The 72089-nt window shown below is 43.3% G+C and overlaps 1 protein-coding gene across 1 annotated transcript; it reads right to left on the bottom strand.

The window, feature by feature from the left end:
• Nucleotides 1-34210: 34210 nt before the first annotated feature.
• On the bottom strand, nt 34211-65458 carry C1QBP (complement C1q binding protein). The gene is made up of 6 exons (XM_078679697.1): nt 64967-65458; nt 58006-58156; nt 43778-43862; nt 40359-40454; nt 39673-39795; nt 34211-34968 (listed from the first exon to the last, which is right to left on the bottom strand). The coding sequence occupies exons 1-6, from the start codon at nt 65193-65195 to the stop codon at nt 34819-34821; spliced, it is 834 nt and encodes a 277-aa protein (XP_078535823.1). The 5' UTR covers nt 65196-65458; the 3' UTR covers nt 34211-34818.
• Nucleotides 65459-72089: the final 6631 nt, after the last annotated feature.

Below are 72089 nucleotides of genomic sequence, written 5' to 3'. Positions count from 1 at the left end.
TCTAGTAGTAGTCAGGCAAATACCCGTCCCACCCTCCTTCGTGTAACAAGTTATTCCCCATTCCCTGGTGGGTACATCAGGGAATGCAAACTATTTGGCCATACTCACCTCTGACCTTTTTAGGAACTTAGTCAAAAGTATCTATGGTGCTGCATCATCAAGTCACCCGGGCCTCAAAGCCCCATTTTCAGTCTTACCTGCTACAGCGGTATGGCACTGTTCAAGCACGCAGAAAGTGCCCTCCACAGTCTAGAGCCTGTACACCGGAGTTGGGCTGCTCAGGCACTCCACACCACTTGGAGTCAAGCTAGCCGGGCTGAAGAGAGGTGTTACCTCGAAACCGGTCCGGTCCTCGGATGCTTGATTCCGGTCTGGGAAAGATATGGCTGGTGTAGTTCGGACTGGACTGTTCCCATGGGGCAACAGGGTCAGAGCTGATTTGCATAAAGCCATTATCTGACCCAGGGTGGTGTGGAGTGCAAAAAAACGATGGATTTGGGCCCAGATCTTTTGACTGGGGGAGTGTGTGACATTGATCCACATTCAGTCCATCACTTGTTGTTTTTCGCGATGGACACAGCAGCACGCTGTGGCACAGACTGCTCCTGTCGAACATCGCTGGTGGTCGGTTTCTAGTGAGCGGAGCTGCTCCCGCTCAGCAGACACAAAAAGTATGTTACTCTCTTCCTTCTAGTGGGGGTGTGATCCTCTGGCTCCCGAGCAGAGCGCCAACGAGGATAAGATCTCCCCAGCGTTGTCTCATTGAACCATGAAAGGCTATCAGGTGCAGATCAACGCGTGCAGGCTCGACTCACTGTTCTCCTTCGGTCCAGGTGAGGGCCTGAACTCTAGGCCAAAGTGGTACTGGAAGCACCTCCTGGCATACTGGTTTGTCACAGTGACCATAATCCAGGCGTAGACTCTCCATATACGACCAGAGTCCGTACGGCAGCCCCTCTTGGCATACAGGGGTTGCCGAACTCTGTATCCATAGGCCTTGCACACATGGCCTAAACTCAGTTCACCAGTGACCCCCCCCCCTCAGCCATACAGGATCACTGTGGTGCAGCTGGGTGCATCCCTCCCAGTCCCAGCGTTTCCAATACAGGTCAGAACGTGGCACCTTTCCTGGCATATGAGGGTCCCCAATCTAGTACTGAAACAGCCCCTTCAGTGCACAGCCTCACACCTCGCTAAGGGAACCCTCATGCATGGCTCACCCTTGGGCCTTGCTCTCCTCTCCCTCACAGTCAGCCAATGGTACTCCAAGTCAGGTGATCTTGGTGTCCTGGGTAATGTCCCATCACCGAGGAGGAGGGCTAGCAGGCCTTTGCCCTCAGACCAAGTCACAGCTTCTTCTCACACAGCCAATCTGGCTGCATGGCAGGGGACACATTTGTGGGGGCTCAACCTCCCCTATTTGTAGTTCTTTTCCAGACACCAAATGTAATTTAGGGTCTGGGTCTTTGAAGATTTATGTTGTGGGGGTTCTGCATCTTTCGATGCGGGGGAATTTCTTTTCATCTTCTTTCATGAAAGAGGTCCGTCACAGCAGGCACAACTCCAAAGCTGATCATCCAAAACTTAATTCATGGTGTGAACAGAGTTTACCCCTGAATGTCAGCCCCAGTGATACATGCAAAGGGTTCATTCCAGACCCCCAGCCCTACTCTTTAGGATTCCATTATCCGCCCCATCTCTCTTCCTGAGATGTGTTAAGGCCCCTTACTTGTGGTGCATCACTGAATCAAAGAAGAGTCTTTTGATGTAAACAGAGTCTCCTCCTTTCCTCTAGTGTTCTTCACCCAGCTCTCAGGAATGCAGCAACGTACAAATCTATGGGGGGGGGGGGGGGGGGGAATTGATCTCCTCTTCATGCTTTTACAGGATAGGCCTGGGCTTACCAAAATGGAACCCAGGATCCTGTAGTCAATGTACCATTGCAGATCTGCATTGGGGATACAGACAATAGTACAGTTGGGCACTCAGGGCGGGTATATGTCTTTTACCATGCAGAGGACTTTGCCTTCCAAACATCAAATCTAACCTCTTCAAAAAAAAAATGTTGGAAATTATAGCCATTACAATTCTTCATGGAGAGAAATGGCTAATACATTTTATTTCTCGTTCCATTCAGAGAGGTGTGCATTTCTTTGGTGGATAAATTACTGCATAATTTCTATTCTCCATTAAGTTTTGGAGTCACAGAAATAATTTGGACTATAAATAGGAACCACAAGCTTTTCTCAGCAAAACATCAAATTGTGGGCTCCTGCACTGACAAAAGTCATAAATAGTGCCATAAAGTGGGACTTAGCCACCCCCTACCCCTTCCTGGTCAAACTCATTATAGTACCCATTTTTATGTAGCATTGGCAAAGCCAATAGTTCTCACCTTTGCGAGCATTACTGGCTTTGCCAAAATCGTTCAGCCATGAACAGTATGACTGCTATTAAGCATGGCTAAAAGTTAGCGGTGTGGAGTGATGTAAATTATATTGGTGTAGAGTAGTACAGTTGTGGGTGTAATTGATACGGCAGGTAAAGTGAAAGCAACATAAATAAGAAGCTGTATGCCCATGTTAAAAGTAGGAAAGCACATTGCACATCCAGGAATAATACTGAAACAATTCTGACATGATATATTTTTTATTTTTAAAGCGCTTCAAAAAGAGACCAGGAATAAAATAGGGAGCTAAGCAATTAAAAGTTTGCAGATGAGACAGCTAAAACTAATGGGATGCTATGGACAGTTTGTAAGCCCACCTAATTGTAAACAATCTATCTCACAGCACATTTGAGGCATAACAAGGGTGATGGGGCCAACCCAAAATGTTATAGCCCTAGCTCTCCTCTAGATTCTACGGTAATGGTAAGAGTAATAATGGATACATTAGAGACCTGAGCACAGGATAAATCTATTCTTTCGGACTTCCAGTGTAGTGTAGTTCCTATTTTCCCTATAGGCTCTGCACATTGGAATAATATGAACAGCAGTGTAGACGTAGGACTGAGGTCGACTAGGTCTCTACTGACTATATTAGACTTAATTAGTTTTGCCAGCTAACTCAGAGGTCACTAGAAACTTTCTCGAGTAAACAAGGAGGAGTTTAACTTCCCTGAATAGACAAGAAGGGATTAGCTTCTGACAACCGCATAAACATGACCACTTTGCTCCCTCAGAATAAAGAGTGTATCTCTGCAGTCGTGTGAAAACAATAGACAACTATTTCACCCAGTCAATCGTGCATACTTAGTTTCACCAGAGTGCAGAGAAATAGAGAGACGGGCGTTTTCAATAAAAGGTGTTATTTATTGAGCAGTCTTCTTTCTCATGCAAGAGAAATGAATTGTCACAATTGCAATACTTATCATGAAGTAAAGTGCGTACAGTAAAAGGAGTATTATAAAATAATACTGTAAAAGCATTGATATGGTTTCTTAGCCATATGATACTTTAAAACGGATAAAATATATACATACATAAAAACATTGACTAACGTACTCAACTGGTGCTTCTAAGATACGCCTACCCCGGTGTACCTGACCTAAGCCTAATACGTGGGAAGGAGTAAGTAGGTTGCAGTTTAAGTTAAGTAGGTTTTTGCCAAGAATCTGAATCAAGAATTCTCTTAAGGGTTTAGTCAGCGCCGTACCTTGGTTCTAGAATGTAGGAGGTCTTGTATCTCTCTCTCAGGACTTGATCTTCCAGCAACCCGCAAGGGTGACTGGCAACACCGGAGCTGGATTTTCTCGGCTGGAGAAAAAGACAGCGTCTCTCTCAGTGCGTCAAAAGGGAGGGGCGGCTTCCTTCGGCTCTCGCATCCGCTGGGCTTCCGGGCAAGTAGATAGCCGCTCTGCTCCAAACCACCGTGTGTTTGCTTAAGGCAACGCTGGTATATTTATACCTGAAAGGTGCCGGGTTTGACGTAAGGTTGGACATAAGGACGTCACTAAGAACTAACAGTTCTTTCTGGACTCCAGGAGTTCTTGTGCAAATCAAAACAAAAGCAGGGGGAATTCCCGGGCTGCTGAAGGCTTGGTTTGTTTAAAGAACGTGTTGTACTTTCTAGGAGTCTAGGGGAGTAGCCTTGCCGTATTTGGACTGCATGGGCTATTACTAAATATGGATATGATTCTTATGCCTTTATAAGGATATTATTTATTATAACCACATAAGGGCATAAATAGGGAATATCGAATTAGGGTCCTAGATAGAAACACAACACCCACTCCACGAATTAATGTCCATCATTACTAAAAACTAAGCAATACTAAACGTATAACAATGCATGTGTTTTCCAACCCACACCAAAATACATAAATTGCATTTGAAATGGTGTATGGTATATACACGAAAAATGAGTATTGGTACTGTACGTCTTTCAAGCAGTGATATCATTCAGTTAAATGCATATATGTCTCAGCTGAATGAATTTGCGAAAATTACACATGAAATGGCTCTGAATACAGAAAAGAAGTTTGAGACCATTTCATCACATATTTATACAAATGCTGTACACGTGCTAGAGGCTGAGGTAAAATATTGTCTCTAGTATTTCTTAAAATAGAAGCTCTGTTCTCGAAGAATAGTTCTACTTTAAGCAGATTACTGTGTGCCAAAAAAAAAAAATTTCGCTCTCAGGGGAAAAATAGTTCCAAATGTTTTTCAGTAGGTCTGTTTATGAAAACTGAAGGCCGAATTCAGAGTTCAAGGAACGCTGTGTACTCGTTGTTTAAAAAGTTATTCTTTTTGTTCAGGGGAGAACATCATATCAGACAGGCTTGCAAAAAATTGGTCTACAATATCAGGTGAAAGTTCGAAAATGCTGAAATTGTGCATATATGTGAGAATGATTGCTATCATCGATGTTTGGATCAGAAATGCTCACAGAGGGTTGTACCTGTTTGGTGCTGCTTTCCTCTCGTACTTTACCGCCACCTAATCGTAATGGTGAAGTCTCAACGAATGCTGTCATCAGAATAGGTAGCTGCTGGGGACAACACGTTGCATGAGTCTTTACTGGACCTAGCACAGTATCGATATCCATTGGTACTGCTGATGGAAGTGTAAGACAGACGTCCAACACGCATTCTTCGCCGCATAGCAGACATCGAAGCACAGGTAAGATGCAATCTTGCCAGATAGGTCTGAATGAAAGAAACCAGGTTGCACTAATATCTCTTAGCCGGGCCAATCCGAGCACTTTAGTGATGCGGTCTCGGTAGCGTATTGCTAGGATCGTTTCTTCCATTGTAGCTGGAGTTCGGTCTGTTGCTTGGCTTGCCATATCGGAGCAGAAGGATCAAAAATAAAATTCCTGCTACGAGTCTCAAAAGAAGAGGCAGGCCGCCGAAAAAGGAATGGACAAAATTCGGGAATATGCCCAGAACTGTTTCACAGGGTGCTAACAGTCCCGAAAAAATTGTCTTAAATACATGTGCGATGCCACTGGTATCAGACATGTTTAAAATTTGACCTAACATTTCTACGAAATGCACGGGGCAATTTGTTGATAATAGGGAACGTATCTCTGCTGCTGTCCTTGCAACTTGCAGATCATACGTCTCTTTGGACGAGGTTAAAGGCACAGTTGTCTGTAAAAGAATGGATTTCATTCTGCTTAAAGTATCAATTCGAATAGAAGAGATATTCAAAGAAGGCCATATTGCCGCCTCCATTTCTGGATTGCTGTTTGGATACAATACTTGCATACAGCAAGTGACCATGGAACTAACGCTCACGAGATAGGCTTTTCCTGGCACCATGCCACAACAGCTGTGGTCACTTATTAGAACATAACTGCCATTGGAAAGCTGTCTAAAAAATGGCTCTATCTGTGTTGCAGGAGTGCCGTGCAGGTGACATGAAAGGTTATTTGAAGACCCTTCGCAGGCTCCATGCAAGTTAATACCTTGACACAGGAGTGTACCGCTTAGTGATTTTTTACAATTTTACCACTAAGGAATACCTCTTTTTCCCTTCACTATAACATTTGTGTGTATAAGGTAAATTCCATGTTGACTTGATGTATCCTTTACCCAACCTTTCATACAGGCCTGCTGGTATATACTTTTGGCAATACTTAAACTGGAAAGTTGTTATTGGGATTGTAATCGTTCCATGTATTATCCATTCAATGACAGATCTCTCTGACATTGTCAATGGTAATCTCTCAAGTTTTTCAATGCTCAGAATCGTATAGTCTGCTCCTTTTTGTGCCAATCTGATTTGTTTATCAGTAAGGTTAAAGATAGAAAATAATGACGTTATGTTGATTAGACGCCATGGCATGTAGCCTCAACGCAGATTTTGCAACGTCCAGCCTAGCTGTACAATAGAACGCAATTGGGACTGACCATGTTGTAACATTAGTAAGTCCTGCTCTATTATATCAATAGCAGATGATACAATACTGTCCAGTGAATATATTCTGGAGGACAGAGTCGTTAACCCATTGTCCACTACAGGAAGTGATTTTTCCAAATTTATACGATCAATGTCTCATATTTTTTCTGCTGTTTCAATTTGTGTTACTTTCCAAGCTTCGTTGTAAGCAGCGTATATACCGGCGTATATGAAACGTTTTTGACGCTGTTTGCGTGGTCCCAGTATGAAATCACGCAAGTCAGCACCGTCTTTAAGTAAAGTCAAGTGTTGCTTAATTTCAGCCAGTGTGGATTTCTGTAGCCATTCGAGGCATAGTTTCCCTACACTGTATGTTGTAACTATCCTTGGATGTTGTCTCTGGGAGTATCTAGGGTTTGGCCTGGTCTGTTTAAACCCCTGTGTTTTGTTCAGGAATCTATCTTGACAGTTATTTGTATCTGTGGGCCAGACCATTTTTTCCAATCAGGATTTGTTCTGTTTTGGTGTAAACTATGGGATACGTCTATCTCCACATCTGTAGTGCTATTACTATCAGGTATGGGCTTCGGAATAGACGGTTTGTTTAAATCTTTTATCTTGGCTAGGACAAGACAGGTTGTCTGTTGAATGGTGTCATTCAGGAATATTATCTGTTCTGGGATCATGCAGGCTCTAAATAATGCTTCTAGACCTTGTACCTGCCAGTCTTTTGAACCCCAGATGGTTTTTGTTTCAATGTTGTTTTTCCAAAATTCAAAACCAAATGTAGTCATTTTGTCATAAAATGTTTCAGAATAAATCAATTTAGTATTTGTCAACATTGTTTTCATTCCTGTCTTATTTAACATTTTGAAATAAAACGTTTCTGGATCACTGTTGTTAAACCCTGAGAAGTATTTGAATTTCTCATAAAATGTTTTCGAACTGCCTTTTGGCGGTGTTGGACAATGTTCCCATTGATTATAATTTAAAACATTTCTAGGTTGAGCAGATTTATGCAAATAGTGATGACCATAATGATTATAACAGTACATTTCTTCATAATTTGATGAACCGTGCAAGTAATCATGTTCTGTAAATTTGGCTGACATTACTAAATCTGACATCATATTATTAATATTGTCAAAGTCTCAATCATCAGAGAAAGTACTTGGTGTCACAAAGTCACTTAAGGAAACCTTAAATTGATGTGGATATTTCAAGAGCTCAATCGGGCCATAGATTTCATAACCCGTTTTGTCCCATGCCACCCCACCTGGTATTGGATTGGCTGTGATGTTCACTGATGACAGTTCTCTTTTCTTGAGAGGATGTGTGAGGCTTTAGGACTAAGTTGATGTTCTGACTTGCTGTGTCCATTGTACTATATGTTCCATCAATGAATCTACCCAAACATAAAACCATGATGAGCCAAAGCAGGAGGAAAGGTACACCTAACACAATCCAAAATTCAATCCATGGTGAAATCAGATAAGTTTCTTTTAGTTGATGAAAAAGTTCAGTCATTTTTTCTTTGAAAGTTTTTGTTGCTGGCGTTTCTTCATGTTCGCTTGGATCTTCAGAAAAGTCATCGAAATTGATGAAGTAGCCAGATGCAGTTCTGTCAATTGTTGGAATTGCTTCCGGATTCTCATTAATCTTTGCATCTTTCTTTGTTTCATTAGCATAGTCTGAGGCTACATCGTTGTAGATAGGTGTTTCTTGACGAACTGTTGCAATTTGGGTTTCAAGAGGCACAAGTTCCATGGCTTTGTTGCATAGTCCTTTTTTATTCACTGCAGGTTTATCAAATGTGATTAGTCTTTCAGTTTGAACCTCTTGGATTGTAGCAAGATTTGGTCTTCTGCTATTTCTTGGGAGTCCACTGGGCCTACTACTTATTATTGGCCACATGATTGTGGTTTTACCAGGTCGATGGATACAACTCGGTTCTCCTTTTTACCAGCAAGGGGCGGTAGTACTACTGATCTTGTTCCGCTGACAGCTAAGACAGGTACTGCTTTTATGTAAGAAGGCCCAAATTCCTTCTTCATCGTGATCTTCTCTCTGACTAGATCCCCCATCTTTGGAATCCAGACAGGTCTTGCTGGGACAGGTGGTTTCTCTTCAGTGGCTGTTGGCTTTAACTTTATATTACTCAGGCGTCTTCTTGTTTCATTTAAGTCCTGTAAAACAGCCAAACGATCTTTGATATCAAAGGGTTTTTCTTCTACCACTGAAGTCTGACAATCTAGATCCTGGATGTGCATTCTAGTGCCGAACAATAGTTCGTAGGGAGTGAGACCTTTTAGAGAATTTCTTGGCAGATTGTTAAGACTACGTTGGACACTTGTTAAATGTTTGATCCACCCATAGGAAGCACTAGCCGCTCACTATGCAGACACGGCGAGAGACGTGGCCAGCACTTCAGATACGCATACGGAAGTATCGGGGTCGGCGGACAGCTTACAGCTCTTCCCCAAGATCACGGCGCAAATGGCTGAAGAATTTTAACGACAGCGCCTTGAACACTGCCTGGGTGGTAATGTATGAACAGCATAAATAGCCACGCACGGGTGGGTGGCCCGGGGGATATACGTGCTACGGGCTTGCTATGTCATCGCAGGCCAGCACAAATCAAGACCGAATAGACTACAACCCCCGTCATATGAACATGGTTGTGTTTGACTATTACCCATGTTGGGTATCATGGTTTGGACCCCGGGTCTGTTTATCTGGGGACCTCAATGTTCAGGGGTTAACTGTTACAATGGCACTCCACTATCACCACAGGGTATACTTGGCATGCTCACCCACGGGCTCAACATTTCCACATCATGCGGTCAGTTATGGGGCCACTTAATGTTTACAATTTGTGCACCTGGAACGTGCGGGGCATGGGTACGATCCACAAAAGACACTGGATACTGGCTCAACTTAACCGTAGGGGGGGTCATGATAGCTTGCCTCCAGGAGACACATCTGAACAGTGCTGAGAACACGAAACTGTTGAGGAAGTGGAGGGGTCAACTCTTTGCTACATCCTACTCTGCATTCTCAAGGGGGGCAGCTATTTGGCTTCGTAATTCTGTACCCTTCAAACCAGTTGAGCAGCGAATTGACAAGGAGGGGAGATATGTATTTGTGAGGGGCATACTGGATGGCACCACTGTTGTGCTCGGATGTGTATATGCACCAAATTCGGGTCAATCGGATTTTTTAACTAGACTTAATGGTGTTTTAGCGGATTGGGCAGGATATCAATGGGTTGTTGGGGGGGATTTCAATGCTGTGTTGGATGTCACATTGGACAGGTCACACCCACCCTTACACGCCACCGAAAGCAGGAAACAGGCAATTGCACTAACACAGTGGGTAGAAGGGTGGGACCTAGCAGATGCGTGGCGCAGCAAACACCTACTTGACAAGGAATATACCTTTTTCTCCCCACCACACCAACTGCACACCAGAATCGACCGCGTGTTCTGCTCCCGCTCTCTACTGGGGGCGGTTCTCACAGCACAACATATGGGAAAGACACTCTCAGACCACAACCCTGTCGAACTGGCGATGCAATGGGGTAGGCTCCTAACACCGATACTGACCTGGAGGTTGCCCACGGAACTGTTGGAAGACAATATCTTCAAATCGTCCATGGCGGACACCATTGAGGCCTACTTTGTTACGAATACTGACACTGCTAGCTCCAGACGATTGGAATGGGACACGTTCAAAGTCTTCATTAGAGGGGAGGCGATGGCCACCCGGGTGGGCATGAAGAGGGAGCTGCTCGATAGCATTAAGGAAGTAGAGGGTAGACTGGCAATGCTGGAGAACGAAGCAGTGGGCACAAACCTACACTTTACACCACTACAAGAAGCACACATACGGCATGCTGAGCTACTTGAAGACTTAAGATTACTAGACTATCGCGAATACACTAACAGACAGCACACTCAGGCTGATCGGTCAGGCCCATTGTTAGCCCGCATTATACGGGATTCCCCGACGCACCTCCCAATCTTGGAAATTATAGACCAGGAAGGTTCAATGGCCTCGACTCAATTAGGAGTCAACGCCGCATTCACGAACTACTACACCACACTATATGGACCGCACCAGCCCCTCTCACAAATGGCACTGGAGAACTTCATGGAGGGCTTAGATCTGCCCCAGCTCACTGGTAGACAACGAGACGATCTGAAGCGTAATATCACCACAGCAGAGATTAAACAGGCGATACACGCCCTCCCGAGGAATAAAACTCCCGGGGCGGACGGCTTACCTGTAGAATTTTACGAGACATTTATCGACCTACTCGCCCCACGACTACAAATCATCTACCAAGAGGCACTACGGGCCAATTCCCAGCCACAATCATCCCTCCAGGCCTTGATAACTTCCCTATTAAAACCGGGCAGAGACGGGATGCACCTAGCTAACTACAGACCCTTGTCTCTCCTTAATACTGACTATAAGATACTGAGCAAGGTACTGGCAACTAGACTGGCGCAGCACATCCCCCAGCTGATCCACCCCAACCAGTGCGGGTTTGTACCTGGTAGGAGCACAGCTATGAACCTCCGTAGACTAGCACAACTGATGCTACGAGACCAAGCGGATGTAAGCACTGAGGGCTGTATCTCACTAGACCTAAAGCAGGCCTTCGACTCCCTCAGATGGGATTTCATGTTTGCCACACTTGCAAAATTCGGGCTACCTCTGGAATAAGTTGCATGGGTCAGGCTGCTATACACCCGCCCCACGGCGCGGGTGCGAACGTCCAAATGCATCTCTGAGCCCTTGGCCATTGCAAAGGGTACCAGACAGGGGTGCCCACTCTCCCCGCTCTTATTTATCTTGGCGCTCGAACCGCTACTTTGTAAACTCCGGAAGGAGGCTTCACACCGTGGCATTCAGAGAGGCGGGACGACACACGTGGTGTCCGCCTACGCTGATGATATTATCCTGTACCTCCGTGATCTGAGGGGTGACCTAAACCCTATACCCGCACTATTCGAGGAATACCGATTGTTATCGGGCCTCACGATAAGCGAACCCAAGTCGTATGGTTACTGCTTTACTGCCACTGGTCCATCTGCATCACTGCTTTTCCTGCCATACACTTTCCAAATGGCGGACACAACTTTCCGCTACCTTGGGATCCAAATCTACAGAGGTGCACAGGAAATGATAGACGGCAACTTGGGCAGAGCAATGAGGGCGCTCAAATCACAGATACAATTCTGGTTGTCGCTGCCCTTGTCGGTGGCGGGTAGAGTGGCAGTATCCAAGATGGTGGTGCTCCCCCGACTCATTTACTATTTCACTAACTTACCATTCCTGATTCCAGCCTCAACTTTCAGGGCACTTGATACACTACTAACGGAGCTCATATGGGGATCGGGGCGGAGACGCATAGGACTTGCTAAATTACAGCTTGCCTCTGGGGCTGGGGGAATGGGAGCACCGGACTTCAGGGCCTATAATTTTGCCTGTCAGCTGCAATGGCTGGCATACTGGTGGCAGGTCGGAACCTACATGAGATCGACATGACAGAGGAGGATCGCTCCAAGGGGAAAATCCATGTCTTGCTTTTGCCCCGATCGGAGTTACCTGGAGACACTCCCCCTCTTCTCCGACTTGCAGTGCAATATTGGCGGAAAGCGGTAAAGTACACGACTCCCACGACTTCATACGCCCCTACAATCCCACTGTTAGGTATCCCGCTGGAATCGGGAACACTCACGGCCCGCAAGCTCACACCATGGCACGACGCAGGGGTAACGCACATTGGAGACCTCTTCGTGGATGGACGCATGTTGTCCTTTGAGGACTTCAGGGCCACACATAACGTCCCGGGAGGTTCGTTCCTCCTACATGCTGGTTTACGTCATTACGTGACAGAGTTATGGGCGCGAGAGGGCATAGAGCCACCCACAAACCCATTGCTAACAATGGAGTACCTCATGGGAACGGGAAGCCACCTGACCAGATGGCTTACCGCTGGCATCAGAACGGGGAGGGCGATCTCATTACTGCCTCTCAAGGTCAAATGGGAGGGCGACATAGGAAGGCCACTCGAGGATAAAGAATGGGGGCGTATCCTTCAATTTCCCAAACAAGTGGCTAGAAACCCAAAGTTCAAGTTTATCCAATTGATGGTCTTACACCGGGCGTATCTCACGCCACGTCGTATACACGCGATGTTCCCTGACGCTGTTGACACCTGCCCTCGATGCAGAACAGATGCTACTTCACTGATACACATGCTGTGGGACTGCCCGAAACTGGGCTATTATTGGACCACTATACACGACTCGCTTACCAAAGCGGGTGCTCCCCTACTAGCCCACACCTTAGAACATACAATACTAGGGCTAAGACCAGTGGCGCGTAAAAGAAGTGTGTCGACACGCTTCACCGATATGTATGTATGTATTGCGACTTATATAGCGCACGTATCACCCGAAGGTATCAAGGCGCTTGCTTAGGGAACCCGTCCTGGTATTCCCCTGTGAGATACCCTGGCAGGGTATCCACAAGGTAAAAGCCAGGCATGCCGCCGCGAGGGGCCGAAGTGGAGATTAAGCAAGCTATTGCCCAGAGTCGCAGAGTGTGACCCCGTGAGTCGAGTAGGCACCAGAGCGAGAATTGTCGAGTCCGTGGAATTTTTGAGCCCGAGACCCGCCGAGGCGGGGAATCGAACCCTGGTCCACGGCCGATCTCAGCATCCGGGTCTGCCGCCTCTAACCACTGAGCCACGCTTCTCTATGGCCATGCTACTTGCGAAACGCGCGATAACCATGCGGTGGAAATCGCCCAAACCACCCAACCCTGACATGTGGAGGACAGAGGTTATACGATGGGGCAGGGCAGAGGGGGAGGCGCTACGACGCGAGGAACGTAGGGGCCTTAGGAAGACGCTGATATCACTAGACTGGTTTGCCATGCTAGGGGCTTTTGAGGCGGAGGGGGAAGATGAATCTAATGTCTCGTTATCCACAGCTTGAGTTATGAGCCGTCCTCCATACACCACAACTTGCCACGGACGTGCTTGGTGCACCCCGAAACACAGCACTGGGGAAACCCACACATTTTTTGTTTATGTCTCTGGCTGATTGTATAGAATTGTGTATTAGGAAAGAGCCATATTTCGGCGTAGCCAATTACCAATCGATATATGCAATTACGAACTATGAGTGCCTAGGGTGGGCTTACAAGGGGTGGCGGGCAAAGGGTTTCTTGAGGGTTATGTTTGGTTAACTGCACTACAACAAAATGGAATATTTATATTACACTTGATACTATTGTACCGCACAGAGCGTATTGATATGCGATTGCTTGTATACCAACTGTACCACGCTGTTGCTCTAACTACTATGCAAATAAACAAATAAAATAAAAAAAATGTTTGACCCACCCATCACCCGAACCTAATACCCTCGCCGTTATAGATTGCTTTATGTCACGGTTTTTTCTTTCCACTACCGCATTTCCCTCAGGATGGAAGGGAGAAGAGTACCGCAATGCCCATGCTGGTCATGGCCGCTTTGTAAGCTCGAGAGCTAAACGCAGGACACTGGTCAGAATGTAGCATGCCAATTGCGTATGTGCAGATAAAGACTCGCAAATCTTTTATAACAGTTCTGGCGTCAGCCGAGCGCTGGTGTCTGCATTTTAAGTGAATCTAGTCTTAATATTTATGGGATCGCATTTCTCCTGCTGGATTTTTGCGTATAGATAGCCTTATGCTTTCTAATAGAGGTGTCCTGGCAGTAGTCTGGTCCGGTTCACAACTGCGATCTCGATTGCAGTCTGGACAATCCTTTGCAAATTTGTAATTTTGCAGGCTCATCCCCGGCCACCAGTATTCTGATTGTAATTCTTTTATAGATCTCACGATCTCTTGGTGCCTTAGACCTAATCCCATGTGTGCTTCATGAATCAAGTAAGCCCTCCGGTTCGTGTTTGGAATTACTCTATCCCCCACTCCAGGGATTTGAGCAAAAGGAACAGAGTTTGCATCAATTATGTATATATTACTGAGTGGGTAGTTGAGAGGTAATGCTGCATAATTGGCTTTTACCGCTAGCATGGTTTCTCCGTCTATGTGTTTTTTAGAACGCTTTTTTGTGGCTACCGAAGCCGGTTGAACCGCTTCCGCTGTGGCTCTGTGAGCCAATGAATTCCCTGCAACGTGAACGCCATCACGTTGATGACTCAGTGTATGTATCACGTGAGTCTTTTGTAGTTCTTTCTGTAAAAGAACTACTTGTTCCCAGAGCTTGTTATGCTTTATTGTGGCACATGTATCATCTTTGTAACCGTTTTTGATCCATGTCATGTCTGTATGTCATTATTGTAAGATTTGACGCAGTAATGCGAATCGCACACTATTAGATCGGCATTTTCAAGCGCCATCTTTAAAGATCTTATTTCAGCTCGCTGAGCTGTACAGTTTCTGAGTGATTCAGTTTTTGTAATCATCGGTCTGAATTTACCTAAGCGCCTGCGACCTTTAACAATCGTGCACGCTGCGTTGTAGGATTTTTCCTCTACATCGTAGTGTTGTGCAAATCTGTCCATGTAGATTACACATGTGTACTGTTCGAGAGGCTGAATTTCGATTGGCAGAGGATATTCTTCTTCATATTCTAGATTCTCTCGTTTTTTCATTTTCGGGTCAAAATAGTGCTTCACGTCTTCTGCAGCAACAGAATTTTCCCATTGTATCCATTTTGGATCTAATGCCACTGCGTTTAGATTGCGTGGGCTTGTTAATGCCTCAAGGGCTGATTCTGCTGTTAAAACAGATATCCTCCTGCCTTGTTCTTTCTTTTGCTATAGCAGTTTGAACCGCTATTAGAAGTTTTTCAGTAGAACTGAATTTCATTTCAGCTTGTGTGTACAAATGTGATTTGTAAGCTATTGGTACTGTTTCTCCCTCATTTGAGGTCAGGTACGTGAATCCGCATCTTCCTGGGATGACTCGGATTACAAGGTTGCATATTTTTTCGCGTTTGCAATTTTGTTTTAGTTAACATGTCTGTTTGCAATGATCTTAAAATTTCTGTGTGTTTCTGAGTCCAATTGATTGGTTTGAAATCAGGTTTTATTAATTCATAGAGAGGTTTAACCCTCTCTGCATAATTTAGAATGTATGTTCTTCCGAAATTCAGGAATCCTAGTATTGATTGTAAATTCTTCAGCGTTTTTGGAGCTCGGAGTACAGCACATTTCTCTAAGAAATTGTCTGCTAGGCTTTTGCCTTCACTTGATAATTCATATCCTAAAAACAGGACAGTTAGGTGAGCAATTTGTGATTTCTTAAAGTTGAATTTGTACCCTTCAGCGGCGAACCCAAGTATTATGGTGTTCACTCTTTTCAAGTGAGTCTCCAGGTCATCATCTGTGAGATAGATGTCATCGACATAAGATAATGCCTCATCATCATATATTTGTAGTAACTCTGTTACTCTTGCTGAGAATAATCCTGGGCTATTCTTGAACCCATGTGGGAGTCGACAGAATTGTTTTTACGATCCCATTATTGAGAAAGCGGTCAAGTGCCTGCTTTCAGGTGCAATGTTTTGACAAAAGAATCCATTAGAGATATCTAATGTCGTTTTATACTTTTACGCACAATGTTATTCATTAGTGCTGCACTGTGTGAGTTTTGTACTGCAAATGTTTTGCAGCAGGAGTTTAGGTGTCTGTTGTCCAAAACTAGACGATATGAATCGTCTGGCTTGGAGACAGGAAACAAAGGATTGTTCATTTGTGAGGTGCATGTTTCAATCACCCCCTGATATTCAAGTTGATCTAAGATCTCCCTGACTTGTTTTTTCTCTTCTTGTTTAACTGGGTACTGCCTTTGTGCAGTGGGTTGATTTTTCAACTGGATTTTGTGAGGAGGAGAATCCTCATCCCATCCTACATGATTTTTATATAATGCAGGAGCTTGGGCCACTTCCCATTTTCTTGCAAATGTATATTTTTTATGAATTGGAATGTGATTTGAGAAGGCAGGTATAATCATTTCTTCGCCATGAGGGCACTCCCTGACAAACTCTGGTGGCCAGTCTTTCTCAGCTAACAGGATGTCATAGCCTTTCGAAAGGTTATCCCAAAAGAGACCCCTTACTTTCCTAGTCTTGTCCCCCTCTATACGCAATGTTATTTCGTATAATTTATGGGGTTTGCTAACTCTGGTGTCTGCAGTTTCCACTTGAATGTATTCATTCGTGTCCACTGTCTCCAGAAGATTCATCAAGATCTTGCGAGCTATGGTTACTTCTGCTGCGCTGTCTAGCATTGTCTGGGCCCACTCTCCGTTTTTTAGTTGTGTCCTCAGCATGTTTTATTTTAATACTAGCTACCTTCTTCTTTGGAAATTGTAATTTTTTACTTTGATGAGCAGGTTCCTTGTCTTTGGACTTGACGTGCTCTTCCTTGTATTCTGACCGTCCTCTTCTTTCCGATTTTTGTGAGGAAGTCTGAAAAGATCGAGAGGGACGTGTATCAATATCTTGATATCTGTCAGGTTTTCTTAATTTATCCCTATCTCTAAGGTTGTATCTTTTCTCAGAGGGCTCCCTCTGGGGAGACCTCGTTCTGGAGATCTATCTCTCCATTGAGGAGACCTTCCTCTGGGCTGAAATCGTTTTTCTTTGGGAGTGGATTGTTTATTTCCATCCCAACTCTTTTTAGGAGTGTTTAGATTATTTTTAATAAATGTTGTTTCAGGATTTTCAAGTAGTTGGGGTTTTACTGGTTTCCCACCCAAACTATCTCTACCTAGTTCTTCATAGGATTTTTCTATGATTCTGGCAAGTTCAAAAGGTTGTTCTGCTATATCTGTTTCTTTCAATTTCTGGCGGTATGTTATATCCTCCATTGCCAATTGAACTCATTCTCTGTATGCCTTTGGTAATTCTTTTATTTTAATTAAAAGTTCTTCACTTGACATCTTTTCAATGTCGGGATGTGGTGTGTAGCTGGCTAGAACCGGCCACGTGGCTCCTGGTCTACCTAGTGGACCTAGCCTTTTGATGTTTTAGGGCGCCATTAAACCAAAGCAGGTGCTCTTGGTATGTTAGTGGGATTTCAACGTCCTCGAAAGGAGCGTATTCATCCGGAGGTTCCTCTATTTTGTAATAGTGGAAATCTTGTGTTACAGCGTGTGCTGCTGGAAAATTTATCCATGAATAGAATACCTCTGTCTGCCGATATTCATGGGCCTCTACCACGAATATGACTGTACCATCTCTCGGTGATAGTCCATTTTCTATACGTTCTTCTTACATTTACCGGAATGATTATAACATTCAGGTCATTTTCTTGGAGACTTGTGTCATCTGCTATAAGCTGAGCTGCTAAAGCATCTCTTTCTTCGTTACCTTCCGGCATTTTACTGACAGAAAGTTTTTTGTTGCAGATCAAGTTTCAAGGGAAACAAAGATTAGGTGCACAATATTTTGGAACACTGTATCCTTCAACGTTGACTAAACCAAAAACTAATACATAGGAATCTCTTCCTACTAAGTTCCGGCGGATATTAACCTTTTACCCACTCCAGACGTCTTTTGGAGTATTTACGGGGAAAAAGGGTCTGTGTGAAAAAGCACGACTGAGTTACTCTAATGTCTTGCGTTAGATCATCGCCTTACCAAACGTTGGGCGCCATGTAGTGTAGTTCCTATTTTCCCTATAGGCTCTGCGCATTGGAATAATATAAACAGCAGTGTAGACGAAGGACTGAGGTCGACTAGGTCTCTACTGACTTAATTAGTTTTGCCAGCTAGCTCAGAGGTCACTAAAAACTTTCTCGAGTAAACAAGGAGGAGTTTAACTTCCCTGAATAGACAAGAACCGATTAGCTTCTGACAACCGCATAAACATGACAATTTTGCTCCCTCAGAATAAAGAGTGTATCTCTAGAGTCGTGTGAAAACAATAGACAACTATTTCACTCAGTCAATCGTGCATACTTAGTTTCACCAGAGTGCAGAGAAATAGAGAGACGGGCGTTTTCAATAAAAGGTGTTATTTATTGAGCAGTCTTCTTTCTCATGCAAGAGAAATGAATTGTCACAATTGCAATCCTTATCATGAAGTAAAGTGCGTACAGTAAAAGGAGTATTATAAAATAATACTGTAAAAGCATTGATATGGTTTCTTAGCCATATGATACTTTAAAACGGATAAAATATATACATACATAAAAACATTGACTAACCTACTCAACTGGTGCTTCTAAGATACGCCTACCCCGGTGTACCTGACCTAAGCCTAATACGTGGGGAGGAGTAAGTAGGTTGCAGTTTAACTAAGTTGGTTTTTGCCAAGAATCTGAATCAAGAATTCTCTTAAGGGTTTAGTCAGCTCCGTACCTTGGTTCTAGAATGTAGGAGGTCTTGTATCTCTCTCTCAGGACTCGATCTCCCAGCAACCCGCAAGGGTGACTGGAAACACCGGAGCTGGATTTTCTCGGCTGGAGAAAAAGACAGCGTCTTTCTCAGTGCGTCAAAAGGGAGGGGCGGCTTCCTTCAGCTCTCGCATCAGCTGGGCTTCCGGGCAAGTAGATAGCCGCTCTGCTCCCAACCACTGTGAGTTTGCTTAAGGCAACGTTGGTATATTTATACCTGAAAGGTGCCGGGTTTGACGCAAGGTTGAACATAAGACGTCACTAAGAACTAACAGTTCTTTCTGGACTCCAGGAGTTCTTGTGCAAATCAAAACAAAAGCAGGGGGAATTCTCGGGCTGCTGAAGGCTTGGTTTGTTTAAAGAACGCTTTGTACTTTCTAGGAGTCTAGGGGAGTAGCCTTGCCGTATTTGGACTGCATGGGCTATTACTGAATATGGATATGATTCTTATGCCTTTATAAGGATATTATTTATTATAACCACATAAGGGCATAAATCGGGAATATCGAATTAGGGTCCTAGATAGAAACACAACACCAGTTTGGCTTCTGGTGAGGTCTGGGCACCACTAAATAGTGGCAGAATTACCATTTGTTGGTTATTCAAGTATGCAGCAGCAAGGGAAGGTTGTCTTCATGCACCATTCATGGATTTATGTTGCACATTTTTAATAACATTCATATTTTTTATTAAGTTTCATACAGGGATAAACTTCCTCTAGCCCCCCCCCCCAACTTTATAAGGCATGTGATTGAGCATACATTCAAAAGTAATGTCTCCTCATTAGTTCCAGGCTGGACCACAACCCTCGGCTGAACCATACATGGCAGTTCCTCATCCTTCACGTCCTGCTTAGAACCTTAAGAACTCCTTAGTCTTACTAACTTTTGTTGTGAACCATTTTAGGACACTATTGTAAATTTCCCGATTCATGCCCTTATAGATATAAATCACTATGTCCTTATATAGGCATAAGAATCATAACCATATTTAGTCATAGCTCATGCAGTCCAAATACGGCAGGGCTACTTCCACTAGTTCCGAAAATCTACAACGATTTATTGGAAAACTCTGCTTCAGCAGCTAGGGACTTTCCCTTGCTCGAGAACTGACTTGTCCAAGAACTCACAGAGTTTTCAAAGAACTGAGAGTCTTCAATGACGTTATTATGTCCACCTTTATGTCAAACTCGGCAACTTCAAGTTATAAATATGCCGACACTTGCCTTAGCAAACATACAGTGGTTTGGAGCAGTTCGACTATCTACTTGCCCGACGCGCCCTGCTACTGCAAGTGCCGAAGGAAGCCGACCCTCCAGCAGACGCACTGAGAGAGATGCTGTCTTTTTCTCCTGCCGAGAAATCCAGCTCCAGTGTTTCCAAGCTACCCTTGCGGGTTGTTGGGAAATAGAGTCCTGAGCCTGACCTCCTTCGTTTCAAACTAAGGTACGGAGCGGATTAGCACCTAAGAGAAATCTTGGACAGATTCTTGGTAAAAGAATAATCTATTTATTCTACACCTCACTTACTTCTTTCCTCGTACTAAGATTAGGTTAGGTACACCGGGGTAGGCGTATTTTGGAAGCACCAGTTGAGTACTTTGTTATTTATGTATGTATTTATCTATTCTACTCTATACTGTATGCATTATATTTTACAACCAGTTTTACGATTTTAGCAGTTTGTTTCTTATGCTTGAGAAAGAAGACTGTTCAATAAATACTTTTATTAAAAACGCCAGTCTCTCCATTTCCCTGCACCTCTGGTGAAACGAAGCATTCACGATTCACTGAGTAAAATATCTATCTATTGTTTCCACGACTCAGATGATCAGTTTTATCTTGGGGAAACAAAGTTGTCATATTTATGCGGTTGACAGAAACAAATCCCTTCTTGTGAATTCGAGAAAGTTTCTAGTGACCTCTGAGCTAGCTGGCACTCACTATTAAGTCTAATATATTCGATAGGGACCTAGTAGACCTCAGTCCTACGTCACATCTATAGGATATGTTATTCCAATGCGCAGAGCCTATTGGGAGTATAGGAACTACACGGCGCCCAAAATTTGGTAAGGTAATAATTTAACGCTAGATACTAGAGTAACTCAGTTGTGCTTTTCACAGAGACCTCTTTATCCCGTACATACTCCAATAGACGTCTGGAGTGGATTAAAGGATAAAATATCCGCCATAAACTGAGTAGGACGAAAAATCCTAGGTATTAGTTTTGGTTTTGTTGAAGGATACAGTGTTCCAAAATATTGTGCACCTTATCTTTATTTCATTGAAACTTGCTCTGCAAACTTCCTAAACAAAATGTCAGACAAAGAAGATCCTAGGAGCAGTGGAAATGCAGTAAATGCAAACCAACCAGGTTTTGACACTACAGGTTTCCGCCATGACGACGTGGATGCTATAAACATCCCGGAAAATGTGCGGATAGCTATAGAGCTTATAGAAAATGGCCCATCAGCAAGAGGTGGTAGTCATATTTGTCATAGAGGAACATGAATATCGGCAGACAGAGGTATTCTATTCATGGATTATCTTTCCACAAGCAAATCCAACAACACGTGTTCCACTTCTACAAGATGGAGGAACCTCCAGCGGAATACGCTCCTTTCGAGGACGTTGAAATTCCACTAACTTACCGAGAGCATCAGCTCTGGTTTAAAGGCGCCCTACAACATCAAAATCACATTACCAGGCTCGGTCCACTAGGTAGAACAGGAGCAACATGGCCGGTACTAGCCAGCTATACACCACACCCTGCCATAGAACAAAATGACAGGTCCAGAACTAGTAGCTCAGCTAAAACAATTAATTAAAATACATTTACAATGTACAATATTGTAAATGTACGTGTCATGCGGACTTTAACAGTCCAACCAGCTATAAGAATTCCACAGCACACCCCTCATCAGGGAAACACAAACAAAATCACACCACAGACTATACAGTCAGTCATCGGTAAGTTGCCCGCAAAAAGGGAACAATTTCCATTCTGGTTAGCCCAGAAAATTACTCAAATAGAGGCAGTATTTCCCGATAGTACACCTCATGAGAAACACAGGATTCTAACAATCTGTTTACCAATGGGGATTGCACCACACGTGGAGGACTGTGACACTTGGGGTACAGTCTTAGCTTCAATCTACACAAAAACACATGGTGTGCCGTCTATGGCGGTGATCCCAAACGTTCCGAGACAGGTTCAAAATGAATACGGTCCAGAACCAGCTTTGAATCTTGGTATGAAATTAGTGAAAGATTTCAAAAAGGTCTCGGCTATTTTATTAACTAACATTAAAGGTGAAGCAGCATCGGTGGCAATCCGCCAAAAATGAAAAGAACTGGATATTACTGAGCAACCGTATGAACTTGCCAGAATAATTGAAAAATCCTATGAAGAAATAGGAAGAGATAGTTTGGGAGGAAAACCTGTAAAGCCCGAATTAACAGAAATCCTGAAAAAGGTTTTATCAAAAACAATCTAACTAATCCTAAAAGGAAATGGAAAAATAGTAGACAGTCACTTCCTAAAAAAGAAGCGTTCTCAGTCCAGAGGTAGATCTCCTTAAAAAGAGCACTTTGAAAAGAGGTATAACCTTAGAAATAGGGATAATTTAAGAAAACCTGATAGATAAAGATACTGATACACAATCCTCTCATACCTTTCAGACTTCCTCGCAGAAATCCGAAAGAAGAGGACGATCAGAACACAAAGAAGAACGTGTGAAGTCCAAAAACGATCAACACGTTCCAAAAAAATAAGAAAACTCAATTCTCCAAAAAGAAGGTAGCAAGTAATAAAATCAGACATGCCGAGGATCTTGACGACAACTCAAGAACGGGGAGTGGGCTCAGACAATGCTGGACAGCGCAGCAGAGGTAACCATAGCTTGCAGGATCCTGAAAGATCATCTGGAGACAGTGGATCTGAATGAATGCATTCAGGTTGGAACTGCCAACACCAGGATTAGTGTACCACATAAGTGAAATACCACTCCGGATACAGGGAGATGCGGATTCACATACCTAACCTTTAATGAAGGTGAAAAGGTACCAATAGCTTATAAATCACACTTGTACACACAAGCTGAAATGAAATTCACCTCAACAGAAACAATTCTGACAGCGGTTCAAACTGCAGAAGCAAAGGAGAGAGCCCTCGCACAGGGTAAACGCATTAAAATCATTACACCTGTACCCGCCTTAGAGGCGGGTACGAAGGCAAGCATTCCAAATGCAAAAGCTCTACATCCAAGATAGATACAATGGGTTAATTCTCTTGCTGCAACAGACGTTGAATACGTTTTTGACCCTTACTTGAAGACACAAGAATTTCTCCAATAAGAACAAGAATGTCCTCTGCCTACTGAAATTCTGCCTCTAGAACATTACGGCTGTATAGTATATACAGACTGATCAGCACAGCCCGCAATTGGGGGTAAACACGCTGGCGCGATGGAAAATTCCAACCCATGGTCACAAAAAACTCAATCTCTAGGAGACTGTACAGCTCAGCAAACTGAACTACAGGCTTTCAAGATGGTGCTTGAAAATACCGATCGCGATTTCCCCACACTTATAGTGTGCGATTCGTAATACTGCGTCCAGTCTTACAATGAATTTCTGCAGAACTGGGTTCAAAATGGTTTTAAAGACGCAAAAGGAGACACAATCAAGCATAAAATGCTTTGGGAACAAGTAGTTCTTTTACAGAAAGAACTAAAAAAGACTTACGTGATCCATACACTGAGTCATCACCGTGATGGCGTTCACGTTGAAGGGAATTCATCGGCTGATGAAGCCGCAAAGGCAGCTGTGTAAAAGGCTTCCGTAGCTGCAATTACTCATTCGAAAACAAAAATAGACAGCGAAATAATGCAAGCAGTCACTGCTTCAATAAAAGACAGTGGTAAAACACTACCAAAAGACTAACCACTCAAGTACTCATATATAACTGATGCAAAAAATGTTCCGTTTGCTCAAATCCCTGGAGTGGGGGATAGAGCAATCCCAAACATGTAACAGGTTAGGACTAATCTTAGCAGCACATGAAGGGCTTGCCTCTGCACTCGCAGGTGTTTCCGCCAGTTTCATTATTAAAACAGCAATACTGGTGGCCACGCATGAGGAAACAAACCAGAAACTGTTTTGGAATGTGGAATCTGCCAGAAAATGAGTTTCAACAGTGAAACGCCCGGCCCAGACACCCCTTATGATTTCAGATAAACCACTAGCGTGTGTTTACCTGAACCACTGTGGTCTCTTACCAAGGGATGGCAACTATAAATATATCATGGTCGCAGTGGATGCATGCACAAGATTCATTTGGATGTGGCTTCAGCGCTCGGCTGATGCCCGAACTGTTATAAAATATTTGCGAGTCTTTAGCGGCACATACGCAATTGGCACGCTACATTCTGACCAGGGTCCTGCTTTCAGCTCTAATGCTTACAAGGAGGCCATGGCCAGCTTTGGCGTTGCATTGCAATTTTCGAGTCCATTCCATTCGGAGGGAAATTCGGTTGTGGACAGAAAAAACAGGACATAAAGCAATCTATAACAGCTAGGGTATTAGGTTCGGGTGATGGGTGGGTCAAACATCTAATAAATGTCCAACGTAGTCTTAATAACCTGCTAAGAAATTCTCTGGGTGGAATCACTCCATATGAACTCCTTTTTGGTACTAGAATGTTGGTTGAAGACCTTGATCGTCACGCTTCAGTGGTGGAACAAAAACCATTTGATATCAAAGATAGTTTGGCTGTTTTGCAGGACTTAAATGAAACAAGAAGTCTAAGCAACACCAGTGAAAAGCCAACGACCACTGAAAAAAAAAAAAAACACCTGTCCCAGCAAAACCTGTCTGGCTTCCAAAGATTGGGGATCTGGTCAGGGAAAAAAATAGCGGACAAGAAGGAATTTGGGCCTTCTTACAGAAAACCAGTACCAGTTCTAGCAGTCCACGGATCAAGAACAGTCCTACTGCCGCCCCTTGCTGGAAAAAAGGAGAACCGGTCTGTATCAATTGACCTGGTAAAACCACACCATGTGGCCGATAAGTAGTAAGCCCAGTGGGCTCCCAAGAGGTAGCAGACGACCAAATCTTGCTACTATCCAAGAGGTTCAAACTGAAAGACTCATCACCTTTGAAGAATCTGCAGTGAGAAAAGAAGGACTATGCAACAAAGCCATGGAACTTGTGCCTCTTGAAACCCAAATAACAGTTAGTCAAGAAACTACTGTCTACAATGAAGTAGCATCTGACTATACAAACATGTCAAGGGAACAACCAACTCCAGCGATTTCAAAGAATCCGGATGCAATACCAACTATTGACAGAACTGCCTCTGGCTATTTTATCAACTTTGATAACTTTTCTGAGGATCCCAGTGAACCTGAAAATACTCCAGCAAATAAAACTTTCAAGGAAAATTAACGGAACTTGGTCAAGAGCTTTCAAAAACATATCTGGTTTCACCATGGGTTGAATTTTGGATTGGATTAGGTTTATTTTATCTCCTGCTATGGCTCATTCTTGTTTTAAGTTTGGGAAAGATGATAGATGGAAAACACATTAAAATGGACACAGCAAGTAAGAACATCAACTTGCTTCTGAAGCCACACAAATCATCTCATCGTGAACAACGAGACCGGTCATCAGTGAACATCACAGCGGTTCCTTTACCTGGTGAAATAGCTTGGGATACAACTGATGATAACATTTATGGCCCTGTCGAGCTGCTGAAAATTCCACACCAATTTAAGGTTTCCTTGAGTGATTTCGTTTCACCCAGCACATTCTCTGATGATTGGGACTTTGAAACTGTTAATAACATGATGGCAGACTTAGAAATGTCAGCAAAATTTACAAAACATGAATACTTAAAGGGTTCAAATTATGAAGAAATGTATTGTTTTAATCATTTTGGCCATCATTACTTGCATAAATCTGCTAACCCTAGAAATGTTTTAACTTATAATCAATGGGAACATTGCCCAACACCTCCAAAAGGTAGTTCTAAAACATTTATTGAAAAATTTACATATTTTACAGGTTATGTTACAAACCCAGAATGTTTTTACTTTAAAAATGTTAAGAAGACAGACATGAAAAGTATGTTGACAAATACTAAACAAATTTATTCTGCGGCCTTTTATGCTCAATTGTCCACCTTAGGCTTTGACTTTTGGAAAAAGAACATTGAGACAAAAACTGTTTGGGGCACAAAAGACAAGCAGGTACAAGGTTTAGAAGCATTGTTCAGAGCCTGCTTCATCTCAGAACAAATACGGTTCTTAAATGAAACTGTTCAACAGACATCTTGTCTTGGCCTTCCATACCTAAACCCACACCTGATAGTAATTTAACTTCAGATGAGGAGGTAGACGTACATTACATTTTACTACGAAACAGAACACATCCTGAATGGAAAAAAAATGGTTAATATGGCCCACAGACACAAATAACTGTCAAGATAGATTCCTGAACAAAACACAAGGGTTCACAGTAGCTCAGCCAGATCCAAGATATATCCAAGGACAACATCCAGGGATAACAACAACTTATAGTGTAGGAAAACTATGGCTTGAGTGGCTAGAGATCCACACTTCCAGAAATAAAACAATACTTATCTTTGCTTAAAGATGGCGTTGACTTACGAGAATTCTTACTGGGACCTCGTAATCCACGTCATAAACGTTTCATATACGCCAGTATATACGCTGCATACAATGAAGCATGGAAAGGCACGCAAATGGAAACAGCTGAAAGAATACGAGAAATTGATCGTATTAATTTAGAGAAATCACTATTTGTAGTTGATAATGGGTTGACAACTCTGTCGTCCAGAATATATTCTTTGGACAGCATTGTATCCTCTGCCATTGACCTAATGGAACAGGACTTGCTAATGTTACAACATGGCCAGTCTCAATTACGTTCTATAATGCTGTTAGGCTGGACGTTGCAAAACCTTCGTTCTGGCTATGTGCCTTGACATTTAATCAACACTACATCATTGTTTACTGTATTTAACCTGGTAACAAATAAACAAATCTCGTTGGCACAGAGGGGAGCAGACTATACGGTGCTGAGCATAGAAAAACTGGAGAGATTACCACTGACCGTTTCTGAGATACCAAATACCAGTGACGATTTTCCAGTTTCAGTATTGCTTAAAATACATACCAGCGGCCTGTATAAAAGGTTGGGTAAAGAATACAATAAGTCGACCTGGGATTTACCATACACACACAAATGTTGGAGTGGGGGAAAGGAGGTATTTCTTAGTGGTAAAAATTGTAAAAACTCACTAAGCGGTACACTGTTATGTCAAGGTATTAATTTACACAGAGCCTGCGAGGGTTCTTCCAATAACCTTTCTTGCCACCTGCAAGGTTTGCCCACAGCGGTGATAGATCCAATTTTTAGGCAGCTTTCCAATGGTAGTTACATTATGTTAAACAATCACAGCGGTTGTGGAATGATCCCAGGAATAGGCTATCTGGTTAGTGTGTCAGCCAGGGTCACTTGTATGCAAGTATTGTTTCCTAAAAGCAAGACAGACGGGGAGTCGCCGCTATGGCCTTCACTGAACATCTCTTCTATACAACTTTATACTTTAAGCAGAATGAAAGCCATTCTTTTGCAAAAAAAACAGTGCCACTGACCTCATCCAGAGAGACGTATGATCTGCAAGTTGCAAGGACTTCTGCAGAGATACATGCATTATTATCAACAAACTGCCCAATACATTTCGCAGAAATGTTAGGTCGTATCTTTAACATGTCTGATACCAGCGGTATTGCACATGTATTTAAGACGATTTTTTGGGGACTATTAGCACCCTTTGAAGCAGTCCTGGGCATTTTTCCTACCTTCGTACACTGTGTTCGGCGGCCTGCCTCTCATTTTGGGACTCTTATTTTTACTCCTCCTGCTCCGTTATGGCAAATCCGGCCACCAGCGATACCCAAGTCAGCATGGAGAATGCGCTCCAGGCCATGAGGTATCGTGACAGAATAACACAGATCCTTGGCTTGGCTCGTTTGAGAGATCTGAATACCACATGGTTCCTGTCATTCAGACAAATCCGGCAAGATTGCATCTTACCTGTTCTACGATGCCTGCTTTACGGAGAGGAATGCGTGTTAGATATCTGTCTAACACTACCATCGGCTATGCCAACAGATGTTGACGCATTACTGGGTCCGGTAACGGCTCATGTGTTGTGTTGCCCCAAACGGCTACCAATCCTGATGACGGCATTCATTGAGATCTCACCGACAAATCCAACTGGAGGTGAGATACATGGACCAACAGGCACATAGGTACCATCTGCTATGAACATTGCTAATGCGGCTGACGTGGACGGCGATGCTTCACATCTGTGTACAATTGACCTTCTTAATGAAGTAGTTGAACTTTCATCTACTGTGGTAGACTATATCTTTGCCAGCCTCGACGACTTAATGTTTTCTCCCGACACCGAGAATAAGTTTTGAAATTAGCACACACCGTTCTTTCAAACTCTGAAATTCAACCTTCACTTTTTTCAAAACAAAAACGTCTATATTTGGAACTCTATTTCACTACAATTTAAATTGACTTTATCTAAAACAGACTGAACTTTGGCACAAAGCAATCTGCTTAAAGTAGAACTATTCTTAGAGTACAATCAGTATAAGACTACTTCCTAGAAACAATATTGACCTAATGCACAAATATAACTAACTTGTAAATTCTGCTATGGGATGTCTCAACCTTTTTTCTGTATCTAGAGCCATTTCATTAATTTAAATTTCATAATTCATTTGGTTAAAATTGCTAATATATCATTGCCCCTAGATGCACAAATGCTCATTTTGTGTACGACCATTTTGTTTTAATACAGTTATGTATTTTTAGGGTGGGATTGTACAAACTAATGCTCTAGCTTTTATGTTTAGTACTTAATCATAGATGAACATAACGTGGAGTGGGTGTTGTGAACCATTTTAGGACACTATTATAAACTTCCCGATTCATGCCCTTATAGATATAAATCACTATGTCCTTATATAGGCATAAGAATCATAACCATATTTAGTCATAGCTCATGCATTCGAAATACGGCAGGGCTACTTCCACTAGTTCCAAAAACCTACAACGATTTCTTGGAAAACTCTGCTTCAGCAGCTAGGGACTTTCCCTTGCTCGAGAACTAACTTGTCCAAGAACTCTTGGAGTTTTCAAAGAACTGAGAGTCTTTAATGACTTTATTATGTCCACCTTTACGTCAAGGTATAAATATGCCTACACTTGCCTTAGCAAACACACGGTGGTTTGGAGCAGTTAAGACTATCTATTTGCCCGACGCGCCCTGCTACTGCAAGTGCCGAAGGTAGCCGACCCTCCAGCAGACGCACTGAGAGAGACGCTGTCTTTTTCTCCTGCAGAGAAATCCAGCTCCAGTGTTTCAAACTACCCTTGCGGGTTATTGGGAAATAGAGTCCAGAGTCTGACCTTCTTCGTTGAAAACTAAGGTACGGAGCAGAAAAGACCATAAGAGAAATCTGACAGATTCTTGGCAAAAGAATAATCTATTTATTCTACACCTCACTTACTTCTTCCCTCATACTAAGATTAGGTTAGGGACACTAGGGTAGGCGTATTTTAGAAGCACCAGTTGAGTACTTTTAGCCACTGTTATTTATGTATATACTTATCTATGGTTTAGGCACCATACAATGCTCTTACACTATTATTTTATTCTACTCTTTATACTGTATGCATTATATTTTACAACAAATTCTACGACTGTAGCAGTTCATTTCTAATGCTTGAGAAAGAAGACTGTTCAATAAATACTTTTATTGAAAACGCCCGTCTCTCCATTTCTCTCCACCTCTGGAGAAACGAAGCATGCACGATTGACTGAGTAGAATATCTATCTATTGTTTCCACGACTCTGATGATCAGTTTTATCTTGGGGAAACAAAGTTGTCATGTTTATACAGTTGTCAGAAACTAATCCCTTCTTGTGAATTCGAGAAGGTTTCTAGTGACCTCTGAGCTAGCTGGCACTCACAATTAAGTCTAATATATTCGATAGAGACCTAGTAGACCTCAGTCCTACGTCACATCAATAGGATATGTTATTCTAATGCGCAGAGCCTATTGGGAATATAGGAACTACACTACACTTTAGCCTCAATCATTGTGTCCCATCTCTTGCTGCAATCCACTGGCGCCATATGTTGTCAAATTTACGTGGACAGCCACTTGCTTGATACAATCACTTCTCAAGAAAACCCCCATCTAACAGCCAGAAACAATAGTCATCATCAGTCCTCCCGATGCAGAACAATTGGGTCCTTGACCTGCCCTGAACACTAGCAACCCTTGGTATCAACACGCCACCCCCAATCAGGTTCAAGTCAGCCCAGATTCCCCCTCCAGTTTCTCTCTGAGCAGATCAACTGGTGGGAGGCTATTGTGAAGGAGAGTAAATCTAGGACACTGCATGACTAGTCAGGGGAGCGCCCAGTAACCTATGCTCCAGAAGCGATTCCTCTTTCACCTCTGCCTTGAGGGCTGCACACCACCCCACGAGGTATCCCAATTGCTTTTACCGCAGGAGTTGGCTTCATGTCAGGTCATAGGTCAGCCAGCAGGATCACCTCCCCATTTTTCCAGGCATCCCCCAATTTGGAGATTCCGAGCAAGACCCATTTCTTACATCCCTCACAGGTCACTTAGAAGATCAGAATCCCACAGAAGGGTCTCCAATGTCAGGTTGCACTCCAACCCATGGCTCGGGTCACCCGGTACCATGCCTTTATAACCATAGTTACAACAAACAACGTCTCAACCGGTCACGTTTGGAAAGGCATATGTAAGAGAATTGTAAATTAAAAAGGCAACGAAGAAGGGAGATTGTCACAGGTGTTCTTGGAATACTTATAGCGGTCTATATTTGTAAATTCTATCTGCAATCGTTATGTCAGCACTATCATTATTACATGTTGGTGTAACCCAAAAAGGGCGTGCACATACGTGCTTGTGCAAGAGGTGATCGGCGTTGGTGACACAGAGAAGGTGAAAAACCAGCAAAATAAACAGCGCATAAAAGTAATTTCAAAAGAGGATGGTTACAGAATTTTTTTTTTCTTTTAACAAGATGCATGGAAAATGTGTAACTTTTTTGTATGCAACCATCTGAGCGCCAAACAATGTGCAGACTTTAGGTCGCTATCAGGACCGGGTTGCAATTTGTTTGAAGAGTGCTGCAAAGAAAGAAAGGGATAGGATGAGGCAGACTAAGACTCTTCTTCCCCCTCCGACCCAAATAAAAATGTTTCCAGATCATAATTTCTACAGTTCTAATTAACACTGAACCCTATAACTGAGGTTGAGCTGGTATAGATTAGGGTCTTGCATCCAAGGAACCCTGCGCCATTTCTTTGGCCAGAACTAAAATAAGTGCTTAGAGATTTTGCAATAATATATTTTTAATTAGCCCCTTCGCAGCGGGGGTAATTCCCCATTTGTGCTGGGGGGCACACACAGTGCCCCGGTGCATGAGGCACAGTGCTCGTGTGCTCATGACTAGCTGAGCTCGTCACAGCCACACCTGTTTTCGTGGAACGTTCAGCACAGCAGGGGAATTATCCCCGCCTGCGAGCGTTCCACAGCTCATGACGAGCTTAGCTCGTCATGAGCACAAGAGCACCGTGCCTCATGACTAGCTGAGCAAGTGGTTTTAAGTGTATATGCAGGACTTGGGGTGAGAGCTGAACACAAGAAGCCTCAAAATAAACAAACCACCCAATTCACCTAATACAGCGGTGTTCTCAACATCACAGCCCTGTAGTAAAACTGGAGGACTTGGAGTGTGGAGTTAATTAGAAGAAGAAAAAAAAGAAACACGGCTAGCCATGACTGAGGACTTCTCTCTGGTGTATGATTACTGTCTTGCGAGGATATCACCTCTGAAATGAGATGAAACAGGCCTGGATCCAGGGTCTTGGAGGAACTACCACGTTACACGCGTATGGCGAAACCATATCTCTGAAAAGCCACAAAACATCCCGCTTAGGATTTTACACTTATCGTTAAACGGACTAGTCATATAATATATCGGGATCAATTTCCAGAAGGCGACATAACCAACAAGGTACTCCCATCTCCCTCATATGAAGAGCAAAGGGATACGAGATACATAGGACCTAATATTATAAACAGTACTGGCTATCTACTGCAAATATAAAAAGACATGCCAAAGAAACACGAAGCATAAAAGAGTATATCCTGGCTTTGGCATTGGTACACTTGAAAATGAGATATTTTGACCAATATATGCATTTATAAGAAGTCCGTGTTTGACAATACTAATGTGAAGAACCCCCAGTCTTCCAAGGAAAACTAATATTATTTGGCCCTGATGAAGGTGGCATTATTTTAGCTTGCACCGAAACGTATGTAGGCCATATACAGACATCTGAGAACTCCACTAAGAAGGACCCCTAAGAAAAGGATAACTAATAAAAAATTGGGGATGGTGCCCATGGATAACATTTGAATAATATCTCTTATCTGGGCCCAAAAAACTCAAGTTTGTCTGTAGAATGTGAGAGGGTGTGTGCATGAGTAGATTGAATGGTGAGATGGATATGAATGAGTGTATACAGCTGTTTTACCTAGCTTTTTTATTGTTTCTGTGGGGGGTTGTATATGAAAACATGTATATAATATATTCTGTCATGTTTTTTCTTGATTAGTTGTTTTCTTTAATATGGAAATGATGAATTGTCAATCACTGTTTTGTATGAAATTAAAAAAATATATAAAATGGTTTTTGAAAAGATTTATATACCAACAGAAGAAACAAATGATAAATAAAATGCAATTCAAATGAAAATTATTGTTCCTTGTATACTGTGATATGGTTGTGAGCTGTCTTTGAAGAAAAAAGTTTTTTGTGTTATACCAATCTGTGAAATAAGATCGGTCAGTCGAGAGGTTTTCTTCATAGTATATTTTACAGGCCTGGATCCAGCCACCATGTCTTCCCTTCTTCAAGAATAGGCAGAAGCCGGCCAGCTATTAATACTCCCGGTCACCCATGCCCTATTTTTGAGTATACTTTGTGACACCTACTCATTTGTTTTGCACCTTTACTCCAATTTCGGAAAAAGAACACAGGTATATAACAAAAGGTAACGTCCAACTGTAGTCGTATAGTAAAACGTTAAGAATCTTAATTCCTTCTGCACAAATCAAGAATAATGACTGATTACAAGCACAATCATCTAATGATTTACATGGGGATACAGTTAGGTATCACTTTTGGGATATTTGTACACCAAGTCACATAAAATGCCTCTCGGCAAGAACTTGCAATTTTGTCACAACTGTGCTAGCAAACACTGTTAATCACTGTCCAGGTTTTGTCATAATTACAAATTTAAAAAAACTTCCGAAGGAACTCTCCAGAGAATCCGCCCTGTAGGAAATCGGAGGACACACAAAGCGGTTGGGCAAAATTAAACTCAGAACAGCTTTAGAAGCAGATAGTTCTCATTCAAGCTGTCTCACTCCCATTTAAACGGGAAAGCCACTTCATGGCTCATCAGTGTGCTAGGGTGCGTCTAACAACAGGAGCTAATATCCACTTTTGAGCCCCGCTGGGGTTGGGAGGGGGGCTAGGAGTAGTGGGTAGATTGTATCAGTGAGAGTACTCTAACTCTAGACAACTATTACCAAGGGTGCCGAAATGGATGATATTCAAGAAGCTAGAAAAAGTGAATCTAGTGACAGTTAAAAAAATGAAATTTGGAAAAAGATTAAGACGAGGAGTTTACAACATTGAGAATAAAGCTCAAACGTTACCCAACCGTTCATCGATAGGATATGCAAATGGTTCCAAAGAGCCCATAAAAGTGGATTTTAAGACTTGGCGGGCGTCATTTTACCTTGCACTGCCAAAAAATCCACCAACTTCAAGGCAAATACCAGTACCACATTATTTTTCATCATCCGTTTCTGGTCCATTCATTGAAGCAAATTCCACTGTGCACACTCAACTGCACTTACATTTCTTATGTAGCGCTAAACAAAAGGTAGTAACATTAGTAGTTTGGGGAAAGAGAAAATACCGGTTTGAGTTTTACAGTACATTTCTTAAGAAGGATGCTCAAGATCACACGCATCTATATAGACATTGTTAAAATACAAAATTGCATGAGAGCTAATTTAATAATTAATCTTAAATGAAGTGTAATTCTTAACGGAAATCGCACAAACTTTCTCCCTTGCCTAAATGTTTAATGTTCTTCGATTCACAGTCCAATATAAAACTAATTTGAAACCATATATTTAACATTGTGAATAAATGTCAATACATTCTGCCAAGAACCACGTGGTCAACAAGGAACAACATTTATGTTAATTAGATTTATTTTTTTACATTATCGTTGTCATCCACTTTTCTATTGTACAAAACAAAGTGCTGAGGTCGTAGTTTGCAATACAAGAGCAGACATTTTAAACTGAACACAATTATTGAAGGGAAAAAAGGGCCATATACTTAATCACATTGAGAAATGTAAGTCCAATTTCCATGACACCATCAAAGACTGGGCATTACCTCAAGGTATTAATCCTATACATAAAAGGTACCTATTGACATGCAATTTTCTTCACGGTAGCCAAAACGCATTCACGACCAATGTATTGTTCACCAGGAAGTTTGCTAAGCACTTTTATGCCTAACAATCCTACAGATGGGTAATGGAATTAAGCAGAAACCCAGAATGCTGGATTTGCACGAGTCAGATGCTTCTTTGACCAGTCAGTCTTAGGCTTTTTGATATAGAGCTTCTTTTATATGCCACAGACATATTCCAGTACTCCTTTCAGAGGAAGATTGCAGCTTACACAAAACAATGTTCTCCTGTCTGAAAGATAGGTCACAACCTTCCTCAGGTAGTAGTGCTCCAAGAGCTCTTCAGCTTCTGCAGACAATTATTGAACAAAAACACCGACAACTATTGACATTTGACAAAGGTTTTGAGCTCCTCGAGGAATTTAATATACTCTTGATGCTCCAGGGCAGTGCTCAACTCAATCAACTCATCAGCAAAAGTGTTGTCTACACCACGGTCAGCCAAGAAATCCATCAAATGATCATACAGCGCCTGCAAAATATCCAAATGGAGCCTGTTTAATAGTACATTTGGGACAACTTACATATCAAATGAACAGAAAGTTTCAACTAGTACAACGAAACACTATTTTTCATGTTCTAGTTAAGGAAAATATTTGAATGAACAAAGAAAACCATCATAGTTTACAGTAAAATTTCCTCTTAAAACCGGCCATTGAAGGAAAATCAAAGTTTGAGTCGTTTGCAGAAAGCAGCGTCTATGATACTTATAAACAGGTGACATTTGGTGAATATAGATAAGGCTAGTCTCTAGCAAAGAGTCAAGAAAAAGTTATATAAACATGGGGGCAGACACCCTGTTTCTGTAATGATTCTGAACCCAATGAACAACCAGCTGTTGAATAAACGCAAATCCAGGCATGTAAACCATGAACCATTTTTAAAAAGCTTTTACTACTGTCGGCCAAGTTTATACAGCATAAAAGCATGCATTATAGGGCAATCGTAATGTAAATACACCGAAAACCTTTAAAAGGTTTGTATTTGGAAGACAGTGAGAGTTCAGTGGGATTTTTCTTGGCGAACAGCATAACAGCACCATTCCCACGCTCCAAGTCTGATCATCACGTGTCCTATCCTCCTCACCAGGGAATCTTACAACATTGGCGGTATGAACTGTGTTCCAGGCACAGTATCGCAAGGCACAAGCAGGGCCATGTTTCCAGATAGGTCACATTGCTGATTGTTTTGCAGGAGGGGACGTATTAAAATGAAGCTGTACAACCTTTCCAATAACAGCCAAGTTCTGACTGTCAAGGTATATATCAACAGTTTTTAAAACCATCATTTAAACTGGTGTATCTAGAGGGGAAATGCAAACAATGCTAATTCACAACTGCTATTTTCCCCTCAATAGAAAGCATAAACCACTGTTACAATTCATGTGGTGGCAAAGGTTTTGCCATACTCCTTAACATGCCACAAGCCTACTTAAGAGCATGTTTGCTTGAATTATAATGCTCTATCAAATCAATCCCCTGCAGAAATGAGTAGCGTTTCTAACATGTAAAATGAAGAAAGCGATTAAGACATGGATTGAGAACAAATGGCAGGGAATCAGTGGCTGTGATGCACCAGTGGGCCCAGATTTTAACAAGCACTGGCAAAACCAATAGGCCTAGGCAATCCAAGATGTATTGACATGGTCAATGGTATTGTCTTTTAGCCTTGTGCTATGGAGTGGCAATTTAGCCGTAGCTTGTTTAATTGGTTAAAACATCCATTATTCAACCTGTAATTGCTGCTTACCTGTAATGGGGTCGAACTGATTGTGTTTAGTGACAATGACACAACCATCAGCAATAAAGAATGAACGCAAATTAAAACGACAAATATATTGAAGCAACATAAGAATAAACCAGGACAGTCATGAAGCAACAAGCCGCAGCTGAGGAACCCAGAGTATATCTTGTGGACAATCACTGCATTGTTCGACAGTTGTGACACGAATGGTACACTGGTCTCTGAGAGGTAAGCAAATATGGTAATATTGATTTCATCTTAAACTCAGTCTGCCACACTGTGCTTTTGGAGCATAAAAGAAGCAATGAGCGACACAAATCCAATTTAAAACCTAAACAAAATAAGTTGCATCTTGGCACATTTTAAGAAACCTGTAACACTATCCTCCTCTCCCAGCATGGCAGCCAACTCAGAGGTGCTGTTTTCTGACAGACAAAGCCGTTCTCCACCTTAGGCTCAGTTAATAAGAGTTATTTGACTGTTCAGTGGTAAGAGGATAGATACCATGAGGCGTGGAGCGTCCTAGCTTCTTTTTATTCCTGTTTGCAACACTGCTAGGAGTAAAACTGCTGAACACAACACAAACTGGTAAGTGCACTGGTGAAACATTGCTCACGCTTTTGAAATCATTGTTCAATTTAAAGTACCAGGTCCGTGTGTAACCTAAAAAGTATCAGGATAAATTCCTGGCAACTAGGCTCGGCCCTTGGAGTTCAGTCAATCACAGAAATTATAATACCATCAATCGTTATTTTAACACCATGGAAATGCTACATTGTGGCAGGATGAAACACAAACTTCACAAATAAGTGTCCTATATAAAGTGCTCACAGAAGAACAACTTCGTGTTAATAGTGTAAAGATATAGTAGGATAGCAGGGTAAGTTGAAGAACCGGATACCTACATAGAATTGTGTCAGATTTCTAGTTGGAGCAATCAGCCCCTGGTTGATAACTTGTTATCTACAGTACTGTGAAGTACGACTCTTGCAGTATGCGATATTCTAGACAGAAGACTTGCTCAGAATAAGTGTAACAACACAGATTGACAGTCACGTCTTTGCAGCCTGGAGAGGCCTGTTCACATTTCACTTTTTTGACTGCGAGGTCGATAATGAGCTTAAGGGACAATGAACCATATTACTTGGAGTACAATTATGATACTGCAAGGCATCGGTGAAAGATACATATTAAATCACGCTCCAGTGATGCCATATAATTACCAACTATAAAATATAGGCTCGCATTTCTTAACCAAGCGCTATTTGTGCACCATACACAGCTGCACACACATCGGCACACACAGCTTGTGGCAAAGCACAGACTGCAGAACAAAACCAGGGCTTTGTTTGCATTCGTTAAACGGACCTGAAAATGCAGTAAATGCATTTTCTCATGAACACTGGCACAATCAACATGCTTTAGAATCCTGGAAATTTTTATTTATTTAGAGAACGGAACAGTAAGGGATTGGGGTACCATTGGGTGTGGGAGCAGTGGAATGTAGTCAAAGCCAGAGTGGGATGTAGCCGGGGAGGGGCTAATGGGTGGTAGTGCAATAAAGGAGTTTAGAGAGCATGGGGCCTCAACGGTTTATACAAAGATAAAGCCTGATGGGGTTTGAGAAGCAACCTGTAATAAGTAATTTTGTAAACAAAAAGAAAACCAATCACAAAAGCCTATGTCTGCGCCCTAGTGCCTTATGAACCGCTTTACAGCACGTTTGTGGAAGCAATGTGTGTATGCTTTTATGACAAAACTAATTTTCATGAAAGCGTTCCAGATGCAGCCCAATAGAACTTAAAAAAAAAACAGCAAATGGCAAACAATGTGGCTCTCTGCAGATACCGGGAGACTCACAGGGAGTTGTTAACCCCTAAGCTGCGGGGCTGTTTCCCCCCCGCTGTGCTGGAGGGTGAGGGGGGCGCGCTCAGAACCCCGGTGCTCATGACGAGCTCAGCTCGTCATGAGCCACGGCGCTCCGATGCTCATGACCGCGCCCGTTTAATGGAACGCTCAGCACAGCAGGGGAATCAGCCCAGCATGCGAGCGTTCCATTAAACAGGCGGTCATGGCGAGCTCAGCTCGGCATGAGCACCGGAGCGCTGTAGCTCATGACGAGCCCAACTCGTCATGAGCACAGGAGGGGTTAAACTGGGGGCTCCCATCATGCGTGTCTGTTTAGGGGCAGTCACGCTGCACTGTTAACATCTGCTTCCCCAAGCGGAGCACCGACTATGAGGAAGTCATTCACTGTCATAATTATGCACAAAAATGAAAAGTAAATGTAAAAACAAGAGTGCTAAATATGAATTTACAAACTCTTCATGTGTGTGGCCGACCACCAGGGATGTTGGTGGCAATTAAAGCAGGACAGAGGGTGGGGTGGTGTGGAAAGGGGTGGGAAAGCAGGTGGAAAGGGGTGGGAAAGCAGGCAGAAACAGCTTGGGAGGAGGCCGGTTGGGCCAACACAAGCGATGGGCAGCAACGGCAGCGGTGAATTAGGAACTGCAGAGACATGCAGAAAGTTAATACACGCCTCGTGAAAAGCATAATTTTATAGGGCTTGGGCCTCTGCAAAATAGGAATCACTCCTGCAGGTATTCACCAAATGTACTACAAAGCCTTGTTAACCAGTTCCAAGGGGATGTAAATGGTCTTTTAAAGACCTGTGAAATATTCCGGTGAGGCCGAGATAAGACACCAGCTACTGTCCACAGAGCCCACAGCAGCTCAAGCACTGTGTGTGTCTCCTGGAAACTGCATCAGCCCTGCTGAGACACACAGGGCAGTGGTGAAGGCCTGCTAAAGCCTGCCGTGAACACACATACTCCCCAAATGGCAGCAAGAAGACTGACTGCCAGAGACAAGGAGCAGTAGTGGTCTAGGGAAAGCAGAGGCACTATCAAGGGATGAAACAACAAGCTGCTAGAAGAGGATGGGAGAATGGGAGGAGGACACGCAGGGAGGGCACAACAGGCAGAGGTCTGGAAGCTGCAGGGAAAGTGCTCTGCTAGGAGACAGAGCTTCTACAAACAGAGCTCGTGTGGAGTGTTCAAACACAAATTAAAAAAGTAGGTCCTAAAATAGGAGCAACGGCAGAACACAAGTTCTTGGTCCCTGCTCTCAGGGAGGACCAAACACAAGAGGAGGCATACATGCAATGGACAAATAGGGACAAAGGATATGAAAGCAACAATGGAGCAAGCAAATGGGAAGCCTATGGGTGGGCTGAAGCTCAATGTCTCTTCGAGACAGCCAGTCTACCTGAGACCTAAAAAGTGAAAGAAAATACTATAAGCCACGAGCCCGTAGTTGCTTACCAACCTGGATGAGAATTTATTTTTGGAGGCCAACGCACACATTAGTACATACATGAAAATTATAAAAAGTGGGGGGGAAAAAAGCAATGGACACATTTAATTGCACCTACCCAATCCAAGGAGTCTGTGTTCAGGGTGTAGCTAGTTTCCTTCCAATCAGTTTCCCCAGTGGGCTGGAAACTGACCTCACGAATCGAGAAAATATCACTCTCTTCTTCCTCGCCATGTCCAATCTGTGAAACAGGATAAATTGGAGGGAAAAAATAAATAACTATGTACTTGCTCTTAGCACCCATTATAATGACATAGCAATGGGTTGTGCAAAAAATAAACTATCGTTGAAATCACAACAGAATGTATAAAGTTAATTTCATGACTAGAATAGCAGCGTACTTTAGATGGGCAGGTTCCTTTAATAATTATTTATACATATTTTTCTCTAAGACCTGGTAAAGTCCCAAACTGCCAAACCAGATGCTCATTTGCAGCCTTGGTTAGGGTTAGTGGAAGTTACGTTAAGTGACATCACAGGGGCAGATTAAAATTGTAGGAGCAAGCCCTCAACTCCCCCAATCTCATCTGCAACAGTATTAACAGACTACAATCTACATATTTCACTTTAACATGTATTAATGTTGACCACAGTTCTAAAATATATTGTATAGAAATGTAACGGTGCACAGATAACAGATTATGAAAATGTGCAAAATATAGTAGCTATAAACAAACATTTTTTTAAACCTTAAACAAACACCCGCACAATTACTGGCACGCTTTCCTTCCTGTAGCTACTCACCTCATCTTCAGGATAGTGGCAGTCCAGCACAAGATTATGCCTGGAGTCCTGTTTTGCTACTTCCACAACAAAGTTTGGGGTGGACACAAGATCCGGCTACAAACAGAAGATATTGTTAGTACAATCACACGCCTAAACCAAAGTCCTCAAGAAAATTAAAACTATTCCAGACGAAAAGAACACAAATGAGCATTACTGAGAACTTCGGTTCAGCAAAGAAATTAACAACACCGAGATTAGAAGATCTTTATTTATTTAAGGAACCTGAAATAGCACAGACCTGGCTTCAAGGCAGCAGATCTTTTATACCATAGCAAGAGAACCTTACACATGACATGCTATAAATACAACAGTAGCATGAGTTCAGGCTGCAAATGCAATTATAGAATTCGGGACAAGAGAAAATGAGAACAGGTAATCAACTGGCCAGCACATTGCGCAACTAGTGACTACATTATAATACGTGCACATTTGTAACTGAAGTAGAGGGGGAGAGATTTTTCAAGAATCACATTCTTTTTGGTCAAATGTCAAAGCCAAGAGCACAACCAGGTCTCGGGGTTCCTCCAAGGTCCATGATTTGCCCACCAAACTATATCAATGTTGCTGACAGAATTGAAGGATACTCAAGAACCCATATTTGTTCCAAAGCAGACCCTTAACCTATACGTCAGGCATAATATGTATATTTTAAAATACAAATGTAACCCTTCAAGTCAAATCAAAAATTATTTTCACAAGGTACAAATAGTTCTTTCCTGTAGCTACATTTTTTCATACATCAAAATGTATTCTAAAAAAGTTACTCCTACAATGACCATTATAGCAGACATAACTGGCAATCAGCACATTTAGATATTTCCCTATTATTTTGATGTACTTTGCTAACCTTGCAAACGTGATTTTAAAGCACCTTTCCGAAGTCCAAAAAATTGTACAACATTTGTGAACCAAAAGGACTTCTCTTAGCTCTCACTGACACTGCACATAGCAATGCTCGATATCTAAGAGCAAACTTTACCAACCCCCCGACAGCAGCCCTAACGGTTATAGTCTTCTATGGTTGTATCTTTGAGACTCAAGGCCTGCATTGACCATCACATCATTTATATCAGCCTGCTGCTGAGAGAGGATTCCAGTTTGTGACAAATTACATCCATCACAAAGGCTAGAATGGTTCCTTCTCAGCAAAACAAAAAAACTGAAGCCTTTATGCCCCACCAAGAGAAATAACAGAGCTACAGACCCGGCAGCAAGAAAGCCCCATGGTTCACCGACGAACTCAAGAGCTCCAAGAAGAACTGCCGAGCCCTTGAGAAAGCCTGGCGCAGAGACCCAACAGCTGACAACATGACTGCCCTCAAGCTCGCCACCCGAAAACACCACCAACTGATCCACACCACCAAGAAAACCGCATTCAAGGAACGACTGGACAACAAAGCACACAACAGCAAGGAACTCTCCAACATCGTTAAAGAGCTCTCCAACCCCAACGCCGGAAACAACGACATCACCCCTTCACAAGACCTCTGCAACGCCCTCTCCTCCTACTTCCACAATAAGATCGCGGACATACACAACAGCTTCAGCACGCAACCGACGCACGCCACAACCGAGCCACCGCCCCCCAACACCACCTTCCGCGACTGGACCCCGACCAGCACCGAAGACACCATCCGCACGATGAACTCCATCCACTCCGGATCTCCGACCGACCCCTGCCCTCACCACGTCTTCAACAAGGCCGACGCTGTCATCGCACCCTACCTGCGGGACATCAACACCTCCTTCGACACCGCTACCTTCCCGGAGAGCTGGAAGCACGCCAAACTCAGCGCTCTACTAAAGAAGCCTTCAGCCGACCCCACCGACCTCAAGAACTACCGCCCCATCTCGCTGTTCCCAGTTTCCTGCAAAAATCATCGAGAAGACCGTCAACAAACAGCTGGCCGCCTTCCTCGAGACGAACGGATCCCACGACCTCTCGCAGTCTGGCTTCCGGGCCAACCACAGCACCGAGACCGCCCTGATCGCAGCCACCGATGACATTCGAGCCCTGCTCAACAGCGGCCCTCATCCTCCTAGACCTCTCCGCGGCTTTCGACACTGTCTGCCACCGTACCCTAGTGCAGCGCCTCAGCAACGTCGGAATCCAGGAGAAGGCACTGGAGTGGATCATCTCCTTCCTCGCCGGAAGGACACAGAGTTCGCCTCCCCCCGTTCAGATCAGAAGCCACCGAAGTCATCTGCGGCGTTCCTCAAGGCTCCTCGCTCAGCCCAACCCTCTTCAACGTCTACATGAGCCCCCTCTCGGCCATCGCACGCCAACACAACCTCAACATCATTTCCTACGCCGACGACACCAAGCTGATCCTCTCCCTCACCAACGACCCCGCCACCGCCAGAACCTACACGAAGGGATGACAGACGTAGCCAAATGGATGATGAACAGCCGCCTAAAACTGAACTCGGACAAGACGGAAGTCCTCATCCTGGGATCCTCACCCTCCGCCTGGGACGACTCCTGGTGGCCCCCCGCCCTGGGCAGCGCACCCAAACCAACAGACCACGCACGCAACCTGGGCTTCATCCTGGACTCCTCCCTCTCCATGACCATGACCAGACAAGTCAACGCCGTCTCCTCGTCGTGCTTCAACATCCTGCGCATGCTACGCAAGATCTTCCGGTGGATCCCTACCGAGACCAGGAAGACGGTCACCCAGGCCCTCGTCACTAGCCGTCTGGACTACGGCAACTTCCTCTACGCCGGAACCACCGCCAAACTCCAGAAGAGACTCCAGAAGAGACTCCAGCGGATCCAGAACGCCTCAGCACGACTCATCCTGGACACCCCCCGTCGCAGCTATATCTCCGGACACCTGAGAGACCTGCACTGGCTCCCGGTCAACAAGAGAAACACCTTCCGTCTCCTCACCCACGCACACAAAGCCCTACACAACCAAGGCCCAGGATACCTCAACAGCCGCCTCAACTTCTACGCTCCCACACGCCTGCTTCGATCAACCGGACACGCCCTCGCCGCCGTCCCCCGCATCCGGAGGGCCACCACGGGGGGGAAGGTCCTTCTCCTACCTGGCCGCCAAGACTTGGAACTCCCTCCCGACCCACCTCCGCCTGACCCAGGACCACCTCGCATTCAGGAAGCAGCTCAAGACCTGGCTGTTCGAGCAGTAGCGGACCCCCCTCCCCCAGCGCCTTGAGACCCTTCGGGTGAGTAGCGCGCTACATAAATACCTTGATTGATTGATTGATTGACTTTTCTTAGGGCATCAGCCTTGTAGCAAGGGTCTGTAACGTATGCATGCTGCAACACCATCACCAACGCCTAACTAAACAAAACCAAATCCTGAACTTTACCACACATGTTCAAATGGATAAAAAAAAAAAAGTAGCCTTACTTCCTTTTCGTCCCCCTTCTTGCTTTCATCTTCTTCATCAAACGATGGTGGAATGCTATTGTTCGTGTTAAATGTAACGGTGATACTTTAAAATAAACGGAAAAGGAATAAAATCATTACGACACAGCAAAACAAAGACTCACCAGAAGCTACCAACATTCAGAAATTCTATACAGCATTTACGCGGGGAAATGGGGCGAAAAGAAAAAGGATAAAAGAAAACACTCCATATCATCCAGTCTACATTATCTATCACACCACAGATTAAGTGAAGATTACACATTTTAGTAACGCCTGGAATGGAAATTGTAACCCTCTTATTTTAGACCTGTGGGTTCACCAAGATCAGCTGGCCCCAGCACTATTTAATTATTTCCAATAATATATTACAATACAAAATTACAAAAATAGGTCTGGAGCTAGCATGGCGATACAGCACACAGGCCCTGCCTACACCGAACATCCACTTGAATTTCAAATCCCAGCACCTAACCTCAACTTAAAAAAAAAAAAAAAAACAATGTGTGGACCGATCAGAGGAGGATACAGCCAGGTAATCACCTAAACGAATGGAAAGGTAAACTAGCAGAAAATACACTGTAGCTGATATTGTGGAATTGAACCACAGACTCCATATTTTGAGGTGAGATTATAAAACATCTCCAACTGACATTTTTTCGACTGGAAATACGACAATCAAAAGAAGAAGTATCAAAGAATGAGAGAAACCACTGTATAAACTGCCACTTTATGATACCGAGGGAAGAATCAGGTGCACTGTCTGGCCGCAAACCTATGAAAGAAAGGAAAAAATGCATGTACCTGGAAACTTAAGGCAACCGATCTGGGACCCACAGAACGAAAGACATTTCCTAAAATAAGGGTGAGGACGACTGAAGGCAACAGCCATCTCCCCCACTAGGGGGAAAGCTACGTTTATCTATAAACAATGTGGTAAACCATAGAGTCCCAAGGTCACCAGAGACAACCTGAGCATACCCCATGGGACAGCACTGGCCATAGGAACAACGTCAGAGAAAATCTAGGACCTAAATGCTATAGTTCAAACAAAGGCACTCGAAAGAAATTCTGGTTTCTTTTTTAATTAAAAATTAAAGCAGCATAAAAACTGCCAGGACGTGTTTCGAGCATAAGTGTCTCTCTCATATAAAGCAGCCGCCATAATTGTTACCTATTTATGTTGCACTTCAACATAACAAGGCATTGTGGTTCATGTAGTACCTTTACAAACAACTTTCCCACTTAGCAACAATGTGGTTCACATGAAAAATTCAAAATGCTTTACTTAAATTCTTACACATATATACATGATTATTTTGAACAATTATCTCTCTCATATGTATGTACATACCGTTATGTGTGCCAAGGTTCAAAGTTGCAAGAACGGGAGGAAGATCTTTTGCTCACTTGGGACCTTCCCTTTGGAATGCACTCCCTCCTTACATTCGCAAAGAGGAAAACCATGCTAGGTTCAGAAAGAACATCAAAACCTGGTTGTTCGAATAAATCATTCGTATGACCCGGTAACCTTTGCTATCCATGTGCTGTGTCTCGGCGTCGGGAAACCCTTTTTGGGTACCTGTTGCGCCGTACAAGTTTAAAAAATAAATAAATTTAGACATGCAAAACCAACATTATGCTACTTGTACCTGCTCTTTTTTAAACTTGTACACAAAAGCCCAAATAATCTTTGATGCCAGAGTAGATGCTAGACACTAAGTTTATGAGGAATCATTTACCGTGTCATGCACAATAGTCAGTCAAAAAAATCTTTATTTGGCTAAAAACCATAAAACAAAACAGTTCATTTTAAAAATGTTCTGCAATAAAAAAACTCTATAAAAATCTCAAGTTCATACCGTCTTCCTATAACAATTCACGAATAATCCTTGTGCAAAGTACGCAAAAAACAGGCACTAGCAACTTCGGATGGTCATATTTACAATTATGTATTTATCAAGCAATGTCAACTCCGAGGCGATCCCCCACACGAAAGTCATCTCGAAATACAGGTGTGGACCCTCACATAGGTTAGCACAATTTGCGTAAAACTGCAGAGAATGAAGATGCAGGAGGCCAGACAAATTGCTAAAACAGCATATTACCCTACTTCGGATACTGAGGCCAAAGCAAAAAAGTTATACCAAAGGGGAGGATGGACGGAGCGCTTGAGCAAATCAAACACTCACCCCCAGTCAACTGATCTGGGTTTAATCCATCACCATTCTTTAGCTCACTCCACCACCCCAGTTCAGACATGGCCATATGCAAATCAGTCTGACCCTGTGCCTCATGGGAACAGTCCAGCCCGAACTGCCAAGCCATGTCTTCCTTGGACCGGAAACAAGCATCCTGTGACCGGTTTCGGATTCATAATCCTCAAAGCAAAAAAGTTGCCTTATATAAGTAAAAACTATTTATAACAAGCTACAATTAGTTGCCCACCTGGTTGTGCAGCCTAACTGCGGCCGTAATTCATCTATAAACTGTCAGAAAAACCATGTCTGAATAAATCAATTGTAGATGGATAAGGCTGGTCTACATGATCTAACACGGATATTTCTGAGTGGGGTGGTTAAAATGTGTTTCCTTTAAGACCTGTATAACATCACAGTAGAAGAAAAAATGTAGCTGTAACTGGGTAGATTCAGAGTTGCAGGAGGAAGGCAGAAGATCTTTGTTGCAGTAGGCCTCTAATACTGTCTGTTGACGCACTGAGTGGTTTCAACAGTTGGCATGTGACTTTCACGCTTTAAGCCATCCACCATATATCACAGGATTTTACACTGTGATTGGTCATATGCTTAATGCTTGTGTAATTCTTGCATCTTCTGCAGTGGCGGCTGTAGTGGGGAGATTTAAAATAAAAAAATAGGGATTAGAGAATTTAACTTACTTTCCCGGCGGCCTCCTCGTCTCCGTCCTTCTGTCCACAACGCAGGTAAAAGGAAGCACCCAGACTTCCCAGCCAATCATGACACTGCTGTCGCCAGCATGACAGCAACAATGCGATTACTCAGAGCCGTGGTTCAGCGGACAGGGGCTGGGAGGCTGTGCCTGGTCTCCACCCAGGCTGTGCAATACAGCCGGGTGGAGAACATGCTAAGTGTGCATGACTGTTTGGCTGGCCAAACAGTCATGTGCACTTAGAGCAGGGGTAGGAGTGGTTGGGACAATTTCTGCGGGCAGCCCAGTGAGCACAGGAACCACACCTGGGCATACCCTTTCGACTTAGGGCAACAAATGCAAAAAGAACAGACAATGGACGGAATTCTGAATTAATCAAATATTCACCCCAGACACAGATCTGGGTTAAATCTGTGACTGGGGTTGGGCGTCTGAAGAGTTTCAGTGCTCTGTCCATCTCCTTGTGTGTGCTTTGTTCGCCCTAAGTTTTATATGGTATACCCAGACGTGGGTCCCTTACTTCACTTTGCCACTGGATTCAAGCTAGCCTAGCTGATGAGGGGTGTTACCCCAAAACTGGTTCCAGGATGCTCGTTTCCAGTCCAAGGAAGGCTTGGCATTTTGGGCTGGACTGTTTCCATGAGTAACAGGGCCAGGACTGATTTGCATATGACTGGGTCTCATCTGGGGTGGCGAAGTGAGCTTAAGAACGCTGACAAATTCAACCCAGATCTGTGACTGGGGGTGAGTGTGAAGAGTTTCAGCAATTTGTCCATCATCTCCTTGTGTTTGCTTTGGAGGTAAAAGAGAAGCACTACGCCTCTAAAGTGGAAGCAGCACTCCCCGCAAACACTCGTCAGAAGTGCACTCCACAAGATGTATGCAGGTAGAACACTGAGCAAAATAGGGAGGGGGGGCACACCACTTAGCCCCTGGAGAACACTAGGGAATAGAACAGGGCACAGGTAGGCCAGTACACAGGGTCACTTGGCAATGTGCTCGTCCCTTCAGCCACCCAACAGGTAGCAGGTTAGTCCACAAAGCCAGCAGTCCAAAAACATCCGTTCCTTCTGGCACACAGCAGTCCTCTCATGTAGAACTAGAAGCATCTGGTTAGAAGTCCATGTGTGTCTCATATCGTGGTGTCACAGCCCATGTACTTAGAGTGCAAAACTCTGTTCTGGGGGCACTTCACACACTTTTCAGAAGTGCACAACACCCCTATTTACATCCCAAGCCCTAGCCACAGACACTACAGGGGGGCGGAGACGGTGAAAGTCAGGCTCAGTCCTATTCAGGTGAAACTCCACCCACCACTCTAAATTCAGACCAAGCCTATTCAGGTGCAAGAGACACTCCTCTCACCCATTTAAATACAGCTCTATTCAGCCCAGAACTGAGTCACCCAGTAAATGCAGGACACCTCAACCCCTCCTTGTGACTGTCTAGAGTGTACGTACATCCCCTTCTCCTGTCAGTCTAAACCAGACGTTGAATACATAGACAGGACACAAAAAAATCATAGGCACAGACAAATGCCTACTTCTAAATCCCCACCGACCATTGGGGATTCGAAACGCGTAGGCCTCCCTGTGTGTTTGGGTCTGCCTTTGGTAGTTCTAATGCTTTAGTGCACTAGTTCTGACAACAGTACACTCACTCCTATAAATAATCTGAAATAATTGATTTCAAAGGAGTGTGCTATGTTGAATTACAATTACATAAGAGGGGGAACCTCTTATGCCTTTGTTGCTGCCGGAAAACCTACGCTGCCTACCAATCCTTTGCTGACCCCCTGACTCCAGCGCGGACCCGCCCGCCTGTCTCCCGCTGCCCGGCTGCTCTTTCCCACCCAGAGCGGGGCCGCCGAGTGGAGACCGGCGAGGGGCGGACTTCATTGTCCAGAGGCCCTTGCGGTGATCCGCGTCACCTGGGAGCGACAGGAGGCGCTTAAAATCGACATCAGCCCCGTCTCGCGGGATGCCGGGTTCAAGACCGGGTAAGACTGGACTGGGCCGCCCTATTAACATTCCGTTCCCCAAGACTTTACCTTATAGTTCGTTGTATTCTGTTGTATTATTTTTATGTATAAGTATTTATCATCATTTTGTTTGGCCATAATATTGATATCTTTATCATAATACATTATGAGCACAAGGGGAACCAGGAGCAAAACAGCCATGGGGCTAGCCCAGGTCACAGGACCCATTGACCAATTCATTACGAAGGCAAATGAGGCGATTAATCAGGGCATAATCCTCCTAGATAAAAGAGCTTCACAAGATCTTGCTACAGCGCGTAGGTCCTCTATGGGCCTATTGGCGCTAGCTAAAACTCCAACGCAGTCAGGAGCAATGGGCCCACTTCTGTTGGAAATCCCCGCAGATATCCATACCATTCCCAACAACGTAGATTTATCTGCAACCCAGTTCTCAATAGATTCAGAAATAAGGGATGACCTAGAGAAAACACCCGTTTTGACAATGAGCCCAACCCAAATTGTATCCCCAACCCAACTAGAACCATCGAAAAACCAGGAAACGGGGAAAAGGGAGGGAGCCATCCCGAAACAAAATATCACTAAGATGAGGCATGAACGAAAACATCAGCTCGTCAAACCTCCTGCAAAGAATCAAAGATCTCAAACCCACCTCGAAACAAAATGGCTCAAATTCTATAAACACATCTATTGTTAACCTTTCTCCAACATCGTTTAACCTAGATGTTATAGATATGGCGGGGGGCGCGAGTAACACAAATGAATCAAATAAGCAGCTGTTAGCCAGCATCGGGGAGCTTATTAAGATTCATTTACGTCCAATGGAGCGTACACTGATGAATATCGAAAAACAAATAGCCAAGATGTCCACTCACCTATTTAGTTCGACCAACCAAAGTACATTAGGGCCTACCAACTTAGCTGGTAACAAAGGTACCACTGTACAGAAACAACCAGGGTTACCACAACCTAAAAATTCTAAAACTATCTTCAACCCTCAAGAAAAACCCAAAGTAGCCCACGTCTCCTCACAGATTAACTCGGATATAACTGCAGGTCTCAATCAAGCAGATAAACAAAAGTCAATACCACCTAAAACTCCAGCACCAGTGGAGGGAGCGAATAAAAAGGGAGGGAAGTTTAGGCGTTTCATCAACCTCCCCCCAGAGACAAGTCCCTTCACTGTGATTCTAACAGGAGTTCCAGAACTATCTGAAAATATGAGAGAATCTACATGGTCCCTAACAAATAAAGTGCAGCAATGGCTTAGTATAAATAGACCCCTCCCTCCTAACTGTAACTCTAGATTCTCAATGGTGCGTAGGGTCCCCAGGATTGGTGAAACAAAGAAAAAAACTCAGGGAGATTGCATCATCAAAAACTTTGAGGACCCAGGCACGGTCAAATATATTTGCTCGTGGACAACATTGGAGAAAAAGGGAGGTATTGACACTAATCGTCTATCCTTCTTTTATCCTCCAATATATGAGTACGACCAAGAACCCCTGTATCATTGGAATCATTGCTCTGAATGGAACTGGAGCCAAGTAGAGCCCCGGAACAGGAGGAGGGACTGGGAGCCTTGGTCTTGGAATCCAAGAAGAGAGCAACCCTATATGGAAGGATGGAGGGGCATACCAACTAGCAATCGCTTTTCATCTCTAGAAATGGTGGATTGACCATCAGCAACCCAAAATCTGAGTGAGTTAGAGGTTCTGAAGTGCAGGACTTCTACAGCGTATGGTGAATCCTATACCAAAATAGGTGAAAAGCTTAGCCACTCATCTAATAACAATAATATAGGGATAAATAACAACGATCTGTATATTGGCCAAGTATCTCCTAGCCCACTCCAAATAACATCTCATGAGTCACCGGGGGCTCTAAATAGTCAACTCAGTAGTGAGGGAGACGAGGAATTCCCATTGGAAGTTACACGAGATAAGCCTTTAGTGCAGAGAGATATAGTAGGAATAAATCAAAGTTTAACTGAGTCTAGAGTGGGGCTAACTCAAAAGGACCAAAGTCAAATGGGGCATAACCATAATCTTGGGGAATATCTATCTCTCGTAACATGGAACATCGCGGGTCTCTCTAAAAAAAGCCACAGACCCATCCTTCCTGAACTTCGTAAACAATTTTGATTTAATATCCCTTCAGGAATGTTGGGACCTGGAGCCTACTAATTTAGATGGCTTCAGTACCAACTTTACCCCGGCCATTCGGACCACTATGGGTAGAAACTCAGGTGGTCTCTGCCTTTATGCCTCAAATAGGGCAAATATAACCCTAGAGAGGCTAGACTTACCCCAAGATAATCATATGAATAAAGATAATAACAAAAAAATTGGACATTCAATGCAGGCATTCCTAGTAAAGAAGAAAGGGGCATTCAGCTTTGTCCTGATTAACCTATATAACATAGCAAGGGATGATCATGTAGCTTTTGTAGAGGAGTTATCAAACGTTCTGAAGTGGGGAATGGGAAGTGACAAAGCGGAAAATTGCGCCATAGTGATGGGCGACTTTAACTGCCATTTATGCCCTCATAGTGGAGCGAGTGTATGTGATATAAGAAGCCTTAACGGTGAACTTACCACCCACTTTGAACATACACATTTTGGTAATCTAATGAATAAATTAATACATGAGTGGGATTTAGGCTTCTTTAATGAGCTAACCGAGCCAATGACTGATTTTCAACCCACCTTCCATGGTAGGGGGTCATATTCTATAATAGATTTCGTGCTAATGTCAAACACTCACTATCGAAGTGCCGTGGACTTTAAAAAGGAGGACAGTCATGAGCGATCATTACCCAATTAGTGCGAAATTCGATGTCGGAATTAGTACCACCTGGACATCGGATCTAACGGAAACCTTACATTGTCACTCAATCTCCCTGGCACGCACTAATGGTTATTCTATAAAATGGTCCAAGGTAAACACCAAAACCTTCTTGAAAGATCTGATCACGGAGGATTTTGATCAATTCGTGACTTGTCTTGAAGACCCTCCAAATCCATGTGCAGTAAAAACCGCCTTTGAAGAAATAGCAAGCACAATCAAGAAAAACCTTACCAGGAAACAAAAAGATGCTGCCAGGGATAAGAGCGTAGGCTGGTTTAATTCTGAGTGCTCTAAAGCACATAACATTCTAAAAGACACATTAAAAAGAGTACCCAGAATCCAAACAGAAATTAGAACAGCACGACTGGCCTACAAACAGTCAATCAAGAAAAGAAAAAGGGAACTTAAAGACGCCGCCTGGGAGGCATTACTAAAAGCCAGTATTTTAAAGGATAATCCGGCTTTCTGGAGGGAAGTGAACGCACCCTTTTTCAAGGAGAGGTCCACGGACCTCTTAGAAATTGCTATTATAGAGGATGTTGGATCAACCATTTTACAGAGTTATATAAAAAAGACGAGTTGGTTGAACCACTCAACCTCGATCCTTGGACGTCACAAGAGAAAGACCCGCAGAGACCGATGGCAGATACATTCCCGCTACATATCCATTTTACCCTTCCAGAAATAGAACAGGCCATAGTGGAAAGCGCAAACTCTAAAGCTCCTGGGCCTGATGGAATCCCAATTGACATATTTAAAGATAATGTGTCTATGGGCCCCCCTTCTCACAAATGTTCTTAATTCTTATACCATAGCAGGTTTTCCTACAACATGGCAAGAAGCTATCATAATTCCAATCTTCAAAAAAGGAGATAGAATGGACCCAAAATGCTACAGGCCAATTTCCTTGCTTGATTCAATGATGAAGGTGGCAGGAAGAGTTTTACTGAATCAATTACAAACCTGGGCCACAGAATACGGAATCCTCTCAAAATTTCAATATGGATTTGTTTCTGGCCTAGGCACAGTAGAACAATGTCTTAATTTGGCCCTGATAACAAACAAATACGTTGCGGTAAAGAAGACTAATCTATACATGACTTTTGTTGACTTAAGCTCAGCATTCGATTGTCTTAACCACAGCGTACTCTGGAATACCCTCACGGAGATGGGAATGGATGTAAATATTCTTGCGTTCATAAAGGAATTATATCGAGAGGCGGGGGCAATGGTACGCTTTGACATTAACGGAAAATGCACCAAAAAATTCCCTATAAAAAAGAGTTCGTCAGGGATGTATCCTTGCCCCGTTCCTTTTTAACTTATATATAATTAGTGTTGCAGACTACCTGCTCAAGCTGGAAGTAGATTACCCCAAAATCAATGGTATGGCAGTCCCATTACTACTATATGCAGACGATGCTGTCATAATGTCTCGAACACAAATAGGTCTGCAAAAAGCACTTACTGGCTTTTCTTTATACATGGGCTCGAGAGGTCTAATAAATGTGGGTAAAACTTTCACAATGTGTTGCAGCTTGAAAAACAAAGTAGTTTGTAACACCTTTTTAAACTCCACAAAGATAAGCTTAACTAAATCTTTTACATACCTGGGTATAGTTTTTAATAATAAGGGATCATGGAACACAGCCATTAATACACGCAATTTGGCCTTCTGCAGAGAAATAGGTGCTTTAAAGAAGTTTGCCAAACAATTGGGCGGTAAGCATGTCCAGATCCTGCTCAATATCTATGCAGCGAAATGTGTCTCTACTGCAACCTATGGCGCAGGAATCTGGGGCATGGCGGACAGTCGTGAGATCCAAATTACAGAGAATGCTTTTTTGAGATTCCTGTTAGCAGTCCCTAGATCTACCTCTACTACTATATGTCATAACGAACTTGCCCGGGTCCATATCACTGACATAATTAAGATAAGCCCAATATTACTGTGGCACAAGATATGGACCTCGAATAAAACAGTATTTAGCAAGGACGTGATCAGAGACTGTATGGGACTAGTCCCTTTGCGGAACATACCTTGGCTTTCTTACATCAGTAAATTTTTAAATTCTATAGGGCATTCTGATCTTTATGAAAATCCTACCTCATGCACCTTAATCACAAAAAAGGCCCTTAAAAGATTGTTGTCTAGGCTTACTCCAAGATAGACGCTCTTATCTAGAAGGAAACAAGCCAACTATTGCGCGTCATCATCTCTTGCTGCACGGAGCTGGTATTCCACTTTATTTACCTGCCCAATACTCCATCTACTCGAGATTTCTGCTAACAAGAATGAGGACTGACTGTTTCTACAGATTGACAACATTTCCTACTGCAAACGATTGGTCCGCTAATCTGTTAAATTGTCCTTGTGATAATACCTCAAAACAATCAAATATCCATTGCATATTATTTTGTAAATATTATGAATGGGGAAGAAAGAGGTACTTGGTCCCGCTGCTAAAAATGTGGGGCCTCAGGCAATGTAGACCAGCACTAATTAAACTATATATGCTTCAGGATGAAATCACAGTGGCTACGGTAGCCAAATTTTTGAAATATGCAGTGAAATGTAGAGCATCAATGAATTGAAAACATTTTATAAGCTTGTATATATATTGCATGAAGAATATGTTCTTATTTTTCTATTTTAACCTGTATAATGTATCTAATGATTGATATCGTTTTTTAAGGAAAATTTGTATGAATGTGCTTTTATGGTTTATATTTTGAAAAATCGAATAAAGCTATCTTTGGACTTGGAATTACATTTTCTAGAAATCCATAGCAGATCCAGTACTTCCCCCACTGGTGTATTGGTTCTCCAGTGTGTCTGTGTGAAGGATTCGTGTTTGAATGTATGAATGTATGTGGTATGACTGATATGGTTGACTTACGACTGATATACTGATATTTTATCTGGTGCTGTGTCCTTTTTTCATTTTGCTTGTCACAAAATTTCTTTGATGTTGACTGTACCCTATAAGGTCTAAATCCTTTAACTTATCTGATACTTTGAGAATAAAAACAGCTATTCAATAGCACCTCCCAGTTTTGAAGTACACTTTTTTCTGGTTGACAAAAGGGCGTGTGAATTAGCTTATCAGTACTGGCACCTCTCTTTTGTTGTTTAGTTGTTCAGGCTCAGCCTTACTGGTTAGAGCCAGCCCCAGTTGTTTCTTGTACTTCTAAAAGTGGCATTTCTCAAATAGACAAATCTGTGTTCACCAACAAGCAGGATTTATTTCTACTATGCCAAACATACCAAACATGGCCATGCTACCTCTTTCATATCAGAAATTACGACTGAAGCACATATCAGGGAATTCCCAAAGCAAACATATGAGAAGGCAGTCCCACAGCATCAAGAAACCAAATAGGCTGTTTGTCACTACTAGGACATGCCACACAGTTATGTCCTACCTTTTACCTACCCAGCACCCCACCCATAGGGCTAGCTAGAGCCTACCTTAGGGGTGACATATATAATAAAAGGGGAGTTTTCAGATGTGCCAACAACTTTAAATGCCACGTCACTGCAGCAGTAAACTGTGTGCACTGGCCCTGCAGCAGTAGAGGCCAGACACAGGTTTGAAAAAGCTACTTCGGTGTGCGTCACAAGCAGTGCTGGAACCCCATTAGTAGCGTTTATTTTACAGGTCCTGGATATATAAGATACCACTGTGCATGTGACTTGCAGGTAAATTAAATATGGCAAACAGGTGTAGACCAATCTTACCTAGTTTACAAGAGAGAGCACATGCATTTTAGCACTGATCAGCAGTGGTAAAGTGTCCTGAGTCATAAAACCAACCAAACAAGTCAGAAAATATACAGGAGGGGGAAAAGTTCTAGGATGACCCTCCATAAAGGGCCAGATCCAACAGAGGCGCTATCTGCAGTGTACAGCGGTCATCCAGTTTCTGAAGGCGGCCACCGAAACACCCGTACCTCACAATCTAAGAATTAAGCAATGGTCAGCATTTTGATTATTGGTAAAATAATGGAAGTCAAAGCCTATCACCAGCAGCAAGGCTTTTACAGGCAAGAGATGACACTTCCACTTGTACAGCTAAAAAGTAAGGTAAGGCATCGTCGAAATGGAGCAGGAAGATGCCTTTAAGGATATCATGTCCAGATTGCCATATCCCCAGATTATCCTGCAGTTTATCACTAAGTTCTTGGGACGGTCAGTTGAATGGGGAAAATCATATACTGTCCTGCCAGTTGCCCTCCAGAATGGAATAGCCTGTCAGGTGAAACACAGCTTTATGCACAACCAGATAGTCTCAAGGATTTATACCTAAAGAGGCATTTCAAAAAGGAAAGATCATGCCTGCTTGATAGCCAACTAAAGGACTGGCAGACCGGTTAACTTTCAGTCTGTAAGTTCCTTTGTTACACGATGGGGCAACAGAATGGAAAGAAAGACTTCTTGGCCAACAAGGAACTGGACACAGGAGTGAGCAACAAGTGGACTTGTGATGGTCACTATGCTGAACTTCAGCCATGTTGACAGTCCAGCGTGAGAAAACCGGACAGTTGAGTCAAATTGTACCACTAAGGAGGCAAATCGACATAGAGGGTAACTTCAGCACAACTGTAGAGGGAGGCAAACTGCCCAAAGGGGTGGGGGCACGCATCAAAGCAGCTGCACCCTTCAAATAGCTAGGTATTGAACTGAAAAAACCAAGCAAAAAATATACAACATAGCCTCTACCACAGGTAGTGAGTGGCCACAGAGTATGGCAAACACACTTTTGGGTCTGTTTAATTAAGAGAACAGGTGCACTGTAATGGGATACAGTAACACAAGGGTATATAGTGTCAAAGCAGAACTTCTGGGAAGGCCATATACAACTGCTGCAAGCTAAAAATGTTACCTTGATGGACCCCCAGGTATCTTGAACACATACACTGGTGATAAAACAGTATAGCAACTAAACAGAACTTTTAAGACTGCATGAATGGACTGTGGATTTGTCCTACAAACTGTTGGAGGTTGTCTGTTACCTTACTCCAGTTGCTTAAGACTATAGTGATTGTTTCAAATGTACTATTCAGAATTTCCGGTAGTTTAAATTACATGGAAAATAAATCATTGTAAAGAGAATTAACTAATGGGAAAACCTTCTGGTTTAAGACAAATGGCAAAATAGGATAGCAAACTTAGGAAAAAAGTATTGCCCAACCCATTAGGTCTGGCGCCAGTTGTCCTGTCTGCTTTTAGGCTTTGTCAGTGCTTGTTTTGATGGCATTTCCAAGGTATTCTGGGTGGATTGACAATCTCACTCCCTGTCCTAGTGACAATATGGCAATCCAGAGCATCCTGCACTTTATCCTTTTTTGTGCACTTTACAAGGAACCGAGGAGAAGATTTTTGGCACCCTACTAAAGAATGTTATGTTATGTTATGTTATTTATGTATTTAATATAGCGCAACGGCTACTCAAAAAGAGTGTCCCGGCGCTTTGGGTAAGGGGAACAGATTCAGAATAACATAACGCAATTAAAAAGAAAAAAAGAAGACACCACGCACACAGAGAACAAGAAAGAGCAGCTAGTGAGGCCTACTGGGTGAACAACCAGGTTTTAAGACCTCTCCTAAAGTCCAGAAGGCTGGTCGCTCCCCGAAGTGAGAGTTGAAGCGCATTCCACATCTGTGGGGCTAGCAGACTGAAAGAGCGGCCGCCCATATAGAATATTCATCCATGTACGTATGTTGAGGGGTTCAGATATCTGCAATCGCTTACTAGTTCTGTTATTTGTAGTGCAGTGGCAAACTTTATCAAAACTGCAATGCTATTAGGAAACGCTATGGATCACAGTAATTTGATGGGAAGAAGAAATATTTTGTAAAGTTTAATTTTAACCCATATGAAATTTTATTGTCGATGATGCATTTAGTTTTAATTGTGATTTTATATTACTAATAAGGATTTTTAACATTTTGAAACGTACTGACTGCTTGTTAAACTTTTGTGGTCTTGGTGCTGAATAAAGTTATCTTGACTTGACATGATTTGGTAAAACTTTGTTGGGCAGCTGCTGGGCTCTTGTGAATATGTATAAAAAAAAGCTACTTTTTTGGGTCTCTGAAAGCACACATCGATCGACACTGTGTGCTGATCCTTGTGAAAAGAGAAGAATGCTGAATGTGTCCGTCTGTAATGCAACTGGTGCTCATGTAAAGCGTTCCGATACCTTTGGGTCTAGTTCGCGCTATACAGAACTCCCCCCCACCCTCAAAAAAATGCCAGCACTTGAAGTGAAGTCAGCCAATGGCTGAAGTGGGTGAAAGACATACGAGTTAAAACTAAAGACCACTGGGTGTTGACACCCAGTCGTCTGAAGGCGGCGATAGGCGTTTCAGACAAGAACGCAAAAGAGGGTGGGGGTGTGGTGCATTTTTAGATTTCATGAAGGTAAAGGTCTGACCAACACTTACTTTTCTCCAGATATTTTCCGGACCAATTTAGCTTCTGTGCCGTTCAATTCCAACTCCCAGCCACCGGACATCTTTGGAAGAGCTTTGTGTTTTTGAATTTTTGCCTCCTCCTTAATTTCATCTGTGAGAAATTCAGCAAATGCTTTGTCACCTAAAGGCAAGAAAAAAACTTTGGACCATGTCTAAAACACAGTTCAGATGCAAGAAAATGTATTCACTGACAAAAAGGTGTGAATGGAATTTTGGGGCACTGGGAAAGTCATTGCTCCAGCGCTGGGATGCTCCCGGGTAGCCATGCGCTATATATAATGCGGTTTTCATTTCATTCAAAGCTTAAACAAGCCAATTCAACATGTACCGGATAAAAACACTTAAAAGCATAAACTGACATTAACAAAAAAGGTTTTACAGAATGATGTAATGCAATGCTTGTATATTTCGCTGTATGAAACAACACAAGAGTACATCGCCTACTCAGGCACTCTTCAATTTCCCTGAACAACTTTTTTCTGTACAAAATCTCCACCATCAAAACCAGCATCCCGAACAACCCAGCTTGGAACCACTGGAAGATATGTCCAGCAGCCAATCCACACAAGACCTCCTTCCACGTATCTGCCCCAAAATACTATTAGAGCTAATGACCCGTGTCAAATCTTGGTCACCTAATGACAGTTTTACACCTCATGTCTTAAAAGACATCTTCTCCGTCATGCCTCACAGTGTACTCCCTTTCCTCAACGAGTCACTCGCTCAGGGCAAGGTTCCTAGCGCCTTCAAGAATGCGACGGTTGTTCTGCTTATTAAAAAAACAGGGGGCGACCCCGCAAATCCCTCAAACTACCGCCCTATGTCTCTCCCCACCCAGGCCAAAATACCGGAGAGTAAGGGTTTGTCCACGTTGTGGAGGGGTGGTACTCCTGGTCCCCTAGACATAGATATGTATGAACAAAACAAAGGAGTATCACGATTGGTCCGAGGTGGTCCTAATGGAGTATGGGGAAAAGAAGGATGAAGTCAAAAGGAAGTGGTTCCTTTTTTAGAAGACCCCTCACTCACCAACCTGGTTGGTGACATGCTTCATCATCAGGGTCCCACCCGGACAGCAGAGTGCCATCCGGGTGTGCTGCGACACCTGATTACATTGGAGCTGGTAATTTTTGTGAGTGTAGTGCAAAAAGTGAGTTAAAAATTGGCGCAGTGTACCTACAAAAAACTTTATTCAGAGGTTACTGGACAATAATAAAAACAAATACAGATATGTGAGTTGGTTAAATTGACAGACTATATCTATGTGCAAGTGTTAGGGTCTACATGTTTCAAACCTGTGTTGGAGATTCCCAGGTTTTTGTCAGGACCAAAAGTGAAAAAAAGAGAAGGAACCTGGCCAGTACGCACACGCTAAGGTGCACCCAACCGTAGGCCCTTATGTCCTAACTGTAAATCACAGTCAGGTGTAATAACATCCAGATTCTGGAGTCCGGAAGAATAAAAACCTGTGGAGAAAACGGACAAGAACAAACATTCAAGTACATGCCTGTTACGTGGTTTTCAATCTCTGGTGCTTCATGCTATCCCCAAAATTCATACGGTAATGAGTGAACTAGTATACTGTTAGTTGGTTACTCTGCTTAATTAGCAAAGATCATCAATGTGCTCACTGAGTGTAACTATGAAAAGTCACACAGTGCGCACTAGTGACACCTTAATTAAACAGCATCGTGTTTAAAAATTCATATGCACATGTGCCATAATTCTGTAAAAACACGTGCCACTTACACAGTATCAAATAGCACCGGTGTATTCACATTTAAGATACCACTGACAATCATTCTCAGTTGGTGGCTTTTATCAATGCTCACAAATCAATGGTGAACTTCATGCTCGTAACTTATCTCATCATACAATCGGCCTTTAAAAGTAGCGGTCGCTGTGGGGAGAAAAGAGGGAAAAAGCTCACTCGAAGATTGAGTTTGGTTGCGCCTCATAGGAAACGAGGACAGGCTGATGTTCTCAGGTCTATCTGAATAGGGAAAGAAAGCGCGGGATTGTGTGCCTTACTTTAAGAAGGTGCTTTCAAATAAAATTCGGGCTCTAGATTCAGGAGGTAAAAAACCTAAAAGGGCGATGGTACCATCATGACGGTAGTTTACTCACTGCGACCGGAACGTGGAGGAGGCTGTTTGCCTATACCCTGTCCTCCGGATCCTCGTGGATGACTCGGCCAGCCGCCTCCGTGTTGTTAAATGGAGGCGACTTCCTGAATGGGCGTGGCTAGGTGGTCACGTGACGCGGGCGTGTCATGTTGTCAGAGTGGTTACCGATTGGTAAATGGAGCGGTGACACTCATTCAGCGGGAAGCGTCATGGTGTAACCATGGTAGTGGTCAAAGCTTCATTGTAAAGAAGCGGAAGAGCCCCTAGTGAGCTATAGTCAAGAAATATTCACTCGAGGAGGAGCCAAGATGGCGATCGGAACGGTCGCATAAACGCCTCGCTCCGTGATCTCTTCCTCCCCGCCACCTATCCTGTATTTTATCCTGCTCGGGGTGTTCCGAATTTGGTCACTGAGGAAGAGCCGTCACTTACCATCCTTTTCCGGGGCTCTGGCGTGCAGTGATTCCGGCGTTCTGCCCTGGTCGCTTTGTTGGCCTTCCCGGCCCTGACGCAGGGGCCTCGAGTGCTGTGCCTGCCCGGAGATGATCGGAGTGCCGGCGGTCCGGAACCGGTGGAGAGACCCGATGGTGGGAGCCTGAGAGCCGCGGGCCGGGACCCCAGGGGCAGACCCGCCCCCGCTGGTGGGCCACCCCGCATGTCCGTTCGCCTACCGGCCCGAAGAAGAGAAGCCGCGCTGTCCGGCACCCCTCAAGTGAGAAACCCTCTCCTGTTGTTAGTCCCGCCCGGGATCCGGTGCTGGGCTCCCCCCGAGTGCTGTGGGGAGCGCGCCCGTTCTTCTGGTGACTCTCCTTTCTCCGCCGAGCGCCATCCGCCGCGGTTTGGCGGTGAGCCCTGGGGCCGCCGGTGCTCCTGATGGACTTGGAAGAACCTGCGGCGATGGCGGAGGGTGCTGTACTTAAGATGGCGGATGGCCCCTCGGGGTGTCTTTCTCCTGGAGACAGGGAGGTTGCCGCATTTGCTTTCTCCAGCCCTCGTTTGGTTTGGGCGGCCCCTACTCGGAGTGCTATCTGGTTTGCCCTGTCTGCTCTGCGGATCGACCTATCCTTGAAATGTCGAGCCTTGGAGTTGCGGATAGCTGCCATGGTGGCTCCGCCATTTTGTGACGAAGTGTCGTCTCCCCGAATTGTACTGCCTGAAACTTCGCCGGCGGCTGTGCTGGGATCTCCGGCTGGGTGCTCGATTCTATGGGATCTAGCGGACCCGGTGCCGATGCTGCAGTGCTTTCTACATCCTGTTTTCTTTGCTTCGTGCTGGACGGCCCAGGTACTGTGCTTGACCACGTGGATCTTTGAGGAACTTTTACATTCTGACTGTTGCCGAGTTCTCCTGGTTGCTTCTAGTTTGCCGGGACGTTGTTTTGCGGAGATCCCACCGGCTTTTCCTGACTGGTATGGACCCACTGTGTTCTGCTGTCTTTTGGCTGTGGCGGGGTTGGGAGGCTCGACTCTTCGTAAAAGTGGACAGGGGTGATCGTGCCCGGATGTCTGTGGGACCCTTTTTACATGGCATCTCCGGGCCTCGTTATTCTGGATGGTTCCTGTTTACATCCTGGTGTAGGCTTTTCTTGACTCTCCTTTTCGACCTCGATTAGTGCATTATTGTTGCGGGGGGGTAGTGTTTTATGTCTCGGTCGCGGGCTCCTCTCCTCTCTCTTTCTTCCTTTTCCTCTCCTTCCTTTTCTTATTCCCCTCTCTTTCTTCGTTATAATTCCCTTTCTCTTTTTCTATATTTCGGGTGACTCTGGGCGACAGGCACGCTGTTTAGTGGGGTAGGCCGTAGCCATTACAGTGATGTAGGGTGGGGGGGGGTGTTTGTTATTTTAGTTTGTTTTATTCTATGGCCCCTTTTTTGCCTTTTCCAGGGGGTGGGCTATGTCCCTTGGTGTTTACTCCTCTGTTTCGCTAGCGTCTGCACTTTCTCCTTTTTCGGGGCGGGTGGGCTGTACGTGTGGCGTCCACTTTATTTGTTTGCTGGGATTCTTCCTCTATTCTGCACCTGGTATGGGCGTGTGAGGTCTTTGGGCTTTGCCCTACTGTGGTCGTCTGCTTGCGTGGGGGGCTATTTCCCTCCCGCCCCCCCCCCTTCTTTTCTGTATATGTTGCATGACGCGCTGGTAGATATGGTTGCTGCCTCCTTTATATAATGTAAAATGAAACCTCCTTTATCCTGGCGCTGGCGATGTGACGACTTTATTTGCATCCATCCTGTATTTACCCTATCGTATACATTGCTTTGTTATTTTGATTCTCCTGACTTTGCGGCCGGCCCCTGTGGTTGTAGGCCAGCGCTTGTACTTATACGTGTCTTTCAATAAAGGTTTTTAAAAAAAAAAAAAAAAAAAAAAAAAGAAATATTCACTCATTACCGTATGAATTTTGGGGATAGCATGAAGCACCAGAGATTGAAAACCACGTAACATGCATGTACTTGAATGTTTGTTCTTGTCCGTTTTCTCCACAGGTTTTTATTCTTCCTGACTCCAGAATCTGGATGTTATTACACCTGACTGTGATTTATAGTTAGGACATAAGGGCCTAGGGTTCAGTGCACCTTAGCGTGTGCATACCGCCCAGGTTCCTGCTCTTTTTTTCACTTTTGGTCCTGACGAAAACCTGGAAATCTCCAACACAGGTTGAAACATGTAGACCTTAACACTTGCACATAGATATAGTCGGTCAATTTAACCAACTCACATATCTATTTGTTTTTATTATTGTCCAGTAACCTCTGAATAAAGTTTTTTGTAGGTATACTGCGCCAATTTTTAACTCACTTTTTGCACTACACTCACAAAAATTACCAACTCCACTGTAATCAGGTGTTGCAGCACACCCGGATGGCACTCGGCTGTCTGGGTGGGACCCCGATGATGAAGCATGTCACCAACCAGGTTGGTGAGTGAGGGGTCTTCTAAAAAAGGAACAACTTCCTTTTGACTTCATCCTTCTTTCCCCATACTCCATTAGGACCAACTCGGTCCAATGGTGATACTCTTGTTTTGTTCATACAAAATACTGGAGGCCCATGTGGCATGGTGCCTGTCCAGCTTCATTGAACTATCAGACTACTTAGAGCCAAATCAAGCCGGCTTCCGACCGGCACACTCAACTGAGGCTGTGATCCTAGCAGTCCTGGACACTATCAGAGCAAATGCAGACAGGAGTGTCTACCAGGCTCCAGGATCTGTCGGTCGTGTCCGACACGGTCCCTAAATAGGAGGGCATACCGGATTATAAACGCAGCACCGGATTATAAATAATGCAGCCTAACAAAACCTGCGGCAATAATCTATTACATCTACATGCACAGTAGACATAAAACGGGCCTGAAATACTACAGGGTGGGATTAAAAAAATAAATGCAAACTGTGTACAAACATGCGATATTGAAATGCAAGTACAACATATAAAAAGACTTAAGCCTGTGAAATGTGTAGGTCTAGCTGATAGTCTCCGGTGGTATAATCATGTACAAATTTCTCCGGTGGTATAATCACTTACAAATTTCATGAGAAGAAAAGGTCCATGAGATCATACAGGAGATTGAAACTAAAATGGTAACCTACCTCCAACGAGGTTAGCCGGGGTGTAACAAACCCTGCCCAATAGTACTACCCCAACGACATGTAGGTCAAAGTCAAGGGCGCAATACAAGTGTTCGAAAACACCGCGTTCACCTTCCCCTCCGCCCCCAAATACATGACTTGTTCCATCGAGACCCAGCAGTTAACAACCAGAGGTAGGACATAAGTATCACTACTCATTGATTACGTCCTCTGGCTAGTCCAACTCCCCTATACCTGGGCGCAGTGATCCCAGTAAGTCACGATCCATGACAATGAAGCAGTTCTCTTTGGGGGTGCAGTGATTCAGTAAGGTTGCTCCGAGATGCTGCACACTCCTCCGTGGAGGAATACATTTCACTGACCCAAATGTCTTATGGCTTCAGTGAATATGGAATTGCAGGTGCGCCATCATACTCTCTTACGTGCCACAATAACCGTCCCACCTGGATATAGTCAATTCTACTCTAGACTCTGATCTCCTCAGTAGTCCAGTCCAGCTCAGTATAATGCCACCTGACCTGTTCAGTTGGCACAAAAAGAAAATTAAATATCCTCCTTTGTGATTGGAAAGCAAGGGTAACCGGCCAGGAGTTGCAATCTACCTTGATAAATCATGCAGTGCAGTAGTCTCCTTTTCGAGTTTGCTTCCATAAAACGAATCTTGCACGTACAGGCTAGCGCCACGATTACTTGAACAACAAACTTGCTACCATTGTTGGGATTTAAAACCAGCTCATTTTAAGCACACACAGATTCACAAATCTAGGTACTAGGTTCTAAGACGCGAGTGGCTACAGTGCGATATAGGCACATTATTTATCTCTGCTAAACAAAAAAAAATAACGGAGTCAAGCGCTTCAAACCGTTAACAAGAGAAAGACCCTCTATCCTTTCACATGAATCAGTTTGAGGACCTATACAGGACTCCCAGAGTATCCAAACTCCATGGACATCGGACTTAGGACATATTAGTAGAAATCTGCAAACACCTGTCTCCGTAAATCTTTACAGTAAAGGCTCTTACCCGGGGCACATTCTAAGAGATGTTCCTCACGCATCTACGCCTCATCCCCGGTATTCCTCCAAACCGTGCCGGGGGCGGCCTCTCTTCATAACTAGCAATGGCCTCTATAAAAGCCCATTCAGTGACCACCCCAGTCTCTTGGCAGTACAATCCCTCTCCCCAGCCCTGGCGTTCCTCCCTATATTCAGCTCTCACCTTCTGTGTGCAGTCCTCCGCAGCCGCAGGACACGGATGGCAGTCCTCGCTGGGAGTGCAGCAGACCGGGTCTCTGAGGGGTGGAGGCGGAACCCAGCAGCCAAAGGCTACGAGTAAAAGGACGCGTAGGGCCGGCGGCTCCCAAAGCCATGCGAGGCAGAAGAGGCTCCAGCGGTCGCATAGCCAGGCCAAGAGCAGGCCGCAGAACCCGGGACATGGAGCTCAACATGACTGGTGGTAAGAAGGCACAAGCGCGCTGCGGAAGACAGGACAGGACACAGGAACACACGTGCAGAGGGCACAGGCCGGAAAAACGTCACCTTCACCACCGCGCCGGAAGAACTTCCACATAGGCTAAGCACCCGCCAGAACCTGTAGAACGGTGACCTAGAAAAAGGACTACGGAAGAAAGCTCTGCATCAGCAACTAACTTGTGTGCCATCTTAGAATGGCGTTCCTTGTATCGCATTGTCATTTATTTTTTAGTATGTTGTTGGTGTGCTTTAGAATGTGTGTGTGGTTAAACATTGTGTGAGAAATATGAATTCTGGTAATGTATTACTTAATAGTAGATTACTGTACTCTCTTCACTTATGTATTCAGTGACATGTTCTGGAATCTTCTTGCTCGAGGATGTGCATGCTGCGTTATTTGTAAGATGCTGCTATCACCTAAGCTGGATGGCCCTCTCTCATGCATGACAACATCATTTCACAACTAGAAAGTGTGATATTGTGAAATAAACGTCAGAGGAATGTATTTTCCTCAATGACTATTGTTGCAGATGCACTTTTAAGCCAGACAAAGCTAAAGTAAATCACTTTTTATTTATTTAAAAAAAATCAGGAGTCTCATGCCTGAGTCATGTCTTTTGGCATGTGCCGTTGGCTTTCAATTTGCCAATAGACGACTTTAAAGTTCATCTGAGCTCCTGTAAGTAGCTGCAACATTCTGGCAACATTATATATATATTTTATAGCTATTTCATCACAGAATTTTCAATTCTATTAAGGTCACGGAGGCGAGGATTATTCTTTTCTTACTCTACTGCAAAAACACAGCAGCCAATCATATTACAGTAAAACAGTAACATGTAAGTAAAACACAGCAAAACACAACAAAAACCTTAATTTCCCATGATCTGCCCAATGACATAAGCACTCTTCCCACCAATCAACACCTGGGAATGACTAGAAGACCTTCTGTCCCTGTTGTACTTCCTCTTTCTTTGCCAGAATCCTAGCCAAAAAAGAACTATAACATCTGCAACAGATAACGATCCCCAAAAAAATCCCTGCAAAGGTCCACCACTGATTGTCTCCAAGCCTCATGGAACACGACATCCGCTTGCCTCCTGCAGCAGAAATCTGAATCTTCCTGAAAGAACTGGACTACTTCAGCCAAAACTACACCCGGAATCCCAGTCATCAACCTTGTTTTCCGTCTACACCTGCGAAAAAACAAACAATCCATAATAAAACGCAAGCTACCCCTTTAAAAGCAAGGCCGGGCAGTATCTAATGATCGTCGGGGAGGAGAGGAGCACACACATAGGTGCACTTGCGAGAGACGCACCTGGATGTAAGTTTGACTAAAGGGGTCTTCCTTCCCGATGCCCTCCTCCCATGGGGCATTTAGGTCTCTATTTCAGGACTTCGTAATGAGTCCTTGTCCTCGTGGAGTGTGACATAGGTCACTCCACCTAGTGGCATCTTATCACCGCATGGCTGGTAAGAACGGAGCCCAATATTTATTTTAGGTCCTGGTGAATGCCACGGACCCCACCGAGCCACACAGCAGAAACATGTCGACTGCACCAATGATGGTGGTTCGACAATAATTTCCCCACTCTACCGTTCACCTGCTTTTAATACCATATAGCTGCCAGTCACATTAAATATAATTTGGTAACTATAATGGTTTTTAAATTTCACTCACTTAACACGGGCTCCCACTTAGCTTAGAAGTGCATCCCTGTTGTCAGGTGTATGCCCGCCTTCCACCAAACCAAGTTTCCGGAGGGCGAGGATTGGTCAATGATGAAGCATGACACCAGGTGGTGTGTGAGACCAGTCCGTCACATTTTGTGAGATGTCCACACTCACAATTTAAACCTCACCTAGGTGACTTCGCTGGGAGTGGCCCCAATTTGTGTTGAACAGTATCTAATGATTAACATTGCACGTGAGCATATTGATTACATCAAACATCAATAAAATACAGTAAGATACCTTTAAGTGGGATCATCTTTGCCTCAGAGTCCTTAATAGAATGACTGGAGGCTTCACATTATGCTTGTTCAAAAGCTGACCCATGATGGCGTGGGATTACCAGCTCAGTTTACCATACTCCCCTGGGCCCATAAACATTCACACTTTGAACCGGTAATCCAACTTTTCTTCCTGCCTAGCAGAATTTTATTCACCTTTAGGACTTATACCTGTACACCATGACTTACCAAATCCTTGTCACTTGTGCTCTAAGTCCTAAATCTGAGGGAATCAAAGGAGTTAGAATAATAGGTAGAGAATAACATTTACCTTTATGGAAATAACCACAGACTCGGGTACGTTTTAAACACTTTATCTATGCAATATTTTGTGAGTCAGGTGCCATAACAATGAGATTTGGGACTTTGCAGGTAAGAAAATAATTATTAAAGTATAAATCTTGTGAGACTTTAAGAAAATACCTTTGGACATTGGTACCTGGGAAGGGTGGGAAAAGGAAACGGTACAAGGACACACCACACAGATTATATTTACCTAGATTAGGGCGAGGACCAACCCTGGCCACGGGCTGGGACAAGAAAGGGCTCCCGACTAATCAGGTGCCAACAGGTCAGAACAGGTGCAGGACAGATCAGACAGGCAACCTCCGCTAAATGCAACGCCAGGGTCATACCCCTCTCTGCAGCTACTCTCGAAGTCCCTTCTGGGTGACAGAATTTTCTCCCTCAGCAATTTCCCGATTTTTCTTTCAGAGTGCTCGACCAGCCCTCTGAGGTCTGCGGCATCCACGATTCTTCTCCAGCATACTTGGGTCAGTGACAGGTCTGTGACAAGTTGGACAATCTAACTAGGTGAACCTACCTTAGTTATACTATTTTCCAGGGTATGTACCACCCCAAAATGCAGTCATTAATATTCACAAAACATGTTGATTAATAAGTTACATGTTATTTCGAGAGGATTGAGTACAAGCAAGTTTCTTTACGTATAAAACCTTGCTCCATTAATCCCCTCTTTGATGGTATTTTATACCATCACTAATTACGGAACCAGATGCCAACTTTAGCATTCTCCAAATTCAATTTCTTCTCTTACTTTTGAATTTCCTCTTTCCCTTTTCTTTTGAAAACCTTTCATTCTTTTGTAAATATCCCCCTTCATTTCTTCAAGTTGAATTTCATCGTATTTTCGCTTCTTTCCTTTCTCATTTACTGCATACCACTTTCTGTTTCTACAGCATTTGCACCAAATAATTATCACTAAAATCAGTAGTGCTATTCCCATTATTGGCATCAGAATTCGACCAACAATACTTTTTCCTACATTAGAAGACCAACTACCTACAGAGGAGAGACCATCAGTTAGTCTCTTCCGTGCACTATCAACCTCATGTGGTTTTAATTCTTCTTCCAAATGTGTAATATTTCTGAGATACCTCCCAATCTCGATACTTTTGTCAGGTATGTAAGTGCAACAATGTTGCATCTTCAGCATTCTGCAGACTCCGCCCTCTTTTGCCAATAATATTTCAAGGCAAGTCGATTCTGTAAAACCAATGATTTTATCGTAACTAATTCAGTATTGATCAATAAGACTCCTCCAGCAGTGTCAGTTGATAAGCGATTTACCACTGTAGACAATTTACAAATTCTTTGAGTATTTAGAATTACTCCCAATGAAAGTATCAATGCACTAAATATATCTCCTACAATTTCTGAAAAACTAGCTCTTGTATTTCGTGTTAGTCCATTATTTTCTTCATTGCTTCCAGTGATTCTTTTTACAAGGTATGCCTTCGGGAACACTATTCCGAAATAGCAACTCTCATACCAATGATCAGGCAGCTTAAAATATGTTTTGTTCCCACAAATATAATAGATTCCAGGGAATACTGGATCAGTTCCCCATTCTAGTCCCCAACCCCCAATTATCAGGAAATTGTGTTCACATTCACTGGAACCGATGAATACATTGTTATACTCTGACTTTAACCTATTGAGACAGATTTTCCCTTTCTTTTCATAGATCAAAGACATAGCAGCATGAGTCTTGTCAGTTGCAATAAATTCTTCCCTTTCAGCCCACTTGGGTATCTGGGGCTTTGGTTCAGAGGCTTTTCTATGGAAATCCTGTCTCGTTTTCTCTACTAAATTCACAAATATTTTCTCTTCTTCATGTAACCTACATGTTAGATTGTCTTTATGTGCTTCTGCTATGTCTATTGTTTTCATAGTTAGAAAATATTCACCCATAAACTGTGAATCTCTACTGCTAAGGACAGGGTTCATGTTTCTTCGTACAGGAATTTCAGAAAAAATCACATCCTTGTTAGAATAATAATAGTGTAACTATCCAGTTCTGTAAAATAAAGTAGCTAGAATACTACACAAAATACCATATGTCAATGGTAAATGGTGATATGTCACTCCCTCTGCTACCGATGTTGGTAACTTCATGCATACATAGCAGTCACTAACTTCCATTGTTTCTACATAATACACTAACAGGTTAGCAAACACATTTAAATCTGTCTCATTTCTACTTATACTATGGTGTAGTTCTACCTCATCTGGTGCTTCTAATTCTACTCTGCCTTGCCTAAGGTTAGCTACCTTTCCATGTGCACTAGTGTTGTTTTGTCTACTCTCATTCATTAGGTAAGGTATGGCTATTGTCAGTCCTAACCATGCTATAAGTACTATCAATATACTACATGTGCATATTCTACAACATGTCTTTATGCAATTTCTTTTCGGGTTTCCAGCAGCTCTATTATCAGCCATTTCTGACTAAGGAGACGTAACCCCTCTTTGTAAGTTTTACACAGAATATAACCTGTAAATTTATTCTCAGGTTGGTCTCATTTCTTTGTCAATTTGATCAGCAATTAATTCTTCATCACTCTCTGCATTGATTTCCAAATTCTCAAAATCCTTGAGAATTACATATGTCAATTCAGGACCCTAGAATTTATTATTCAGTCTTTTAAATCGTGGACTTCTCCTTCTGGGTTTCTCTGTGGATGGTCCAGACTGACTTGTTAACTCGTCTACTTGGTCTGGTTCTTCACTTATTGTTTTAAGGCAAGGCAGAAACTGTGGTGTTACCGTATTTTTCTTGTGAAATTGATCAGGTCAGGTTCCTTATCCAGGTAAGTAACACAAGTAAATCAATAGATGAGGCTGGAAGCCAAAATTATCCATTCTTTGAATTTCTCTTTTATTTTTAACCCCTTCAGCGCTAATGACAAGGGTAACTCGTCATGGAGTTTCCATTGATTTCAATGGAAAGTCAATGGGAATGATCGGGATGCCTTAGCATCCAAGTGGTTAAATAATATATTCTCATGTTATCTTAAATCAGCAACCAAACATAAAACATCCATTTATGTTCATTCCATAAGTTTCACAACCCAATGCATTTCGGGTCTCTACGTGGACCCTTCTTCAGGGGCCTAAAAAATAACAAACTAAAACACGAGTCTTTTCAGTCCATACTCCTAATCTAAGCCATGTTCCATGAAAATTTACCTTAAAGAAATTACATCTCATAACTCATTACAAAAATGATTCCACAACTAATGCATAAGAGATATCATTCCTATAAATTAAATCAGACATTGCGATCAATACAAACAGTAACACCAGTGTCCAACAAGAAGGTGATGTCATTTACCTCTACCTTGCCATCTATGTAAGGACCTGACTGATCTACCGGTAAGGATGCGCCAAGTACGCATTCCTTCCCCCCACCCAGGCACCGTCAGTATGACTCGTTTTCAAAAAATGTGTCCTGCAAAAGAAACTGTGGTGTTACCGTATTTTTCTTGTGAAATTGATCAGGTCAGGTTCCTTATCCAGGTAAGTAACACAAGTAAATCAATAGATGAGGCTGGAAGCCAACATTATCCATTCTTTGAATTTCTCATTTATTTTTAAATAATATATTCTCATGTTATCTTAAATCAGCAACCAAACATAAAACATCCATTTATGTTCATTCCATAAGTTTCACAACCCAATGCATTTCGGGTCTCTACGTGGACCCTTCTTCAGGGGCCTAAAAATTAACAAACTAAAACACAAGTCTTGTCAGTCCATACTCCTAATCTAGGCCATGTTCCATGAAAATTTACCTTAAAGAAATTACATCTTATAACTCATTACAAAAATGATTCCACAACTAATGCATAAGAGATATCATTCCTATATATTTAATCAGACATTGCGATCAATACAAACAGTAATAGTTACTAAAATTTGTTCTTCAATGAATCTCGCTAATGTTGAAAAACTAACATTAAGTCACTCGTATTATGGCCTGTGAATTGATCAATCTAATGAATGCCGTGAAACTCGTTGAAAGTATGCCATTGTAATATGAGCTTCATGCAAAATTAGTGATAGAAACGGTGTGTGATCATTCAGGATTCATAACTAATCTCCCTGCATGGCGGTTACACCTGCATACTGGTGCGCGCTTTAACAATTAACAAAAGTGACCCAATCTGTCGCTTAAAATTGACCGGCAAACCGTGAAGCGGCTCCAGCCGATAGCTCGAGTGAACACGCTGCTGCATGGACTTACTATGTGAAACAGAATTCCCTCTTGACTGTCACTAAGTGAGTTTAGAAAAGCGAGTGCCATTACCCGTCGGTTACTTTACCTACGCGCTGCGTAGCTTTCAACGTGACAAAGATCACGTGTTAGTTCCCAGTGAATATTTAAAGGGCCCATGACTTCTGTGTGAAACGAAGAACATAGAGAACAGTGAAAAGCGGTGACCATATTTACACAATTAGAAAGTTTCAATGCAAAATATAACAATTATATTGAAACATGATTACTTTACATCATAATCTGTAAATACAAATTAATAAGAAACAGTTTAA

Source organism: Lissotriton helveticus, chromosome 3_1 (assembly GCF_964261635.1).
Source record: "Lissotriton helveticus chromosome 3_1, aLisHel1.1, whole genome shotgun sequence".
NCBI lineage: Eukaryota > Metazoa > Chordata > Amphibia > Caudata > Salamandridae > Lissotriton > Lissotriton helveticus.
The sequence above is the reverse complement of the archived record's forward strand: the minus strand, read 5'-3'. Positions and strand labels throughout refer to the sequence as shown.

Coding starts and splice junctions, on each gene's coding strand:
- C1QBP (XM_078679697.1), bottom strand. CDS start 65,195: ATGTTGAGCTCCATGTCCCGGGTTCTGCGGCCTGCTCTTGGCCTGGCT. Junction 43,863..58,005: donor CGGAAAATATCTGGAGAAAA/GTAAGTGTTGGT, acceptor TTTATTTTAAAG/TATCACCGTTACATTTAACA. Junction 34,969..39,672: donor ACACAGACTCCTTGGATTGG/GTAGGTGCAATT, acceptor GATATTTTGCAG/GCGCTGTATGATCATTTGAT.